The following is a 71,630-nucleotide window of genomic DNA, read 5'->3' as shown; positions in this document are numbered from 1 at the left end:
TTCTAATTTTGTGCAATTCAATTCAACTTCTTAATTCTTGCTTTTGTTGTGATTGTTGATTTTTCTATAATTCCTTCAATTCTTGAATTCTTCTTGATTTTACTTAGTTACTTTGATTCTTAATTCTCTTGTTGATTGTTCAATTGATTGTTCTAGTCTTTGATTCTCTCTTCTTATTCCTTCAATTTCATGCTTGCTAGTGTAGAATTAATGGATTTCTTGATTCCTAGAATGGCTAGTGAGTAGATTTAGGTTAGGGAAAGGGGAGAATCTAGGGGCCTAATTAGGGGAATTTGATGATTTAATTGATTAATGATTGATGTGATTAAATTGATTTAGTGCTAGGATTTTCCATGATCAATTGATTAGTAGTTGCAAATGCTAGTTGATTGAGTTAGATTGGAATGTATGATTTAGGTTTGGCAAGACATTGTGAGCCTAGTTCATGCAAGTGAATGATAGCACCTATTATATGCTTGCTAATCTAGCTTAGGACTATGCGAAAGCTTTCCATAGGCTAGGTTGCTTCGCGTGCTCTATCCGACAGGTGGCGAGTACGTCATTAGTTTTCATTCCCCTAAGTGCTATTTCATTGCATCATTCATGATTACTATATGGTAGTTCATTTCCCCCGATTTCCCTAGACTATCCCTAACTCCCTAACGTTTAGCTTCCTTGATTCAATCTAGTTTAATTGTTAGTATAGCATCTTAGTGATAATTCAAATCAAACCTCTTGTTCGAATTAGCTTGACATTTAAACTCAAGAACCATCGTTTCTTTGGGACGATCCCTTTACTTGCCACTATAGTTGATATAGTTGGTTAGTCTAGTGGTTTTATAAATTTTGTTTGATTGAGGCGTTGATCTTTCAACGACGGAAAAATGCCTTATCAAAATGGCGTCGTTGCCGGGGAACGGTTGTTGTTTTTGAGTTTAAGTTGAGACTAGTTCATCATTAGAAAATACAAAAACATTGCAATTTCGCTTAGCTTTCTTTTTCCTTGGCATTGCTCACGGTTTTTCTTGAGTTTGTATGCTTGTTAGGGGGCGTGCTCGTCAAAGGACCCTCCATCCTCTTGACCTCGAATTGGAGAGGACACTTAGGAGACAAAGGCGTGTACGGTCTAGCTCATCAAGCAATAACAGATTCGCATCGTTGAGTGTTGGTGAGGAACAACAAGAGAGTGAGCAAGTTTTTGAGAACATGGCTCTCCCGGTTAAGAACTTGGGAATACCGGGGGCATTCGAAGCTACATGTGGTATTCAAGCCCCAACAACGGGTGCCAACAACTTTGAGATCAAGCCCGCCTTGATCAATTTGGTGCAAAGCCACCCCTTTTATGGGAAGAGTAATGAATCACCTCACGAACATCTCAAACAATTCGAGCACTATTGTGACACAATCAAGCACAATGGTGTCACATCGGATTATATGAGGTTGACATTTTTTTGGTTCTCTCTACTTGGGCGAGCAAGTGATTGGCTTGACAAGGAGGTCAAGCCCAACTCACTTCGCACTTGGACCGAAGTGACAAGTGCATTCTTAAACAAGTTCTATTCGCATGGGAAGACGGCGGAGTGTCGCCACAAGATTCAATCCATTGAGCAAAAGCGAGATGAGTCACTCTTCGAAGCTTGGGATCGTTTTAAGGAGTACCAAAGGGAATTCCCTCACCATGGGATTCCTAAATGGTTGTTTCTCCAAACATTCTATTTGGGATTGAGTCCAAGTTCGAAGACAAGTCTTGATGCGGGCGCGGGAGGCCCCATTATGAATAAAACTGAGGATCAAATAGAGGAAATCATTGAGGATGTAGTTCAAAACTACCAATCTTGGCATGTAGGCACAAGGAATTATGATGGGAAAGGTAGGAGTGAAGATGGTAAGGGTTCGGTGTACGCCATAGAGCAAGCACAGATGATAGAGAAGCTTACCTCACGCTTGGAGAAGCTCGAAAACACACCAAGCCAATCGCCATCACCGTCTACAATCCCTTCTCCCTCGGCCACTCTTCTCTCTAAGGGGAAGGGCAAGGTTAGTTCTTATGGCTCAATGCCTCCGGGCACCTTCTTTTGCGAAAATTGCCAAGACTATAGTCATTCCCCAGATGCATGCCCCTTAGTTCATAACTTGTCATTTGTGGATTATGGCCCTTCGTATGAAGGCGATTTTAATGTAGAGTATGCTAATGCCGTAAATGAGAGGTCTAGGAATGATAACCCTATCAATCCTAATTTTGCTAGGCAACCTAAAGGTCCCTCCATGTATGGTCCCCACCAAGGATATGGCCAAGGAAGTGGGTATGATAGCCAAAATCGAGGTGGCTATAGAGCACAAGGCTATCAAAGCCAAGCGCCCTATGGTCAATCTCAAGGTTTTGGTAATCAAGGCCAATACAACCAAGGGAGTTATAATCCCAACCATCAAGGTGGAGGGGGTTATAACTACTCTTATGGGAAATTTAGGGGTGCCTCAAGTGGGGGTTATCCTTTGAACTCGGGAGGTCCTTATGGTGCATCTCAATTGCCACCTCCCGGATTCAATGGACCGAGGACCTTTGGCAACCAATATCAAGCAAACCTTAGTGGTTATGGCGTTGCACCTCCACCACTCCCGCCTCTTAAGTCTAATCTTGAGGCTCTCATGGAGTCGTTTGTGGGGGCGCAAGCCAAGAAGAATGTCGAGTTTGAGGATGGATTCAAGCAATCCAACACTCACTTGAAGATGATTGAGACCCAACTTGCTCAACTAGCTAGCACTATCAAAGAGCAACAAGTGCATACAAGTCTCCCACCCCAAGGTCAACCTCCTAAGAAATTGTATGCAATTGTGACAAGGAGTGGGAAGACCTTAGATGATAGTGCTACGCATGTTGAAGCTCCTAGCTCTAGGGGTGAGAGTTCTATGGGAAATGAGTCCTCGGACCGTGATGATGCGGAAGAGAAGTCTCATGTCGACGACATGAGTGATGGTGATAAGTCGAAGGAGACTCCTCTTCCTCCTCTCCCAACTCCTCCTCCCCCCTATCCCCAAAGAGTTAAAAGGCACAAGTTAGATGTGCAATTCTCAAAATGTCTTGAGGTTCTTCGAAAATTGCATATCACTCTCCCCTTTATGGATGCGTTGAAACAAATGCCTACCTACTCAAGATTTCTTAAGGAAATCTTGAATGGGAAGCGAGATCTTGACGTAAAGGAGACGGTGAACCTCACCGAAAATTGTAGTGCTATCATTCTTAACAAAACTCCACCCTAACTCAAAGACCCGGGAAGTTTTTCTATCCCTTGTGCTATTAAGGAGCTTGAAATAAGCAATGCCTTGTGTGATTTGGGTGCTAGCGTTAGTATACTACCTTATTCGGTGTTTGCGAAGCTTGACGTTGGAGATCTTGTCCCAACCAACATCACCTTGCAACTTGCCGACCGTTCGGTCAAGTATCCTATTGGCAAGGTTGAGGATGTTCCCCTAGTTGTTGGCGAGCTTACTTTCCTTGTGGATTTCGTCGTCTTGGACATTGATGAGGATGCCCATACCCCCATTATCTTGGGGAGGCCATTTTTGGCCACCGCAGGTGCTCTTATCGATGTGCAAGAAGGACTAATCACTTTGAAAGCGGGAGACGCCAAGGCTAGTTTCAAGCTTGCAATTGATGAACATTGTTGCTCTAAAATGAAAAGTTGCATGAAAGTTGACACTCTTGCTTGTGTTGAGCACAATCATTCTTGTGCCATTGCTTCTAACAATCCTTGTGTTCTTGAGTGTGATTTTGAGATTGATAGGAAGGTGAAGAAGGATGTGCACGAGAGTTCCTTTGTGCAAGGAGATCCCTATGATGACGTCATTACCATTCCCGGCACATTCGGGATGGATCTTGATGATGAAAAGTCACTCACTCCGGCATCTAATGGTAAGAAGTGTATGAGCAAGAAGTCCAAGCAAGGCAATCCTATGCCTCAAAGGACTTGGTTTGGTCCCCACTCATTAAGTGGTGGTTTGGGTAAGTGGTTTGTGCCCAAGGAGGCCAAGAAAGGTTTGTTGACTAGTGTTGACCCGAGGTTTGTTGTGTTTGACCCCCTTGACTTTTGGGGGGTCCGTCAAGCTAATGACGTTAAACGAGCGCTACCGGGAGGCAACCCGTGTATTCTTTTCCTCTCTTGTCCCCCCATGAGCTTTGGGGGGATTCGTCAAGCTAATGACGTTAAACAAGCGCTACCAGGGAGGCAACCCGGTTGTCTAACTCCTAGTTTCAGTTTTTGTTAGATTTTGTGCATTAATTTCCATTAATTAGTTTAATTTTCGATTTAAAGGGGAAGTTTGTAGAACATTTGCAAAAATATGTTTTGTGCGACCGAACGTGCTCTGTCGTTCGATCGCACAAACCAGGTTTTTGAGACAAAATGGCCAGTTTTTGGTAAACGATCGCACAGTTTCAGATATTCGATCGCACAAGGTCTGTGCGACCGAACGACTCTTTCTGTTTGATCGCACAGGTCTGTGCGACCGAACGGCTTAATCTGTTCGATCGCACAGCCTGACGGAGCTGTTTCTGATGTCTTTATTTTGAAAAATCGCGAGCTCCTCCCCTTATTTCCCTTCATTTGCTCGACTCTCCTCTCCATTGCTCCCTCTTCTCTCACTTTCTACCACTACTCCTCATCAAATTCATTCACTTCCCTTCACAAATTTCACTTCCCGTTCATCAAATACACTCAATCTCATTCATCCAACCCCTAAAATCCCCAAATTTTCAGATTTTTTCAAAATCCCCAATTTCTAGGGTTTTTGTGAAATTGTTCATAATTGTGTGTGTGGTGAATTGGAGCTCTTGAGGATACTTGGGATCGATCCTACACTACTTCCTTTGCTTGTGGTGATGATTTCTTTCCCTTAATTCTTGTATTTCGTTCCATTTTCACCATGTTCATATTGTTTATGATTTTTCTGAAATAATTGATTCTTGGGTGTTTGTTGATGCATGTTTGTATTGTGGTTAATCTCTAATTGTCTAGATGAGCTATGCACGTTTAATTCCTTGTTCCATTTAAGCTCTAGACTTTTTGAGATTATTTTGTGAGATTTTGAGCTCCTTTGACTATACTTATTTGTGGAAGTGTTGTTTGATTGATTGTGGTTATTGTTGTGGAGTACTGTGGTTAGTTCAAGCTTGTTGAGGAGTTGGTGTAATGTTTAGAGCTTGATGATGAATTGATGAAGATAGTTTAACCTTAGCTCTTGTAGTAGTTCGTTTGTCCTAGATTGTGAACTATCTTAGTTTATCCTTCTTTGCGTGTCTTGGTTTGTTTCTTTTTGTTTTGTAGATTTTTTCTTAGCATCCACTCATCTCAATGGCACCAAAACACTCCAAGAAGAACCCCACCGCAACCGCGACCACCTCTTCATCAAAGAGGAAGGCAACTACGGCACCAACCCCGCCGAACATGGAAACTTTCGGAATTGAGTTCGCCGAGAAAAGGTCTTGGGACTTCTTCTAGCTCCTTTCCAAGAGGACAATTAAGCCCACCAAGTTCTTCCATCGGGATAGTGTTCGTCGTTTGGGGGTCGAGGCCGAGGTTGACAAGTTGATCAAGGGCCTAGGGTGGGAAGAGTTCGCAAAGATGAGTGCCCCAACCTATTAAAGGTTGACATTGGAGTTCCTCTCCTCGGCTCGGAAGAACCTTGTAGAAGATGAGGATGGTGATAGTGTGGTGGAATTGAGCTTCCAAGTCTTCGGTCGCCAATACAAGTTGAACCACAATCAAATCAATGCCCTCTTCTCCATCGACTCGGACCATGGTTTCATCACGAACCCAAGGGCCGAATGTGCTAACACCTATGATGAAAATCGTTGGTGGAGAGAGCTCACCGGAGACGACGGTGATTTCTTCTCCGCCTCGGCCAAGTCTTCCGCATTCCATCATCCGGCCATCCGCATCATGAGTCGGCTCCTCATCTATGCCCTTTTCTCTAAGGGTGCTACTGGTGCCTTGTCGGGCACAGAACTTGGTGGCTTATGGTTGGCCACACAAGAGGAGCAAGGGGTACTTAGTTTCGGGCAATTGCTCATTTCTCGGATCATCGAGGTTAGGGATAGCCACTTGAATAAATCCGACATCCTCCTTGGCGGCATGCTTACTCTTCTTGTTCGGCTTCTACCGAACAACCCTCATGCCAAGGAGATGGCAGCTTTACCTCCCGTGGCCGGTGGTGAGTTCTTAAACATCCGGGCGATGTTCAATGCTACTTGGCTCCACTACACCACCAATGAGGCGCAATGGATTTGGCTTGTGCGGAAGAACGATTGGTGCTTTCTTCCGCACCCGCCCAGCACTTCATGGTCCCCTAATGTCCGCTACTTGCTTCCGCGGCATCAAAAGTTTGTCAAAGTCGCCGCCGCCGCCGCTGCCACTTCCGAGCCTACCGGTACCACTACCGAGCCTACTCAAGCTCCCTCTCGGTCTCCTAGTCCTCCTCCGAATATGGGTAACATACCTCTCTCCTCTCCTTTTGACATGACGGGTTTGCAATCCACCCTCGACTCTCTTGCAAGGGCAAGAGGACCAAGCACGTGTCTTGGCTTCTCTTGCTTCTCAAGGGAGCCGCACGGGGGATTCATTTCCCGATTTTGACTCGTCCTACTACGGTAGGCGGGTGTACGACTTTCATGTTGACAAAGGGGACTTTGCCCCCTATGTCAACTACCCTTACCACCTTCCCCAATAAGGGCCCATCCCTAGTTGGAATGAGGAGCGTACACCCACCTACCCGTATTGGACGGGTCCATCCCAACCCGGTGTCACTCCCCCCTCCTTTTCGACCTATGACTATACTATGATGGGCGGTAGTGACTACCGTGGTGACCCTATGTACCCCACTCCCCCACCGGTGGATCGGCCTAGTGAGTGGCCCGAGGATTTCACCGGGTGGCCTAGGGGATATATGGGTGGTTGGGATGGCCCCCGAGGAGAGCCACCCCATGGAAACTACCCCCTTGTGCCCGAATATGGTTGGCCTCCCTATACCAACCCTTTGGGTCCCGATGTGGACCCCACCTTCAATTTCACCCCATTCGCCGATGACGCGGCTCTTGCTTATCGTCTTGAGCGGGATGAACATTGGAGGATTTATGATGCAAAGGGTAAGGGGCATGCCCCGGGCCCTTCTTCTTAGGGTTCACTCCATTTCTCCACCATCTTGATGTGATGGTATGCTTGTGATTAGCTTGGGGGAGAAGTGTAGAGTAGGGGTTTGCTATGGGGAGTGTTTGATGTTTGTTAGTGTGATCTTCTTGCCACTTCATGTGGTTGTATATATGATAATGGGTTTTGCTTGTTTTGTGTTTGTTTTGGCCATTTGGCCTTGTCTACTAACATTTTTCTTTCTTGTTTTTTAGTGTTCTTTATGGATTGGTTTCGTTGATGTGGGTGAAGGAAATAATGCCCTTGGTCCAAGTATGCATTCAATGTTAAGTCTAATAAATGCGGTTCAATATTAATTAACAAGTTAATAATTCAGTGAGATCAAGTGAGTTGAATGCCTAGCTAGAGGCCGCTTCAGTTCAAGTGGAATTAATGATATTAATCCACGGCTTACTCTTGACTGAACCCGTAGGGTCACACAAATAGTACGTAAACGGATCAAGTATTTAATGGCATTAAATACTCTATGTATGGATAATCGGAATCGACGGATCTTGGTTTCAGTGGGAGCTGAGATCGTCACAAGCAAGTGAATACTCCGAAAACGATGATATTGCCGAAAACGGAAATATGGATCGTATCGGAAATATAAATATTATCCCAGTCGTAGATGTTGCCGGAAACGGAAACATGGTACGTATCGGAAAATATTATCGGAAATGGAAATATTGCCGGAATCGGAAATATTGCCGAAAACGGAAATATTGTCAGAATCGGAAATATTATCGGAATCGGAAAATAATTCCGGAAACGGAAATATTAAATATTTGTTCGAAACGGAAATTAATTCCGGAATCGGAAATATTAAATATTGTTCGTATCGGAAATGAATTCCGGAATCGGGAATTTAATCGGAAGCGTATCGTACGAATTAGCATCGGACGAGGCCCGCTAGACGAAGGCCCAGCACGAAGCCAGGCCATCGCCCAGCGAGCCACACGCACCATCGCACGCCAAGCCTCAACCAGGCCCAGCGCAAGGCCAGGCCCAGCCAAGGCCTGGGGGCGCGCGCGCGAGAGCACGGCAGCATGGGCCGAGCGTTGTGCGCCGAGCGTGGGCCGCAAGGCTTGCGCGGGTGTACGGTGGTCGTGCAATGCTCGTGCGGGAATCCTAAAAGCAATCGGGATTCGAAATATGATTAAATCCTAAAACTATTAGATAATGATTATTTAATAGAGTCCTAGCAGGATTCTAATTAAACTAATTAATATCCTAATAGGATTATAATTCCTTTTCCATACCTCTATAAATAAGTGCCTAGGGTCATAATTTATAGATACAATTGAAGTATTCAAAGGGTAAGTTTTTGAAAGAAAAATCAGCCATACACTTGCAAACACAATAGCCGAAATTCCTAGTAACCTTAAGGGCGATTCTAGTTGGTCTAACTTGAGGCGGATCCGGACGTACTGTGGACTATCTACGGAGGGACGACATTTGGAGTCCTAAAGACTTGTTCTTGTTCGGTTCGGGCGCAGCTAGGGAGGGCACGCTACAAAGTGTATGATCCTAAATTATGCTAAATGATTATGTGTAAATAATATGTTTCCTGGCATTAAGGTTTTCCGCATGATTTATGTTTTGTCATATATATCATAACCTAACAGTGGTATCATGAGCCTCTTATTATTTTCATATTCTAAATTGCATAAACATGGTTAAATATTACAAATTTGCAAGAATTAAAAGGGGTGATTAATTTTCGTAATTGTTAATTAATTGCAAATTGCGTTTATTTAATTATACGTACGCAGTTTTTCGGCAGTTTCTTCGTTACTCATCCAAATCGAGTGATTTTTTGTGTCAATTCCGCATGTAAAAGGCATTCTAAAATTTTGACAAAAATTATTTTTTTTGGCCGAACCCAGAATTCTCAAATTCGAAGCCTAACTATGACTTTTCGGAGGTTTTAGTTTTTCGAACGCAAAATTTTGTAAATTTAAGATGTTAAATTAAATATTTGCGATTCTTGTTGTTAAATCTTGAATTTTTTATTGACCTACAGTATATGTTTAACAAGTTTGAATGCCTAACCTTGTTAATTATGCAATCTAATTTGTAATTATGATTAATTTGTTGAAAATTGGAATAATTTAGAATTAATTTGATTTTCATAATTAGTTAATAATTTAATTAGATACCTATGATTAAAAACCACCATAAAAATTGTAAATTTGTGTTAATTTTAAATTTTTATGACCTAGACTTGAATCCATGTTAATCGGAAATCAATTAATTAATAAATTTTCGATTTTTCGCCCTAAAATTATGAAATTAATATGATTTATTAATTTGTCATTAATTTTGAAAATAAAATTTTTAATTTTTATGCGATTCGCTCATATAACTTGCACGCACAAAGCAATGGACGCTACGTGTTACCCTTAAGGGGTGTTGTATAATGCGGGCATGCGACGACGAGCAAGGGAGCTCGTCGCCCATGCGGTTAGAATGCAATGAACAAGGCTATGGTGCACGAGCACAAGGCAGCAGCCCTGCCTTGTGTCGTGTGCTGTGTGCGATGGGCGAGTGGGCAAGGGCGAGAGCAAGGCAGCGAGCAGTCGCGTGCAACGCGCATTGCCTCGCGCAGCGATCGAAGCCTCGCGCGCAGCGAGCGCTGGCTCGCGTGCGACGAGCGCTACGACTGCATCGAAGCCTCGCGCGCAGCGAGCGCTGGCGCGCGCACAGCGATGGTGAGCAGCGAGCGTGCTTCGATGATGCCTTGCGATGGTGAGCAGTAGCAGATGCGACGCAGCACATAGGCTGCACGCACATGGCCAGCGATGGCTGCGTGCGTTTGGCCTATGGTTGTGCGTTGCGTGGTGATGTTGCGTGCCTTGAGTTACGATTAGATCGTTTTAAAATTTTAATTTGAAATTTTCAGTTTACGTAATTTTATTTAATTTTAAAATTAATAATTTAAATTATTTTCTAGGATTTTAATTTTGAATATTATAATTATAATGAATTTCATTTATTCTAATTATTTTACTAAAATTAAAATCATTAATTAATTTAAATACGACTGAAAATAAATTAAATGTGTGGATTCAATTATAAATTTATATGAGCTTTAAATTTTAATTAAATTTGTATGTTTCCGGTTAGACTAGAAATACATTTTTATGTTTAAAATTAGTAAAGCATATGAATTTATTGGTTTAAGTGGGAGCCCTTTTAGTCATAAACTCTTGATTAGGTCTACAAATCCTTAAGGTTAAAACAACTTGATTAGAATTAATAAGGACTGAATAATTTGTAGATTATTGGTGCCCTTGATTAATTGCTGCAAATATTTATGTGATGCATAACGTGTTTTACTAACCAGCTATGTGGGTCATTCATGATAATGAATAGGTAAATGGTATATATTGTATATGTACTGTTTTGCAGATTGTGAAGTGACTAGTATGGCCCAAATAGGATAGAAAATATGGTCTGCGTACCATTAATTTGAATGTAATTGGTCTAAAGTACCAAAATTGTTTTTCAATTCAAATATGGTCTGCGTACCATCAAATAGTTGTAATTAGTTTAATTATAGCTTATCCTATTTGAAGAAAATGGTGCCTCCCACGGAGATTTTCGAGACGGATTTTGAAGTTGAAGCTTCAAGATGAAGTCGGGCCATACTAGATCACATTTATCTTATGCATGCTTTAAGTTATTTATTGCTTTAAATATGTCTTAATTATGCATGAGATTGTGGCTTGATTATGTTGCATGATTAAGGATTTTAGTTCACTTAAAATCTAACCAACATAGTAAGAGCCTTAAGTTCCAAACTTAAAAATTGAGTTAAAAGGTGCCATGCCAAAATACACACTTCCTTGGATATCCTTTACATCAATCTAGTAATAGTTTTCGCTCAGCGAGGTGTTACTTATTGGTCCTAAAGGGGCAAGGTACACAAATAATTGTGAGTACATGTTAGTTTTGGTGAAACTCAACGATATAAGTAAGGAGTCCTTTTATGTCGTGGCAAAATCGATAGGTTTTCCTAATAAGTTCTTAGACGTGCCTATCAACCAAGAATAGTTTCTAGACTATTAGCAAAAGGTTTTTGCTTACCTAAGATGTTTTAGGATTGAGTCGACAAACTGTGCTTAATTCTTCAATGGATTTTAGGATCTTGGAATCATTTTATTCACACCTGCCGGAACACATAACTTGAATAAAATTCTTGATGAACATTGAATTATGCATGTATGCTAGAATTTAAGTTTATTAAGAGAAACTGTGAATGGTTATTTATTTGTTTATTCTTTTCAATTGTAGTTTTAACTATGGCAAACAACAATTCATTCAACATTCGATCAATTCTCGAAAAGGAGAAGTTGAGCGGGAAAAACTTCCTTGACTGGCAAAGGAACTTGCAAATAGTTCTTATGCAGGAAGAAAAGGAGTATGTCCTGGAAGAGGCGATGCCCGAAGCCGCAAGCGACGGGGTCACTCAGGCAGCCCTCAATCGTTGGATTGATGCCAACAAGGATGTGAAATGTCTAATGCTCGCCACCATGAGTGCAGATCTGCAGAAAACGGTCATCAACTCAGATGCTTTCACGATCATCAGTGAGTTAAAGAACATGTTCCAAGATCTGGCTCGAGTCGAAAGATTCGAGACTCATAGGCAAATTCTTGAGACCAAGCTTAAGAAAGGCGAGCCCGTAAGTCCACATGTTCTCAAAATGATTGGACTCATTGAGAATATGAGTCGGCTGGATCAACTATTCTCTCAGGAAATGGCTATAGACACCATCCTCCATTCTCTTCATAGCGGGTATGATCAGTTCAAACTGAACTACAGTATGAATAGTCTGGACAAAACGCTCACTGAGCTTCACGGTATGCTGAAGACCGCTGAAAAGACGCTCAAAAGTGATAAGCAAGATGTGCTTATGGTGCGTGGGGGCAAGTTCAAGAAATCTGGAAAGAAGAGGAATGCTAAGAAAGGTGGCAACAAGGCCAGCCAGACTAAGCAACCAGCTGGCGCCAAATCTGAAAAGAGGAAGGTCAGTCAACCCACTTCTGAATCCGAATGCTTCTACTGCAAGAAGAAGGGGCATTGGAAGAGAGATTGCTTGAAGCTAAAGGAAGATCAGAAGAACGGAACAGTCGTTCCATCTTCAGGTATTTTCGTTATAGACTGTATACTTGCTAATTAAACTTCTTGGGTATTAGATACAGGTTGTGGCTCACATTTATGTTCCAATCCACAGGGACTAAGAAGAAGTAGAAAGTTAAGCAAGGGTGAAGTCGACCTACGAGTGGGAAATGGAGCACGGATTGCTGCATTAGCTGTAGGAACTTATTATTTGTTGTTGCCCTCTGGGCTAGTTTTGGAACTGGAAGAGTGTTTCCATGTTCCAAGTCTTACTAAAAACATCATTTCAGTTTCTTGCTTAGATGCTAAGGGATTTTCCTTTTTAATAAAAGACAATAGTTGTTCGTTTTATTTTAAAGAGATGTTTTATGGATCTGCTAGATTAGTCAATGGACTTTATTTATTAGATCACGACAAACAAGTTTATAACATAAATACCAAAAAGGCCAAAAAGGATGATTCAGATCTCACCTATCTGTGGCATTGTCGATTAGGCCATATAAACTTGAAACGCTTAGAAAGACTTCAAAAGGAAGGAATTCTAGAACCATTTGACTTAGAGGATTATGGTAAATGCGAATCATGTTTACTTGGCAAAATGACAAAGCAACCTTTCTCTAAAGTTGGAGAAAGAGCAACTGAACTATTGGGTTTAATCCATACAGATGTATGTGGACCAATGAGTACAAATGCTAGAGGTGGTTTCAGCTACTTTATCACTTTCACTGATGACTTCAGTAGATATGGTTATGTCTACCTAATGAAGCATAAGTCTGAATCCTTTGACAAATTCAAGGAATTTCAGAGTGAAGTAGAGAATCAATTAGGCAAGAAGATTAAGGCACTGCGGTCTGATAGAGGCGGCACTAGTAGAAAAACATTCATTTGCTGCCATGATTTTGCTGCGTTAATTACTTAACGCCTCTAACTAAACGACAAATTCGAAGAATCAGTTAAAAATTAACACTTTGCGGCGTTATTTACTATTATGACGCAGCAAATTAATAAAAAAATAAACGTTTTGCGGCGTGGCTCCTTTTAACGCCACAAAGTTGTCACCTGTCCCCCACACAGAGACACGCGTATTAACCCCATATTTTTGGAGCCAGCTGCTTCTCTCTTTCGTCTCTTTCGTTTGGCTTGTCTCACTTCACAGAAACACCAACACCTTCTTCTTCCTTCATACGACTGACCCTGACCTACTCTCTTCACCACCGAATTTCGCCGGAAAACTTAAGCTCCACCGCCGCCGTGGTCATTCGAACTCATCTCCGCCGCCGCCGTTCTCAATTGAGGTAAATTATGCTTCCACTGCTCCTCCTCATCCTTTCCGTTTTTTTCGTTTAATTGCTCTATTCCCCCTCATATCAGTCTCGCAATTAACATGAATTGTGTTTGAATTATCTAATTAGTACTCTCTTGCTCTGTCCTCTCCTCTCCTCTCTCCCCTGAAACTGTAAATTAATTAACCCTAATTTTCAATGTCAAATTTTGGCTTAATAGAACCCTAAAAATGCCTAAACTTTATCTCTGATTGTATCCTACAAATTTGGTATTGGTTCAGGCTCAAGACTAAGAAACTTGAAAATTTACCTAGTGACTGCAGCTTCTCTTGTAGCCCCTGAGCTGGACCGACTTCCTCGCTGTCTTTGAATATGTAAACCCGTAAAGGTTGTTTCTAGACTCTGTACTCAGATTTTAATTTCCTTTAACTCTTTCAGGTTAGCATTTTCTCTTATATATATGGCTTTTTGCATATTTTCAGTTGTGCTTGGAATTGGGGAACTTGCCGATTCATCTTTCTAGAGATAATATTTCTCACTGAAGAGGTAATTGACTGTTGAGGATTGCATCGTTATTTTGATTAAATAATGTAAAGCACTTATATACCGTTGTATTCACGCATATCTCTGCTTGTCAAGTTGAATACTCTAGCAGAAAATTGATTTCAATTTGTACTTCAAAAGTAAAACTTAGATTGACTGAATGCTACACTGAAATTGCATATTCGATTTGACACAGTTAGCCTATTATTATTTGTAGTCCGACTTTTTTCCATGTTTAAGCTCAGTTTGCTCCAATTCAAATGAATACTCTTCTTGGCCACCTTGATTATTTTCCTCAGTAGGCCTTCACTGGTAAATCCTATGCCACCATGACACAGGTCACAGGAACTGAAAGCCATGAATTTGTTATTTGGGTCCAGGTTTTTTGTTCATGTTGTTGGGTGTAACATGTTGTTCTCTATTTTTTTGTTTTGCTAGTTCTGATTTGCTTAGTTTTTGTTGTTGATATTATTGTTGTTGCTTGCTTTTGTTGTCGTTGTTGCTGTTTTTGCTCTTGTTGTTCTTGGTGTTGTATGTTCTTTTTGTATAGTTCAACTATGTTTCACGAAATTCATTTAAGCATGTATACAACGTGTTACACCAATTTCAATGTGAGTTGCTATGTGTTAATGTGTTGACAGTTTGGTTGTATCATGACTTTAGCCGGTGAAACAGAAGGTATGAGTCGAAGTTGGATGTATGAGAAGCGAACTTCGTCGGGGTTCTTGAACGGGGTAGAGGAGTTTTGTAGAGAATAGTCGGCGCGGTGTGGGCAGAGAATAGTCGGCGCGGTGTTAAGCTTGTTGACAATAATATGACTATAATCAATATGACACGGTTGCGCGACACTTCAGAGCCATTCATACTCGCATCCCAAGCAAAGCAAGTTTTCTACATAAGAGACAATGTCGATCATGATTGGTCTGTTGTTGTTAAAGGGAAGAGATATATTCTTGGTGTTGGTGATGTCGATGATGAAGAAGAGTACGATCAGTTTGATGACTCACCACCGTTCTCAATTTCAGAGAGCGATGTGCTTGATGGAACGGATAATGATACCAATTATATGCGCTTAGATCATACAGAAGGCATAACTGTTGATGAACCTTGATGATGATTTAGGTACTCACTGTGTAGACATATTTCTCATGTTTTGTAGTTGATTGATTTCTTATTTAAAGTACTTGTTATTTTTGTTCAATTTTGTATTATTCTGTCTGTTCAGTTATTTTTTTATACTAATTCTGTTGTGTTCTGTTTATTGTGCTAGTGTTCTGTACAAAAAATACTTTAACTTTTTTTGGTTTTGTACTGTTTTGTAGTGTGTACTTTAAGTGTGTTGGGTTATGTACTTTTCTGTTTTGTATTATCCTTTTTAGTTTCGCTATTGTACTAAAGTTAAAAGATTCAAATTTTGCAGAGCTATGGCTAGAAATGGGGATGAATCTGATGAAGAAACGCCAGAAAAAGATAAGGACTATGATGCCTTGAACGAGAAAGACCAAGGTGAACCAGAAGATATAGCTAATGACGAGTATTTGCGTCGACTTGATGAGTTTGAGGAGCTGGCTGATGCTGCTGCCCTTCTCGGAGTTGATACTAATCATCCTACAGAGGAGTCAGGTAGCAAGAAAGGCAAGGGTAGGGGAAGGGGGTCAGGAAAAGCTAGGGGTCCGACAAAAGGGCTAGGAAAGACCGGGCCCATGTTCCTGCAGTTTGACAGCCTTTTGCGTCCATCCGGCAAATGGAGATTGAAGTATGGTCAACAGATCGGTTTGTGTAGTCGCAAGTTGAATATTAATTGGGATTGGCCAAGTGTTAGTCAAGGTTTAAGGAGTAAATTATGGGAGGACACAATGGTAAGTGCTAAAATTATTCTTTTTTTTCATTTTTCTATACCTACTGCCTTTATTTTTTGAAATTTTAAACAGCCCGGTCGTTGGTTTCTACTTGATTTAGTGTGATTTTGTAGAAGTTGGGAAGGTTTGGGGTTATTTTTTATTCATTTTGCCTTTGGTTTCTGTTGAGCTGCTTAGAATATGTTAGCTGGTTTTTCTGTTTCAGCTGGCATGATCATTGTCCAGCGATTCTTTTGATGTTTGGGATACATGTTGAGTGAGCATACTTGCTTCTACTTGACATGCTCTTGGCAATTAATGCTGTCGGTGTAGTTTAAGGCTTGAGATATAGGGGCAGCAGGTTCAACTAGTTCAGTAGTTTAGTTATTTGTTTTGTTCACTCACATCTGTATTACTGGTTCATCTGTCAGTGTTGTTTAAGGCTTGAGACATAGGGCAGCAGTGTCACATTAGCTTTGGATTACTGGTTGATTATTTAGGACAAATCAGGATTTGTAGTTTAGTTTTAGTACAGCTGATGGTTGCTGTTAATTAATTATCTGAGTGTTTTAGTTTTTGTCTCGTGTTCTAGGTCTGTTTAGAAACTACAGTTGTATATCGTGTATTCCAGCCTCATTCTTCAGCAGGGCCTCATTCTAGCATGCAGGTCGCGGTCCTTAACAGTCCTGGTCCATGCCTAGCCCGGCCACTCTGTTTTGTGTCAGGCCCTGCTGGGTTGAGTAGTTCAGCTAGTTGAGTAGTTCAGTAGTTCAGCTAGTTCAGTAGTTCAGCTTTAGTAGGGCAGCAGGTTCAGCAGTGAACCTGGTTCAGTAGTTCAGCTAGTTCAGTAGGTCAGCTAGTTCAGTAGTTCAGCCTGTATTTCAGCTAGTTCATTAGTTCAGTAGTTCGGTAGTTCAGCCTGTATTTCAGCTATTTCAGACTGTATTCCTGCCATGTCTTGATTGTTTTGTTTTAAACGTGCAGGCAAGATTCCACCTTGAAGATGATCCAGTAATCAAAAAGAATTTCCTCTCTAGTGTAGCTAAGAGATTCAGGGACTTCAAGGGAAAGCTAGTGAGTGGCCATATTATTTTTACAAGAAAGTTGAGCAAAAATGAGGTCAATCGTCAACCATATGAGATTTGGAAAAACATCCAACGAGAAGATTGGGAGACATTTAAAAAGTCAAAAACATCTGACATAGCAGTGGTAAGTTTATATTTCACTATTTTGTATGATGTGTATAATTGGCTATGGTATGAAACTAACGTAAAAATTTATGTTTGTTAGCTTAAGCGTCAAAAGGCCCAAAAGAGTGCAAAATCGAATGATAATCCTCATCACTTGGGACAATATAACTATGAGGATGCTCGGAAAATATGGATCCACGAGGGCTTTTACCCAAATTCTGAACAAAATCGAGGTGATGATTGGTATTGTTCAATGCATAAGAAAGACAAAAAAACAGGAAAAAGATCTATCCCAAAGCCCAAAACGAAGGCAATTGCTGACAAATATGTAAGTAATTCAATTCTTGTGATTTTCTATATGCGGCCCACGAGATAAAGTCTAGTTCATAATGTGATACACTGAATGATAATGGAGTTAATATCTTGCCACTTATTATATGAACTAGAGCCTGTGATCGATACTTTTTTTAAATCAATGGTGCTTATAGTGCTTCCTTTGTTGGTTTGCTTGTGTATAAGTTTTGATGCCTATTCTTTTATATAACAACTATGAACAGCTGGAGATTAAAGAAAAGCAAGCAAAAGGGGAATTTACTCCACATCGGAACCAAGATGCCTTATCCGAGGCTCTTGGGAAGTCAGATCATTTGGGCCGGGCACGTGGATTTGGAGGGGTGAATGTCGGGGTCAAAAGGGCGTTTGGAAAGGCAACATCAAAGCCTAAGTCTGATCATGAGACAATAAAAGCACAACTTCGGGAGGAACTTCGGGAGGAAATGAGAGAAGAGTTAAAGGCTAGCATGAAGGCCAATCTCCCTTCCATTTTAGAATCTATGGGTTTAAGTACCACATTGCCTTCAACAACTCCTTCGAACCACTCTCAACGTTCACCACCCAGGCAAATTGAGCTACCCCATGAGAAGGCTCTGCCATCTGAGTTGGAGGAGGTTCTGCCGCCCTTCGAGGTAACTTATCACTCACTGAATGTCTATTATGAGCTTATGCATACAGATTCTAGCTTTTCCTAGACTCAAGATTTTCATAGCTAGAGTAATGCCCGGTTTTATCAGCTATACGAGAACCACTACACTGCAGCACTGATCCACTTGTCTACTGCACAGCAGCACTGCACCACTACATCACAGCATCATTGCACTGCTGTCCTGCTGTGCATTGCACTGCTTGCAGTAGGACAGCAGTGCAGTGCACAGTAGGACAGCAGTGCAGTGCTGCTACAGGACAGCAGTGCAGTGCTGCTACAGGACAGCAGTGCAGTGCTGCTACAGGACAGCAGTGTAGTGAGGCACATGTCCGGAAAACTGACCAAGTTGTTCAGCAGCCAATGCACTGAGAGTGGCACTTTAATCCAATTCACAAAGTTCTGTTAAAAATTGAGCATTAGACGCCGTATCATACAAGTTAAAGTTATAGAATCCCAATACACAAACATATCCCAAAATTCCGACTTAATTAGAAAAAAAATCTAATATATGTGTCTAGGAATCAAATTCACATTGCAAATCTGATGCCATTCTGTTGTTAGTTCTGGTCAACAGGGTTGACTTTTTTGAGGTTCATGTCAAAGTTGACCAGAGTTGACTTTTTCAAGAATCTAGTCAAAGTTGACCAGTGTTGAAGTGCAAATGTTTTGCCTTATTTTGTGTAAACTTATTTGAAGTTTACTTATCTCTAATATATATGTCTAATGTGATAAAAATCCTTACCCAGGTAGAAACTACATGCCAACTTCTACTTAAAGACCCGGAATCTGGAGCAATGTATGATGTGGCGAGTGCTACCGCATATCCACCTCGTGAGAATGAAGTTTGTCACACTGTATCGTTACTTCCCGGTCATTTGAAGGTGAAAATTCAGAAAGTGCCAGATGAATTCTTGGGCTTGCCACTTCCTGTTCCTGTTCCGGCGTTCGAAATTGAGGCAATGGAGAATGCTATTGGTACATATGTGCAATGGCCTACTACATTAATTAGGTTTTCAGTTGAGGTAATAAGATTCTAATTGTATTTATTCAATTATATGTATTTCATATTCACCAATCATGTTATCGATTATAGTTTATATTCTTTGATTTTAATTTTTAGGCGACACCGAAAGTTAAGAAGTTGAAGCGGATGTCGCCAGAGATGATTTTTAGCAATGAACTAGCCTCTGGCTTGTCGGCTTCTCGAAAAAGCCCGGATATTCCCGATACCATTGTAGATTCCCTTAGTCAAGAATGTGAGTGGTTGCGGACATTTGTTGCCTCTATGCCAGATGGTGATTCTTTTGAAGTGATTCTAGATGGTACCTCGTTCCATTACAATGAAAATGGAAAAATTCAAGTAGACAAGAATGATATTTCACAGTTCTTAAGAGGAGCAAAGCTAAATATATCCATTATTCAAGTTTTCATGAGGTAATTTTTTTTAATCTCAAGTAGGTAATAGATTTAACTTTCTTTCACGTAAATCATGTAACCTATTCAATAATCGACCGCTCAGAGCACTCCAACATGAATTGAACTCAAATGACAAGGCTTCCAAAGTTGGGTGGCTATGTCCAGACACTACTTCTGACACCAAAATAAAATCAAGCACAGAGGAAGTCAACGCATACATTTTCAAAGCAATGAACGAATCAGTAAAATCCAGAAATGAGTTTGTTCTGGCACCTATTTTTGAAAAGTAAGTATGAAATGAGTTCGTTTGTTGCTTCAATTCTATTGTATGAAATGGTGTTCACAAAATAAAAATTGGCAATGAACTCTAAACTACATTACTCAGTCACCGTTTACCAATGAACTCTCTTGCAAGTAGCCAGACTTTCAGCAGCAATAATACATCTGATGTTCTTTTTATTATGCTGCTGCTGCTACTCTTTTGAAATGGCATTCAATTCTGTTGTATTGTGTTGCTGCCACACTGTTGTTGTTGCTTCAGTTCTGATGTATTGTGATGTTGCTATCTGATATGTCTGATGTATTATTGCTTCTGAAGTTCTTGTTATATGCTGCTATTGTTATGCTAAGTTGCTGCTGCTATGCATGATCAGTTATGCTAAGTTGATGCTGTCTGATAGTTACTGTTCTAAGTCAGTGCATATGTTGTTGTTCTAAGTTGTTGCGCCTGCTGTGTTGCTCATATTCTTACTTATATTATTAAAATGGTAATGGAATTGTTATTGGATCCAGCGACCATTGGATGCTCCTTGCAATATCTGTAAAAAATTGCACCATATATCACTTCGATTCCATTTGCTTGAGTTTAGGTCGAAAGATAAAGATGAAGACAATAGTGAGACAGTAAGTCCTTTTAGTTTTTTCGTTATGTAATTATGTTTTTATCAAGTATCCATCTAAGGATATAACCAAGCAATAACTTAAGATTAATTGGGAATTTCTAGTTTTTTTACAAGGTACAAGATGTGTGGCAACCGTGTCAACAGGAAAGAGCCTTTATGGAAATATGTGGAGGTAACTGCACACGTAAAAATTATTTGATATTTATAGTTTGTATATATTCCATTTTTACTTAATCTAAATTCTACCCTTGTTTCTAGTGCGCTCAACAAAAGGGAGGCCTTGAGTGTGGATTTTACGTAATGCGGTACATGTTTGATTTAGTCTCTTGCTGCAATGATGTTTCAGACTTAGAGAAGGTAAGGGTGTTATCCTTGTTATATAGTTTAATTTATTTTTGGATTTTAATTTGGTTATGTTTTAATTTGGTTTAAAATACCAATCTAAGTTCACGGGTTAGAGTTGGGAGCAAAAACGACTATAACGGTCAAAATATGACCTATAATGATCATTAAAGCCTTAAACGCGCATAACTTGACCAAAGTAGATGGTAATGATTCTAAGTAACCTAATACTAAGCATATTAAACATTTAAAGGGTTTAGAATACCAATCTAAGTTCATGGGTTAGAGTTGGGAGCAAAAACGACTATAACGGTCAAAATATGACCTTTATTGATCAATAAAGCCTTAAACGCGCATAACTTGACCAAAGTAGATGGGAATGAGTCTAAGTAACCTAATACTAAGTATATTAAACATTTAAAGGGTTTAGAATACCAATCTAAGTTCACTGGTTAGAGTTGGGAGCAAAAACGACTATAACGGTCAAAATATTACCTATAATGATCATTAAAGCCTTAAACGTGCATAACTTGACCAAAGTAGATGGGAATGAGTCTAAGTAACCTAATACTAAGTATATTAAACATTTAAAGGGTTTAGAATACCAATCTAAGTTCACGGGTTAGAGTTGGGAGCAAAAACGACTATAACGGTCAAAATATGACCTATAATGATCATTAAAGCCTTAAACGTGCATAACTTGACCAAAGTAGATGGGAATGAGTCTAAGTAACCTAATACTAAGTATATTAAACATTTAAAGGGTTTATAACCGTAAGGCACACAGAACACCTAACTATAAACAGGCTGGAAAACTACAGAAACTATAACAGCAAATATGAATCTTTGCTAAATCCTCTGACAAATGGTAAAATCATATGTCAAGCATTTCATTCTTGCATGAAACTAGATCTTTTCAGCGTAACATCGTCGCACATTCTGCTTTATCCCGTTACTAGAGACACTGGATAAGTTGACAACTTGACAAGGGCATCAGTATTGAATCTAACCGAAGATAACTAATTTTATGATGTATATATTATTTTGTTAGGTTTGCACATCAATGAGTGGAGATCCTTTCACCGATGAGCAAATTGATGAAATACGAGACAAATGGGCATCATACTTCACCGAACATTGTGTGTAATTAACGCTTCATCGATCTCTTTTTGTGGATGTTTCATGCTATTAAAATCATATATGATTGCCTTATTATATTTTTGGTGCAATTTTGTAACGTGTGAAGTGTAAAAGATATATTTATTATAGACTTGAAACTATTTAGTTGGTTTATTTTGTAAACATATGATGGTTAACTTATATGTAAAAATCAAAGTTTCTTGGAAGTTATTGGTGGTTGATGACACTTTTGAACGTTGTATAAATGTGGCGTGAGTACAGGTTTTATATTTTTGGGATTGTTTAGTTCACAAAAAATATATTATTTATTAAAAAAAAATTACAAATTATTTGCGGCGTATAAACTCCCGCAATTTTACCAAAGTTTGAGGCGTTCAGGTAGAAACGCCGCTATAGAATTCATATAATTTGAGGCGTTTTTTTTTAATAGCGCCGCAAATGAATGATTGATTTGAGGCGTTAAAAAACGCCGCAAATCAATACCATTCATTTGCTGCCACTCTATTTGCTGCTATGCCTAAAACGCCGCAAATCAATATAAAAGTGACGCCTCAAATCAATATTTTTCTACTAGTGCGGTGAATATCTGAGCTATGAATTTGATGACCATCTAAAAGAATGTGGAATTCTGTCAGAATTGACTCCTCCTGGAACACCACAATGGAATGGTGTGTCGGAACGGAGGAACAGAACCTTGCTACACATGGTCGAACAATGATGGGCCAGGCCGAACTTCCAATAGAATTTTGGGGACATGCACTAAATACAGCTGCACTAACTATAAATAGAGCTCCGTCTAAAGCTGTTGAAAAGACTCCATATGAGTTATGGTTTGGAAAGCCTCCAAATGTGTCTTTTCTTAAGATTTGGGGATGTGAAGTATACGTCAAACGATTAATTTCAGACAAACTTCATCCAAAATCTGACAAATGTATCCTTGTGGGCTATCCAAAGGAAACAAAGGGGTATTACTTCTACAATACATCTGAGAACAAGGTGTTTGTTGCTCGAGATGGTGTCTTTTTGGAGAAAGATCACATTTCCAAAATGACAAGTGGGAGAAAAGTAGACCTCGAAGAAATTCGAGTCGAACAACAAACTCTAGAGAATGCTCAAGATGACATTCCGGATGAAACTCAGAGATCTTTAGAAGAACCTGGTGAGAATCATGGTCAATCTAGAAATGTTACCCCGCGTAGATCGCAAAGATATTGATCTCAACCGGAAAGGTACTTAGGTATTTTGACGAACGAGAGCTATGACGTTTTATTACTTGAAAGTGATGAACCTGCGACTTACAAACAAGCTATGACGAGCTCTAGCTCCAAGCAATGGCAAGAAGCCATGCAATCTGAATTAGACTCCATGTCTGAAAACCAAGTATGGAATTTGGTCGATTTGCCAGATGGCTACCAAGCCATTGGAAGCAAATGGGTGTTCAAACTGAAAAAGGACAAGGATGGAAAACTTGAAGTTTTCAAAGCCATATTGGTTGTAAAAGGTTACAGGCAAGTCCACGGTGTGGATTACGATGAAACCTTTTCACCAGTTGCAATGCTAAAGTCTATTCGGATAATGTTAGCAATCGTTGCATATTACGATTACGAAATATGGCAGATAGATGTCAAAACCGCTTTCTTAAACGGCGTTTTAACAGAAACTGTGTTCATGACATAGCCTGAAGGTTTTGAGGATCCAAAGAATGCTAAAAAGGTATGCAAGCTAAAGAAATCAATCTACGGATTGAAGCAGGCATCCAGGAGCTGGAATATACGTTTTGATGAAGCAGTCAGTGACTTTGGTTTCATCAAGAACGCAGACGAATCTTGTGTATACAAGAAGGTCAGTGGGAGCAAAATTGCTTTCCTAGTATTATATGTCGACGACATATTACTTATCGAAAATGACATTCCTATGTTGAACTCTGTCAAGATTTGGCTTGGGAAATTTTTTTCGATGAAGGATCTAGGAGAAGCACAGTACATATTGGGCATCAAGATTTACAGAGATAGATCTAAAAAGATGATTGGACTTAGTCAAAGCACTTATATCAATAAAGTGCTTGATAGGTTCAAGATGGAAGACTCCAAGCGAGGCTACCTACCCGTGTCTCATGGAATGACTCTAAGCAAGACTCAGTGCCCAAAAACACTTGATGAGCGTAGACGAATGAATGGGATTCCATATGCATCATTGATTGGTTCAATAATGTATGCTATGATATGTACACGCCCGGATGTTGCGTACGCACTCAGTGCTACGAGCAGATACAAGTCAGACCCAGGAGAGGCACATTGGACTGCTGCCAAGAATATTCTGAAGTACCTGAAAAGGCATAAAGATGACTTCCTGGTCTATGGTGGAGATGATGAATTAATTGTTAAAGGCTATACGAACGCAAGTTTCCAAACCGACAAAGATGATTTCAGATCACAGTCTGGGTTTGTCTTCTGCCTCAACGGAGGTGCAGTAAGCTGGAAAAATGCTAAGCAAAGCACCATTGCGGATTCTACAACTGAAGCGGAGTACATTGCTGCACATGAAGCAGCAAAGGAAGCTATATGGCTAAGGAAGTTCATAGGTGAACTAGGTGTAGCCCCCTCCATTAAAGGACCAATAGCCCTGTATTGTGATAATAACGGAGCTATTGCACAGGCAAAGGAGCCTAGACACCACCAAAGAGTCAAGCATGTACTTCGTAGATTTCACCTTCTACGAGAGTTCGTTGAAAGAAAAGAAGTTGAGATAAGCAAGATTGGAACTGATGACAACATATCAGATCCATTGACTAAACCTCTGCCGCAGGCGAAGCACAACTCACACACTGCAGCCATGGGAATCAAGCATATTGGAGAATGGCTTTGATGTCCTTATTTAATGTTTTAAAGTTTTAGAGTTTAAATCTTTCTAAAACATTATTGGTTAATCATTCACAATAAATGAATAGAATTCATTTTTCCATTTAATTTGTGGTTTATTAAATGATGAGTCCCTTCAATTTGACGATATATTCAAGATAGACTGTCAGGACCAGTCATGTGACTAAGAAATGTCTATCAAGTGAACTTGAATGTCAAAAGTTGAAAATGGTCTCTAGTCGGAGTTTTCTATAAAATTGGAAGCATAGAAAACGTTAGACGACTAGAATGCAAGATGACTAGTAGTTCTGTTTCTTGAACTATGTGGACATGGCAATGTCATAATCATTTGCATAGATACTTACTTTGGGAAGACTAGTATCGGACAGACCTATGAAACTTTACTGTAAGAGATGAAAATCTGTCATAAGTAAATTTCATTAAAATTATTAGACAATAAATCCTCAATACCTGAGTGATTTGAGATTACTTGTTTGAGAACTGGTTGCTTTGACGTTGACCAACCGTCGCACCGTAAAAGGAGGCTATAAAGGCAACGCTCAGGTAATCACCTATCAAACGAAGTCTAATCTCAAGATCGCAAGATTGGGATTGTCCTCCCATAAATCGGGATGAGATGCTTAAAAGTTGTACAAGGCCACTCGGAGAGCTAGAAACTGTGAAATGCATGGCCGTGCTCAGATGAATCATAGGCTATGATTATCTCTTTATTTGATCAGTTGAACTCTGAAACCGAGAAACACATCTGGACATAATAAGGATGACAACTCTTACCTTATGTTCAAGAGCAAGCATCGAGTGACAAAGGAATTAGGAAATGCACACTTGTCCCTAAGGACAAGTGGGAGACTGAAGGAAATAATGCCCTTGGTCCAAGTATGCATTCAATGTTAAGTCTAATAAATGCGGTTCAGTATTAATTAACAAGTTAATAATTCAGTGAGATCAAGTGAGCTGAATGCCTAGCTAGAGGCCGCTTCAGTTCAAGTGGAATTAATGATATTAATCCACAGCTTACTCTTGACTGAACCCGTAGGGTCACACAAATAGTACGTAAACGGATCAAGTATTTAATGGCATTAAATACTCTATCTATGGATATTCGGAATCGACGGATCTTGGTTTCAGTGGGAGCTGAGATCATCACAAGCAAGTGAATACTCCGAAAACGATGATATTGCCGGAAACGGAAATATGGATCGTATCGGAAATATAAATATTATCCAAGTCGTAGATGTTGCCGGAAACGGAAACATGGTACGTATCGGAAAATATTATCGGAAATGGAAATATTGCCGGAATCGGAAATATTGCCGGAAACGGAAATATTGTCAGAATCGGAAATATTATCGGAATCGGAAAATAATTCCGGAAACGGAAATATTAAATATTTGTTCGAAACGGAAATTAATTCCGGAATCGGAAATATTAAATATTGTTCGTATCGGAAATGAATTCCGGAATCGGGAATTTAATCGGAAGCGTATCGTATGAATTAGCATCGGACGAGGCCCGCTAGACGAAGGCCCAGCACGAAGCCAGGCCATCGCCCGGCGAGCCACACGCACCATCGCACGCCAAGCCTCGACCAGGCCCAGCGCAAGGCCAGGCCCAGCCAAGGCCTGGGGGGGCGCGCGCGAGAGCATAGCAGCATGGGCCGAGCGCTGTGCGCCTAGCGTGGGTCGCAAGGCTTGCGCGGGTCTACGGTGGTCGTGCAATGCTCGTGCGGGAATCCTAAAAGCAATCGGGATTCGAAATATGATTAAATCCTAAAACTATTAGATAATGGTTATTTAATAGAGTCCTAGCAGGATTCTAATTAAACTAATTAATATCCTAATAGGATTATAATTCCTTTTTCATACCTCTATAAATAAGTTCCTAGGGTCATAATTTATAGATACAATTGAAGTATTCAAAGGGTAAGTTTTTGAAAGAAAAATCAGCCATACACTTGCAAACACAATAGCCGAAATTCCTAGTAACCTTAAGGGCGATTCTAGTTGGTCTAACTTGAGGCGGATCCGGAGGTACTGTGGACTATCTACGGAGGGAAGACATTTGGAGTCCTAAAGACTTGTTCTTGTTCGGTTCGGGCGCAGCTAGGGAGGGCACGCTACAAAGTGTATGCTCCTAAATTATGCTAAATGATTATGTGTAAATAATATGTTTCCTGGCATTAAGGTTTTCCGCATGGTTTATGTTTTGTCATATGTATCATACCTAACATTGGGTTCATACTTTCCACCTATTCCTTGTTCGTCGATACTTTGGTGAGTTTGTTCGGTTTTTACGGGTTCTTTGCGGGACTTGCTCCCACGACATTTCCGGTAATATCCTTCTATCTCACATGCATTCTTTGGGACGGGCATCTTGCATATGGGGCATTTGGTTGGATGGGTAGTTGTGCCCCTCCTTGCTTAGTTTTAGGCCTTGAGGACATGGCCTATTTCTAGCTTGGGGGGAGTTTTATTGTATAGTTGCCTATTTGTGATGCTCATGTCTTGGAAACCATACCATTTTGTGCACTTGTATATGTTAGTTCTTTGTTTTTAGTTTGATTTTAGTTTTTTTCTTTTCTTTTCTTTTGTTTGTTTCTTTTTGTTTTCCTTTTTGGTGTGTTTTCTTATTTTATTTCTTTTTCTTCTTTTTTCCTTTCCTTTTGTCAAGGCAAGTTTTTCTAGGTTTTCTTAGGCAATATTCTTGATTTGGGCAAATGAAATTGGAACTTGTAGTCTAGAATGCTTTTATTCCCAATTGGTAGATGTTTACACGGTTTTTAATGTCTTGGGTCGAATTTAGGATTTGGTGTTAAGAAAGTTTGTGGAACTTTGGGTAGCATGCGTCTTGAACCCTTGGCTTGTGGTAAGATGGTGTCGATCTCTCTAGTGATTTGAAACCGGAGAGAGTGGTATTTGCTCCCTTGTGAGGTTCATGTTCAAATTAGCCCAAACACATATTCATATATTTTTGAGTGGCATGGATCCTTGGCATTGACTTTCCTACTTCCCGAATTTGACTATTTCCTTCCCGAGACCGCGACCGAACTACTTTAGGGGACGATAGAGGCATTTCTTTCGGTGACTATTTTTCTTTTTAGTTTAGGACTTTATTTTCTATTTTTCTCATATGTTTTTGTTTGCATTTGCCCCTTGCTAGCCATTTGAGCCTTGCCCCTTCATTTCTTATGAGCACATTACAAGCCTAATAGCCTTTTTTTTATTTTCACCCTTAGAAGTGATAGTGAAGCTTAGAGTTATGATGCTTGTTGGTTTTGGAATGATTATGCATATTTGAGGAATGATGTTTATTGGTATGAATGGCAAAGTTTGGGAAATGTGTTGTATATAGTGAATAAGTGATGCAAAAGCAAAAATGAGAAATAAAAGTTTTGAAAAAGCCAAAAATAGAGAAAAACAAGGCATGAGAAAAGTTTCAATTGAAACCCAAAAAAAAGAGAAAATCAAATCAAGAAAAGTGCAAAAGGAGTTGTAGTTTAGAATTGTTGTTGAATAAGCTTGGGGGTACCCCAAATAAGTGGTATGAGTTTGTATTTGGTTCGTTTTGCTTGAGTTGAGTTCTTATTGCGCTTCACTTTAGGTATGAGCACCAAATTACCAAATTTGTTCCACACCTTACCCTTAGCCTACGTTACACCCTAAAAGTCCTTTTGACCCTTTTGAGTTGAGTCATTGTCGGTGGAGGGAGGATTTGGTCAAGTTTATGGAATGGGATTGTCATGCTAAGATGTCGGGTAGCCTATCTTATTTTCTCTGGCGCCTTCGCGGTGTCTCGAGATGCTACTCTCAAGGGTGGAAAAGATATAGAGATTTGACTTGGTATGCTCGGTTGAAGGGGAATTGATTAGTGTTCACCCTTAGTTCGCTTTGCTTGGCACTTGAATCTTTCACTCGATTTAGGACATTAGTTAGCGTGTACTCATTTACTTGATTGGTAATGTTAGTGTTCTTTTATACTCGTTCCATAATAAAGGCCTATCTTGGATTTTGTAGTTTAATTTCTTTTCTTCTCTTTTCTTTTCCTCTTCTTTTCTTTCTTTCTTTTCTTGGTTTGTGCTTTTTATTCTTAGTCTTTCCTTGATTAGATTTGCTGGTTTATTGTGTTTGTCAGTTTTTAGAATTCTAATAGTTGCTCATTCTTTCCTAGTTGAGTTTAGTTTGCTAGAGACTAGCAAACGCTTAGCTTGGGGGAGTTTGATGAGCGACATTTATGTCGCTCTTAGCTTAGGATTTTATGTTAGTTTTTAAACTTTTTCATAGTTTTTAATAGCTTTTTGTGTGAATTTTATAAGTTTCGTTCCATCTTGTGCTTTATAGGTGATTATGATGAAAAGTGATGGAAAACAAGTAGAATCAAGCCAAAACAGGGCTTGTGCGATCGAGTGGTGTTTTATGCGCCAGAACAGAGGAGTGAAAATGAGTACAAGGAATATCCAGTTCTGTGCGATCGAACGTGCTCTGTTGTTCGGTCGCACAGGATTGATTTTTGGAATCAGAAGGTCTCTAATTTGGGATGCGACCGCAGAGCCTTCAATTCGACAGCACAGGTTTTGTGCGACCGAACGTGCTCTGTTGTTCGGTCGTACATGTTTGGTTTTTGGAGGCAGAATGTCCCTAATTTGGGATGCGACCGCACAAGACTCTCTACTCGACCGCACAGGAGTTGTGCGCCCACACAAGACATTTCGTTCGAGCGAATCGTGCTGCAGAGGAATTATGAGCCAAAGAAACCCCATTCGACCGAACAGGGTCCTTCGTTCAGTCGCACATGACGAAGGAAATGTTCTTCGCTGCCTTCGCTCGCACAAGACCCAGTATGTGCTCGAATGATTCTTTTACGTTCGGTCGCACAAAAGGTATGTGCGACCAAATGGTTGCGCGGGCTGCTCTTATTCGAATTTTGGCTTCTATTTGGGGAAACTTATAAATAGATTTTTCGATTAATTTGTTAAGAGTAGAATTTTAGTTGATAATTTTAGATTCTCAAAGTTAGTTTTTCAGCATTTTCTAGAGAGGGAAACTCTCCTCCATTGAAGCATCAATTTGTAATTCTCTAAACTCTTCTTCTAATTTTGTGCAATTCCATTCAACTTCTTAATTCTTGCTTTTGTTGTGATTGTTGATTGTTCTAGAATTCCTTCAATTCTTGAATTCTTCTTGATTTTACTTAGTTACTTTGATTCTTAATTCTCTTGTTGATTGTTCAATTGATTGTTCTAGTCTTTGATTCTCTCTTCTTATTCCTTCAATTTCATGCTTGCTAGTGTAGAATTAATGGATTTCTTGATTCCTAGAATGGCTAGTGAGTAGATTTAGGTTAGGGAAAGGGGAGAATCTAGGGGCCTAATTAGGGGAATTTGATGATTTAATTGATTAATGATTGATGTGATTAAATTGATTTAGTGCTAGGATTTTCCATGATCAATTGATTAGTAGTTGCAAATGCTAGTTGATTGAGTTAGATTGGAATGTATGATTTAGGTTTGGCAAGACATTGTGAGCCTAGTTCATGCAAGTGAATGATAGCACCTATTATATGCTTGCTAATCTAGCTTAGGACTATGCGAAAGCTTTCCATCGCCTAGGTTGCTTCGCGTGCTCTATCCGAGAGGTGGCGAGTACGTCATTAGTTTTCATTCCCCTAAGTGCTATTTCATTGCATCATTCATGATTACTATATGGTAGTTCATTTCCCCCGATTTCCCTAGACTATCCCCAACTCCCTAACGTTTAGCTTCCTTTATTCAATCTAGTTTAATTGTTAGTTTAGCATCTTAGTGATAATTCAAATCAAACCTCTTGTTCGAATTAGCTTGACATTTAAACTCAAGAACCATCGTTTCTTTGGGACGATCCCTTTACTTGCCACTATAGTTGATATAGTTGGTTAGTCTAGTGGTTTTATAAATTTTGTTTGATTGAGGCGTTGATCTTTCAACGACGGAAAAATTCCTTATGATCATCACAGGATCAATAAGACATAGCCATGATCAACACACACAAACAAAGCACGTAATCAACAAAGCTGAGTACTACATACTAAATCAATATAAGGTGATTTAAAACTACTCCAAAATATATTCAACGTGCTTAAAATCATAAAAATCACAAATTTTATAATTTATAATCATCCTACCATGATTTAAAACCATTAAACTTAAAATTCATGCTTTAAATAATTCAAATTCTCGTTTCAATCAAATTATGTAATCTGAAATTTAATAATTCAATTATGTAAAATATATAAATCTTAATTTCATAATTGAATAATAAAAACTAAACATTTAATTCAATAAAACATAAATTACATAATTAAAACATAATTTAAAACATTTAATTAACTTAGGGTTTAAGAAATTAACCAAATAAAGGTTTAAGGAGATGCTGGCTGGCGGCAAGGGAGGCGCGGCATCGAGCGGTGGTTCCGGTGGTTGTTGCGGCGTGCACTAGTGGAAAAAGGGTCATTTGCATCGCACTTTTAAGCATATTTGCGTCGCACATCGTGCGTGGCAAAAGCTCTCGACGCAAATGACTAAAAGTCATTTGCGTCGCACATTTGTGCGACGCAAATGAACCTTATTTGCGTCGCACAATTAGCAAATGTGCGACGCAAATAACTTTTCAGGCACCATGTTGAAAAGTCATTTGCCACGCACATTAGCTAAATGTGCGATGCAAATGACTTTTAGGCGCCAAAAAAAAAGTCATTTGCCACGCACATTAGCTTAATGTGCGACGCAAATGACAATTTTAGCGCCAAAAAATTAAGTCATTTGCCTCGCACATTGAGCTAACGTGCGTTGCAAATGACTTTTTTTTTTTTTTTAAATTCGTTTTTTAATATTTTAGTTGGAAATTCCGAAATGATCGTCTTTGAAATTAGACGCTTCATTCCCAATACCGGGAATACATTTATAAATAATACCTGTCACAAAAGTTTACAACGTAATTAACGTTCCCAATAAAAGGCAATTAAATTCGTCATAGATCGATCAACCAACATGTTACAACAAACATAAAATTATTACAACAAAGGTACGTAGCTAGCTAGAGATCAAGTTCATATTACAAATTAAGCTAAAAATTCGACATTGTTCATGAAGTAATCTGCCCAAAAATCTTTCACCTCATTAATCTCCTCCGGTGAATAAGGCAATGTTCTTGAAAAATCCTAAAAAAGTGTAAATAATTCAATTTATCAACGATTGATCAATATAATAGTTTTGTGTACTTCAATTTATTATATAAAGTACGTAGTTTATGAGAACATACCTTAGTAAGATCTTGACTATTACCATGATTCATTATTATGTCGTACATAAAACGCATGACGTAGTAGCCACAATCTAGTGATCCCGGTTGTTGAGCACACTAAATGCATTAAAATAAATAACACAAGTAAAATTTCTATCACATTGTATGTTATAATTTTGAAAAACTTACTTCTTAGGTAAATAATAAACTAATTATACCTGTGCTGGAATCCATGTTAATTTAGTTCCCTTAGATTGTCCACCTAGTCTCTTGTAACTCCGAAAAGCACTACACATTCGATAAAATATGCAATTATATATACTTTGTTTACACATGTAAATGCAAAGAATATTTTACATGTAAGTGCAATTATATACTTTGTTTACACATGTAAATGCAATTATATACGTAGTAGCCACATTTAAGGCTAATTGAGTCGTTCTAGGTCATTTTTAGGCAAAAATGATGTTTTCGAACCCAACTTTGAACTAAAGAACCTAAGGAATGTTTTCAAACTTATTACACGTCTCATATGCATAGTTATAACTTTCTAAGCCTCTTTACAATCTATTATTTCACATTTAAGGCTAATTGGGTCGTTCTGGGTCATTTTTAGGCAAAAATGATGTTTTCGAACCCAACTTTGAACCAAAGAACCTAAGGAATGTTTTCAAACTTATTACACGTCTCATATGCATAGTTATAACTTTCTAAGGCCCTTTACAATCTATTATTTCACATTTAAGGCTAATTGAGTCGTTCTAGGTCATTTTTAGGCAAAAATGATGTTTTCGAACCCAACTTTGAACTAAAGAACCTAAAGAATATTTTCAAACTTATTCTACGTTTAATATGCTTATTTACAACTTTCTAAGGCCCTTTACAATCTATTATTTCACATTTAAGGCTAATTGGGTCGTTCTAGGTCATTTTTAGGCAAAAATGATGTTTTCGAACCCAACTTTGAACAAAAGAACCTAAGGAATGTTTTCAAACTTATTCTACGTTTAATATGCTTATTTACAACTTTCTAAGGCTCTTTACAATCTATTATTTCACATTTAAGGCTAATTGGGTCGTTCTAGGTCATTTTTAGGCAAAAATGATGTTTTCGAACCCAACTTTGAACTAAAGAACCTAAGGAATGTTTTCAAACTTATTACACGTCTCATATGCATAGTTATAACTTTCTAAGGATCTTTACAATCTATTATTTCACATTTAAGGCTAATTGGGTCGTTCTAGGTCATTTTTAGGCAAAAATGATGTTTTCGAACCCAACTTTGAACCAAAGAACCTAAGGAATGTTTTCAAACTTATTCTACGTTTAATATGCTTATTTACAACTTTCTAAGGCTCGTACTAATCTATGATTTCACATTTAAGGCTAATTGGGTCGTTCGAGGTCATTTTTAGGCAAAAATGATGTTTTCGAACCCAACTTTGAACCAAAGAACCTAAGGAATGTTTTCAAACTTATTCTACGTTTAATATGCTTATTTACAACTTTCTAAGGCTCTTTACAATCTATTATTTCACATTTAAGGCTAATTGGGTCGTTCTAGGTCATTTTTAGGCAAAAATGATGTTTTCGAACCCAACTTTGAACTAAAGAACCTAAGGAATGTTTTCAAACTTATTACACGTCTCATATACATAGTTATAACTTTCTAAGGCTCTTTACAATCTATTATTTCACATTTAAGGCTAATTGGGTCGTTCTAGGTCATTTTTAGGCAAAAATGATGTTTTCGAACCCAACTTTGAACCAAAGAACCTAAGGAATGTTTTCAAACTTATTCTACGTTTAATATGCTTATTTACAACTTTCTAAGGCTCTTTACAATCTATTATTTCACATTTAAGGCTAATTGGGTCGTTCTAGGTCATTTTTAGGCAAAAATGATGTTTTCGAACCCAACTTTGAACTAAAGAACCTAAGGAATGTTTTCAAACTTATTACACGTCTCATATGCATAGTTATAACTTTCTAAGGCTCTTTACAATCTATTATTTCACATTTAAGGCTAATTGGGTCGTTCTAGGTCATTTTTAGGCAAAAATGATGTTTTCGAACCCAACTTTGAACCAAAGAACCTAAGGAATGTTTTCAAACTTATTACACGTCTCATATGTATAGTTATAACTTTCTAAGGCCCTTTACAATCTATTATTTCACATTTAAGGCTAATTGAGTCGTTCTAGGTCATTTTTAGGCAAAAATGATGTTTTCGAACCCAACTTTGAACTAAAGAACCTAAGGAATGTTTTCAAACTTATTACATGTCTCATATGCATAGTTATAACTTTCTATGGCCCTTTACAATCTATTATTTCACATTTAAGGCTAATTGAGTCGTTCTAGGTCATTTTTAGGCAAAAATGATGTTTTCGAACCCAACTTTGAACTAAAGAACCTTAGGCAAAAATTTAGGCAAAAATGGCATTTTCATATGCATACTTTACTTACTTGTTTAGTGGCTCCTTAATCATCAAATTTCTCTTCTTCTGTTGAGAATCAAATATGTAGACCTCACGTTTAGACAAGCAAAGAACTAAAAGCATCCAGTGACTCCTACATACAAACAATAAACGTATGTAGTTAGAAAAAAAAAGTTAAATTTATAACAATCAATTAAAAACGAAGTTCAAAGTAATTTTCATACTTTTCGTAGTATGGACATAAGATGAATGTCTTAGAACTAAGTGCACTCATGGACCTCGTCATGTACAATAGAATTCGATCTGCATCGGACTTTAACATGGTGGCCGAGATCATCTCCGGGCATATGAATCCAATACTATTGGGGTGACAATCATCGTGAAAACACAACTCACTCAAAGCCCTATAATATATAGTGTAAGAACGTTAAGACAATCATAAAAATCAAATTTAGGGGCAAAATATGAATTTAGGTAACTCACGTAACAAAAACTTGTATTATTGATATATTGAGCCATGCTCCCGAGAGAAGTTGATCGGTGTCTTCAACGGTGACACTAATTTCAAAGTCCTTTTCCATATTGAATGTCCTTTTAGTGCAATGTACCTTAACGTGCTCCCCTTCTTTTAATCCCAACATCATAGTTTTCATCACATTGCACTTACCACTCAAATTTTGCACTTTATAATTTTCAAGGAAATAGGTTTTTGATTTAGTGTTGGACGCTTTTGTTCCACTTCCCCCAAGCACTATCTCTTTCCCTTTGTTCCCTTTCCCTTTAGGCTCTTTACTTGTAGGCTTGTTTACCTGAGGTATGATTTTCAAATAACGATATACATATTAGTGAGCATACATGGTATAATAGTTCTACTTCAAATATCATGCATATGTTAGTTACCTCCTCATTCGTAAGCGACACCAAATGCTTTGGCCACTGAGTGAAGGTACCATGAGCTTGAGCAAGTTTCTTAATATATTGAGAAGGCACGGGGACGGGAGCTTCTTTGTACGCGGGCTCAAAATCATCAACGCTCACTTTCACGTTATCGGACGTGACGTCGTTGTGGTGATCAAGGAGCAACTCTGGACATATGGTACCATAGGCAACAAAGACTTTCTCCGAGCCTATGTTCAGGTATAGATGGCACGGGACAGGTTCCTTATTATTTATTTTGAACAATAACGCAAATACAATGTAACATGTTAGAAAAGTTCAATAGAATTAACTAGAAACAAATTACTTGAAAAACACAGATTATCATACCGTAATGTCGGCAAATGGATCTAAACCCCCGGAACGACAACTACTATGAACATTTGCGTCTATCCTCATCTGGCTTGGTATTTGGACACCAAGTTCTTTAGCAAATGTGATAAATTTCTCCATAACCATGGCATCCATCTTGGAGTTCATCTCTTGTATTGTCTCATCTTTGACCCTTTTGGTCACTCTTGCTTCCATTTCCTCCATCTCTGCATCTCCATACCGTCGAAAGCTACGCCGCTCTCCGGTCCCCCACACAGCTTTGATGCCTACTCCACCACCAAATGTTAGTGGTCTCCCTTCTTTAGTCTTACCAAGTGCACGAGATAAGACATCATCTCGTGCACTTTTGGGAACAAATTCCCCTTCATCTTGTTTCCTTTTCCATTCATCCTACATGAAATCAAATGGTTTTGAGAAAAGTTCAACACTTGGTTTCATATTTAAGAACATTTATGAAATTAGAGGAATCACAACATTACGCAAAATTGTTAAATGAACTTACAATATTTTCTTTGACCTTTTGTGTGCCCTCATCCGGCAAGTAAGGATTTCCTTTCTCATCTGGTACCGATCTTGCAAGAAGCCATAAACATGTCCTACTCGGCAAACTTGAAGAAATTGTAGACGCAGAGGAACCTTCAGATGACGAAGAAACTGAGGGAATGTACCCTTTTCTCTGCCATTCACTTGTCATTTCAGCATATGATTTCTGTCCCATATGATGAGGATATATGTTGAAAGATTGACTTTGTCTTGCTTTCTCACTTATTTCCTAATTTTAGGGGGGTAAAAGAAATTATTACAACAAAATAAAACTTAGATTATACCAAGACTTTAAATAAGAATAATTTTTATACCTCAGCTTCTTCGGAGGTACGTATCTTCACAAATTCCCTCCATATATCCTTAGTTATATAACTATACAAATCATATGGCATCTTTTCATCTTTTGGCCTTTTTCTTGTACCCCGGATCCAACCAGTCGTTAATCTTGATTTGAATTCCCTCCAACGCTTATCACAACTCTTTAAGACAACTTCTTTCTTAGTTTCATCTGTGATATGAAATTCTCTCTAAATGAAAGAAAAAGAAAAGGAACAAGAAAGTCTTTTAGCACATGAAAAAGACACGTAGATATGTACAACTGAATTTCCAAAATAAAACCGGTTACCTTGACGTCTTCCCACAAAGTGTCTTTTATTCCTTGTGAAACATCTTCCCAGGTTCTGATCAATATTGAAACCTTTGCGCGACTTATCTCGCCAATGTGATTCTTGTAATCCGTTGCCCATTTCCCTGTGGGTCGGTCCAAGTGATCCCATTCAATTATTCTTGGAACCCCGGGCATGGATTTTATTCCTTTTGTAGGGCCTCTTGGCTTCTTTTTTTGCTTTTGGGGCACTTGATTTGGTGATTTGTTAGATGAACCTAAATTTGCGTGTTGATCTTCATCCATGCCTGACGCTACTGCATAGGAAAATCATCAAAATTACATAACTTCAAAAGCAGGATTTTAAAAGAAAAATAAAGAACTGATCAGTTCTGTGCACTGATCTGCACAGTTCTGATCTGAAGACTTTTACACTAGCATACTCTGAAGACAAACATATTGCACTGATCTTTTACACTAGCATACTCTGAAGACAAACATATTGCCGTAACACCACTATTTTGCATCGTCGTTTTGTCATCTTGTCGCTTCGTGTAAAAAGAATAGCCATTGATGTCGTACCCCTCATAAGATATGACTTGACATTTAGGACCATATGCCAACCATCTCACTATGTCAGATACCTCATTAGGCGTGTCGGAAAATTGATCCATCACTTGACGCTTGAACCATGTGAGGAATGAACGATTATGCTCTTTTATCAGTTGAGGACCATTTTTTGAAGGATATTGCTCTCTAAGAAAGTTCATGTGCTCAGCCACGTATGGATGGACTTCACTAAGACTTTGCACCACAAACAGCTCAACCTTACACATCATTTCAGAACCGATTGATATCCTTTTCTTGCCAATTGTACCTTGACCCCCAAGTCTCCCATCATGTCTAGACTTTGGTACTCCGACTTCTTTCAAACGTGCCATATATTGAGAAACCCATGCAGCAACTTCCTCCGCGACGGTTCGTTGGACAATACTAGCTTCAGGTTTGGCCGGATTCATCACTCTATCTTTCAAGGTACCCATTTCCCGTTCAAAGGGATACATGTACCTCATACAAACTGGCCCACAAAGCTTAATTTCACGAACAAGATGAATAATCAAATGAGGCATCATGTCAAAGAATGATGGCGGAAAATACTTTTCAAACCGACACATGGTCTCAAGTACATCGGCCTGCAAATCATCCAGTATTGTTGGATTGATCACCTTGCTACAAATTGTGTTGAAAAAGAAACACAATCTTGTAATGGTATACCTCACTTGTGGCGGCAATATCCCTCGAGTTGCAACCGGCAGCAATTGTTGCATCAACACGTGACAATCATGAGATTTCATTCCAACTAATTTCAAGTCAGACATGGACACAAGTCTACGAAAATTTGAAGAGTAACCGGCAGGGACCTTTAAGCCATGCAAAGACTCACAAAAGCTAACTTTCTCCTTTTTAGACAAGGTGAAACAAGCTGGGGGAAGGTACCAGCGTTTTCCCCTTTCTTGAGGTGCCAACTCGGAGCGACCCATAGCAGCCATATCTTGTCTAACTTTAGGCCCATCCTTCGTTTTCCCTTGCATATTCAACAATGTCCCAACAATGGCATCACAAACATTTTTCTCAATATGCATTACATCCAAACAATGCCTAACTTCCAAATCTCTCCAATATGGGAGATCCCAAAAGATAGACCTCTTCTTGTAACCACCACTTGGCTGACCTTTATAAGGCTTACCAAACTCTGTCTCAATGTCTTTAACCCGTTCATAAACCTCACACGCACATAAGGGGGCAGGAGCTTCTCTCATCTCCAATTCTCCATTAAAAGCTTCCTTCTCTTTTCGAAATGGGTGATCTTCAGGAAGATACATCCGGTAATCCATGTACACATCTTTCCCACAAAATTTTAGGCGCCTCGAGACCAAATCATCATGACAAACTGGACATGCCTTCTTTCCCTTTACAGAATACCCTGACAAATTTCCATAAGCCGGGAAATCATTTATCGTACAAAAAATCATGGCACGTAAAGTGAAATTGGTTTTGGTGTATGCATCAAACATCAACACCCCTTCATCCCACAACAATTTCAAATCTTCAATGAGTGGCTCTAGATACACATCTATGTCATTTCCGGGTTGTTTAGGCCCAGAGATTAAGAGAGACAACATGATGTATCTACGCTTCATGCATAACCAAGGAGGCAAATTGTATATGGTGAGAAGAACCGGCCAAGTGCTATATTGGGTACTAAGTGTCCCAAATGGGTTCATTCCATCCGTGCAAAGACCAAGCCTGAGATTCCGAACTTCTTCCCTAAAGACCTTGTACTTTCGATCAATGTTCCTCCATTGTGGAGAATCAGCAGGATGCCTCATTAACCCATCTTTCTTCCTCCCTTCGGCATGCCACCTCAAGAGTTTTGCAGTTTTCTCTTCTGAGAAAAGGCGCTTAAATCTTGGTATAATTGGAAGATACCAAAGCATCTTAGCCGGAGAAGGTTTCTTCTTAGTTGATGTTGCATCATTCTCCACGATCTTGTAACGGGACAATCCGCATCTTGGACACTCATGCAGATTTGCATACTGCTTTCGATACAACACGCAATCATTTGGACACGCGTGTATCTTCTCATAATCCATACCCAAAGGACACATAAGCTTCTGGGCCTCATAGTTAGACCTTGGAAGTTTGTTTCCTTCAGGAAGATTACCAGACGTGGCCTCCAAAAACTGTGAAAAACTCTTGTTGGTCCAACCGTTTTCCACCTTTAAGTTGAAATATTCGATGACGGCACCAAGTACAGTTTGTGTAGAACCAGGATATAACGGTGTTGCGGAAGCTTTGATTATACTATCATACATATGGGGACGCTCAACGAAATGATGGTCTTCCACATCATGCATCATATCATCTATCCTATCTTTCTCCTCTTCTTCCTCACTTTCAACACCAATATCATCCTCAATTTCATTATCATCACCATTATCACAATGATTATGCTGACTCGAGCTCGGCATACTAGAACTTGCCCCATGATCTATGCTCTCACCATGCCATGTCCATGTCGTGTAGTTACCCTTAAAACCGCGACGAGCTATGTGATCAACAATATCATCAATATCCCGATACCCCCTTGAATTATTGCAATCACAACAAGGACACAGAATTAAACTTGATTCATGTTCTGATTGATGTTTCAAGGCAACCTTAATGAACTCTTGAATCCCTTGTAAGAACCTTGTAGAAAATCGTTTACTACCATACATCCAACTCCGATCCATTTTCAACCACTAAAGATAAAACAATATGACCAAATTTTGTCAAAGGTTAGAATATAAACTAGGCTATTCATATCATTATAAATCCATGGCTTCCAACAAAACCTACCATAACTAATAACAAGTTCCCATAGTACAATTCATTTCACATCACAAATTCACAAACCCGAATTTTGTAGCAAGCCCAAAACATCATTTCATCATCTAAATTCATTTCATAACCTACCCAAACCCTCTCATAAACCTACACAAACCCAAAAATTCATTTCATAACCTTAATTCAATAAAACCTAAATGTAATAAACAAATAAATTGAATAAAACCAACTATTATAATAACCTATTACAATTCATCAAAAACTACAATTAAAATTCAACAAAACCTAAATCTTAAATGTGCACAATTAAAATTCAATTAAATAATATCCACAATCATAATATATTCAATCTTAAAATTCAACTAAAATGTACAATTAAAATTCAATCAAAATATCCAGAATTATAATTAAAATGCACAATTAAAATTCAATTAAAATTCAACTAAATAATATCAAGATTAAAATTCAATCTTAAATGTAAATAATACCTAATTAATTATTGAAGAGAGGAGAGACAACACATGGGGCAGCGGCTGTGAGCAGGGGACGGCGTGTAGGGGGCGGTGGTAGTAAGGGAAGTGCGCAGGGGCGGTTGTGAGCCGCGACGGGTGTGAGAGCAATTGCGGGTGAGCTGCGGCGACACTGTGCAGGGGGCGACGGATGTGAGAGCAAGGGCAGGCGAGGGAAACGGCGGGTGAAGACCAATTCCTTGGCCGTGGGCGGCGGCGCCGGTGAAGTGAATTGAAGCAATGTTGTTTGTTTCGTTTGGTGGGAGTGAATTGAAGCACGGTTGTTGTTTGTCGCAAAACCTAAGTCAGAATGAAAAGTTGAAAGGAATAAGCGTGAGCGGGAAATTGGGGGAAAAAAAAAAAAAATCCAGTGCGTCGCAGATTTACAAATCAGCGTGGCAAATGACTCTAGGAGCATCCTAGAGTCATTTGCGTCGCAGATTAGTAAATCTGCGATGCACTTGATTTACTCATTTGCGTCGCAGCTTTGCTAAACTGCGACGCAAATGACTCTGGCGGGCATCCTAGAGTTATTTGCTTCGCAGTTTAGCAAAGCTGCGACGCAAATGAGTATATTTTATGCTAAAATTTGTTATTTGCGTCACATGTTCAGAATGGCGTGGCAAATGCGGGGATGCAAATAAGCCTTTTTCCACTAGTGGTGGCTGGGTCGTGCGGTCGCTGTGCGACAGCAGGAAAGCAATTGAGGAGGAGAGCAAGAAATAACAACCGAGAAAGGAGAACGAAAAAGAAAAAGGAGGGAGGAGAAGTTACCGAGCAGGCCGACGGTCAGGCGACGGAGAAGAACTCGCGGCGGCTGTGTTGGTAGCGAGCACGGTGATCTCGCTGCGCGAAACAGAAACAACCAAGAGGAGAAGGGTAATAAACGAAGGAGAAGCAAGCAACACGGAGCAAAAGAGGGAGGAGTTACAAGCGGCGCAAGCTGCGGTGACGGACAATGATGGTCGCCGGCGAGGGTTAAGGTGGTTGGCGGCTGAACAGTAGCAAACAAGGAGAGGAGCAATAGCAGTTACGTGAAACCTTGAAGGAGGGTTTTGTTCTCTTCTTTTTTTTTTTTTTGTTTTCACGTGAAAGTATATATTTATTACTAAAATTCGTAAATTCGTAAATTCTATTTAAATATAAATAAATATACGTTAACATATATAAATAAAATTTATAAATTTACGGGGGATTACATTGAACCACCATTTTTCATAGAAATTTTGATGATTCAAAAAACGTATAGCTGTCGTAGAACCATCGTTAATCATAAAAATACCAAATCAAAGACCAGAATAATCGGAATCGTTTTTCTAAAGAAGTTTACTAGCACGAAACCTTCAATTCAGTAGAAACTTGACCGAATTGAGAGAAAGCTCTTCTCAACTGTCTTCATCGGTGGCCCATCTCCGACAATGTTTTTCAACAGACATCTAGGAGAGAGAAGGTTCTAATAGTAAAGGCGAGAGGGAGTAAGGTGGAGGAGAGAGAGTTTGACTGTGGAGGACTCGAAGGAGAGAAAAACTGTCGACAAATTAGGGTGGGAGGAGAGAGAAAAAGTCTTTCAAATGATAGAAGTATGTTGTATTAGACGCTTAGACAGTGGGTTAAGAATTTCAAATGACATAGTTTGAATTGTAATTTCAATTCCTTAGTACGTTGTGGGCTTTTCTTAAGTGTGTTAGAATTGGGCCAATTCTGAATTTCAAATTCCCATTATCCAAACAGTAGAATTAATCAAATATCGAAATTTCAAATGAAATCCATATATCCAAACGGATCATTAAGAAAATTTAATTATTAAGAGCAACTTCAATGGTGAGTTACAAGTTGTTGTTGCTAAGTTTGCCACTTCAAATTTCTATCTACAATTAATTTAAGTTACTAATTTTCACATTGGGGGCTACAATATCTTGTAATTACCTACTCCCTCCGTCCCAAAATTATAGTCTTGTTTGACTAAAAACACGGATTTTAAGAGAAGTGGAATTAAGTGTGTGTGTGAAATTGAAATATAGTACATTGATGATGAAAAAGTAGAATGTAGTACATGTAAAAAAGAATAAAGTACATGGGGAAGAGAAAATAGTACATGTTAAAAGGAATAAAGTATAATTTTTTTTGCAGCGCGTCTCCTGTGAGACCAGTCACACCATCATTTTGATGGTGTGACGAGCGCGAAACCAATAGCGTACCTTCCCTGAAACTATAAAAAAAAAGTAACAGATCTAAACTATAGAAGTAACATACCTAAACTAAAAAAGTACCTCCTCTAAAATTATATATATAAAAAAAGTAACATGTCTAAAATATAGAAGTAACATACCTAAACTAAAAATGTACCTCCCCTAAAACTATTCCGTATAAAAAAAAGTAACATGTCTAAACTATAGAAGTAACATACCTAAACTAAAAAAGTACCTCATCTAAAATTATATAAAAAAAAAGTAACATGTCTAAACTATAGAAGTAATACATAAACTAAAAAGGTACCTCCCCTAAAACTAATCCGTATAAAAGAAGTAACATGTCTAAACTATAGAAATAACATACCTAAACTAAAAAGGTACCTCCCCTAAAACTACTCCGTATAAAAAAAAGTAACATGTCTAAACTATAGAAGTAACATACCTAAACTCTAAAAAATACCTCCTCTAAAATTATTAAAAAAAAAAGTAACATGTCTAAACTACAGAAGTAACATACCTAAAATAAGAAGGTATTTCCCCTAAAACTACTCCGTATAAAAAAAAGTAACATGTATAAACTATAGAAGTAACATACCTAAACTCTAAAAAAGTACTTCCTCTAAAATTATAAAAAAAAAGTAACATGTCTAAATTATAGAAGTAACATACCTATACTAAGAAGGTATCTCCCCTAAAACTATTCCGTATAAAAAAAGTAACATGTATAAACCATAGAACTAACATACCTAAACTAAAAAAAGTACCTCCTCTAAAATTATAAAAAAAGTAACATGTCTAAACTATAGAAGTAACATACCTAAATTCGCAAGTGTGAACTGGTCTCACCATCAGTTGATGGCTAGGACAGTCTCATATAAGAATTTGGGTTTTTTTTTGTTTTGTGGTCCAAAATGAGGGTAACATGGGAAATTTTTTGTGTTCAAATAAGGAAATAAGACTATAATTATGGGACGCTCGATTTGGAAAACAAGACTATAATATTATTTGAGCTACCATTTTTTTGTGCTACGTGCCCAAATTAACTAAATGCTTTTAACAACTGCTTATGTGGGTGGATAAGTTCCAGTCCACTCCCAATTGTTGTTGTGGGGGATCGAACACGAGTTCTCCCTACCAAGTTCAGCCCAAACACCACTGAACCAACAGAAAATTAGTGCTTATGTTATTAAATAGTGGGATACCTGGTCACATGTTCTTTTATTTTATGAGCATGTCTATTTTTTAAAAGTTGGGGTTGCTCTATCCAAACATATCGCGCCCCTTATATTAAAAAAAGATTGACCCTGTTTTTGACCCGCCCCCAATAACCACTTCTCAGTCAGTCAGGCCTCTCCTTCGACGCTCCATTTCCCGCCATTATTGGGAGTTTACAAGCAGCACAATTCAGAGAGGGAAGACAAAGAGAGAATAAAGATGGAAAAGAATCCCGGTGAAGAAGCCCTAGCTCTACTCAGAACCAGAATCTGCGACCCCAACGCCTTTTTTTCTCTCCTCCCCCCTTCTCCAGATACCAATTTTAGGTAATTCATTCTTCTCCTCAATCATCTTATGAATCTGTATTTATTTAATTGCTCATTTACTCTCAATTTCTTTCAGTTGATATAATTGAATGCAATCTGTATTTTCAATTTTGCAGTAAATTGAAATTTATAGTATCTAGCTCAATCACTGAGGCGTGCAATAATTCCGTCTTGCTTCTTGGTCCCCGTGGTTGTGGCAAAACCGCGGTCTGTACTTCATTCTCTTTCATGGGTATTAATTTGATTGTTGATTTACCTGTTCGCTGAATTTGATGATGTTTTTTTTTTGTTTGGGAGTAGGTTTTGGAGCTTGTTCTTAAAGATCTATTGGCTGAATATCCAGATATGATAACAGTGGTAATGTTCTACACCCAATTCCTATTAATATATGCAAAATTCATACTCGTATTATTGATTTTATGGTTGAAAAATCAATAATTAATTAATTTCATTATGTACTCCCTAATATGCTAATAATGATGATATATTGGTGAAAAGTTATAGGAAATAGGAGTGATGAGTGTTTGGTGCCTAACAGTTCAAACTTTTGATGGTTAAACATACAAGTCCGTTGTTGAACTATCAACTTTAAAAGATCTTTAATTTTACTTGGTTTCATTGTACTTCATGTACAAGGTTCATAGTTGAAGAAGTGTTGGGATAATCTCCCCAAATACCAAATAATTAAGTATTATTCTCATATAATGAAAAAGGAAATGAAAATTAATAATATGAATTTTGTAGTGGAGTGCTTTAGACATGGTCTAGATATTTCCATTGGTGGTAGACTTTTCTTGCCAAGACAAAACTCGAAGAAGGTGGGCCTAGGGTGTTCTTAACAGCCGTAGAAGCTTTTTTGTTCCTATTATCAACAAAGTCTACAACTTGTAGAAGTGTGTAGAAGCTTCAGAGGTTGGGTATTATGAAAGGGAGTTTTCTCAACCGGTAGGGTGAATGAAGGGTGTGTGCAAGAAGAAGTAGTCACACTAGAAGTCAGTGAGTGTGTGTTACCAATCGCGGGGGTGCACAAAATCAATAGTGTGAGGGACTACTTGGTTTATGAGGTAAACACAATATTAGTGTGAGGTGTAATTTTTAGGATTAGTGAAATTACCATGGGGTTCATTGTAGACTATCCTAAAAATACGTTGTATCTAATGCAATATTACTGTGAGGTGTAATTTTTAGGATTAGTGAAATTGCCATGGGTTCATTGTAGAGTGTAGATTATCCTAAGAATACGTTGTATCTAATATTGTAGTAGTTGTGGGATTTTAAATATTATGTTTACTTTAAATAAAGGAAACAAAACCATTCTCCTCTATTGTGTTTGGTTTATTAACTTTTTTTTTGTAGTGAACTCTCACCTCCTTCAATAAGTCCTTCCTCTCTTCACTGTCCAACCACAATTATCTTTACTCTTAAATCCTCCCTCTTCTCCTTGCTACCTTCCATGATCTTTTCTCCACCGACCTTTTAGATAATGTGTTTTCTGGTTAGGAGAGGGCTGGATTAAGACAATGTTTTTCGTTTGGAAGCAGTCTGGGTTGTGTTTGCAAGGAGGTGGTGGGTTGATGCCGGTGTTAGCCATTCTTGGTGAGGGTGAGTGGCTCTAATGGCGACTGGCGAAGATGTATGTTTGTTGAAGTCTATGAACAACACGGTGGGTGGGTTAGGATACTGAAGATGGACAGGGATGATGCGATGGTGCACCAGAGATAAGGGAACCTATGTTACTTGGACTCTTCATTTTACCTCAAGTACCCGTGTCGGATCCTCCACACTCGGACATGGGTATGGACACCGGATACTTCATTTTGGACCAAATTCATGTTTTTTTTTTCCCACAAAAGCCGAGTCAGACACTTTGACACGTACCCGTATCCGACATGGGTACCCGAATCCAAGTAACATAGAAGGGAACATATCTTTTGAAGAACCTATGGGAGGCTATGATCAACTTACATGAGGATTTCTTTTTCGCAGTTTATTACCTTTCCCTTCCCTAAGACCCCGTACCAAACAACCCCGACATCTGCTTTGTTGGGGTTTCACCATTGGTTTTTAGTTAGATGAAATATTAGTATTTTTTGGTTTATAGTTCTAGGGTATGTGTTATTCAGGCTTCAGACGGAGAATATTTTGGTTTCAAATTTTAGATACTTTATAGGGTAGAAAAAAGTTATGTGTATTGAGGTTGGGGTGGGATGGGTGTAGGACAGGGTGGTTTGAGATGGGATAGGGTTGGTGCTGAGGATTAGGTATGGCACATTACGTGTCCCTGCTTCATCACTTGTAGTTAAAAGTTTCCATACCCTTCTAACCATGAGGCCATTTCTATACTATCAAGGTAACTATCAAGGTGGCCGCAGGGTGGAATTGGAATCCTCAGATACTCTCATTGTCATCTCTTTATTTTATGTGAGATCAACATAAGTTTTTGCTGTTTTTATCCCCTGGTGGACCTTCTAGCTACTGGCGTACTGATATTTTTTTCTCTATCATACATATTTGAGTTTCTTTTAAGTAATAGTCTTTTGGAGCAATGATATAGTACACAAATTTAGGTTTTGATGTGCTTGTTTTTCAGCAATTTGCTTGTGATTTCAAAGTTTAATTTGGATAGTAGTTTTTGTTCAACTTTTGTGTTCACTACTTCACTGAGATGGAAGGTTTTTAAGTTAGGATTTCTGATATCCTCTCTTGAAAGAGTAGTTGTTAAATTTGATTGCTGAGTGTGAAAAAAGTAGTTGATTGATTAAAAAAAAACTTAAAAAGAAAGAAAAAGGATGTGAAGGGTTTAATAAAAATTGTGTCCTCTTTGGTTAGTTACTTGTTTGTCAGTTCCCCCTTCCTTTTCGTTGGTTGGTTATCTTGCTAAGTGTTAAAGTATCAGCTTTACATTTTTTGCAGATTAAATTGAATGGGCTTTTGCATAGTGATGATAATTGCGCCCTTAAGGTACGACTTAATATGCTGCATATTTTTCATGATCTTGTTAAGTTCAATGTTTGTGAATACCATGAGATTGAGTGTTCTACATCATCTTCCTAGCAAGCGATGATGTGTTTTCCAAATTTCCACCTTGTTCATGTGCAACTGATAATAAGATATTTTCTTCTTGAATGTTTGGCATATTAGATACTTAAGGCTAAGAGCCTACGACTATCCAAATGTTGCACAACCTTTGTGACTGAGCAATATTAATCATGTTGGTCGTTCTTATGTACTCCCTTCGTCCCAATTTAAATGTCACAATTTCTTTTTTTTTCGTCTCAATTTAATTGTCATACTTCCTTTTATGGCATGGACCCACTAATATTTTATTACATCTCTCTTTCCACTACCAAAAGTTATGGTCACACATCCTCACATTCAATTAAAATTAAAAAAACCTGCTTTTCTATTAAACTACAATAGATAAGCTTACAATAACTTATCGCATAAAACTACACAAAAAGTCTATTGGGACGGAGGGAATACACTCTATCCTTAGAGCGTCACTAGCTAAGAAAAGTAAGCTTAGAGCAGATTTTTTTTTCCTGTTGATGGCTAATGCTCTAAACTTGTTTGTGTATGTTGTCTTCTTTCACCGAATTCTTAGTTCCTCCTGATTTTCATTAACATATTTAAACAATTATTGGATGTACATAAGAAAGATAAACAAGGTTGAGGACGCACGCCATTGCCAAGGACCAAAAAGCAAGAACTTGAGGATATGTGCTATCAGGAAATCCTGTACAAATCCATGGTAGTCATAATTGAGCTCCACTACAAACTCACTGAATTTATATGATAGTTCGTCATTCTCCCTAACAATGTTTTTGGATAATAGGTTAGGAAAGAAAGGAAGGGGAAGGAAGAGGAGAGAAAAGAAAGGGAGGTGAGGGGAGGCAAGAGTGAGCTTGCATTTTCCTTACAAACTTTTAAATGTTGGAAGGATTTGGTTTATTAAAAGGGAGGGAAAATGGATCGCTTCCCTTTCCTCTCCAAAAGTCATATCCAAACAAGGGAAGTTGAATCCCCCCGTTTCTCTTTCATCCATTTCCTTCTGTATTTATCTATCCAAACACACCGTAAGGTCTTATCTCAACACATTAGCGTACTACACATTAATATCCCAAGTGTCAAGAATATCCCGATCCCAAGTCTTCTTTTGGCAAACATTGAATAACTGACAAAGTGTAATTGTTGCTTATTTCACTTCCACAAAACTAATTTCTCTCCTTAACCTTTTTTTTGAGGGAAAGATAGAGCGGACAATTTATTAATTTAAATCAAATTCCGCCTAAGTAGTGATGCTTTGGGGAAAAGAACCAACACAAACATACTCCGAGTTTTTGCTAGCATCCAACCTTTACACTAGTTGAGCTACCAAAATTACATCCCTTTGCACATTAGAAATATGAGAAATATCAAAAAGCAAACTATCTTTCCCAATGTCATCATAGATATGGTGGATAGCATAACAACCTCTGGAGTCACTCTTCATAGCTTGGGCCACATTTATAGCATCACTCTCGACCCACACACGATCATACCCAAGCCTCTCTCCATTTGCAAACCAAACCTAACAGATAAAGCTTCAGCGATTTTCGGCATCGTAACATATACTCTCCTTGTTGCGATATCCATTATCACCCCACATTCAATTCGTATTACCACTCCCAGTCCTGATTTGCAATGCTCGATGACATGTGCATCCGTATAAATCTTGACAATGCCCTGTGGAGGGCAAGTCCAAGGCGAGGAAATACTCGTGCTAGTAGCAGGCACAATCAGATGAACACCTTCTTGGAATAGGAAGCATAGTCCTCCATGGCACGACTAATCTCTAGGAAGCTCATTCTCAAAATAAATCAAGCTTCTACACCTCCAGGGAGCCCACGTTAGTGCGGATGACGTAGGAAGATCTATAGCATTCCATTTTTGTGCTAACCAAACCCATCGATCCACAAACGAAGAAGCAAAAGCACCGACCAAATAATTTCCAGTATCACAATCTTGCCATATCGTTTAGTCCGCCTCACATTCAAAAAGGAAGTGTATAATTGTCTCATTTGCATTCCCACACATCGGCGATTTGCATTGTTCGATATATGACGAAACATAAGACGCTCCTTCATTGGCATGTTACCTTTGCAAGCAGTCCATAGAAAATGTCAAAGTTTGGAAGGCCATCGACACACCAAATTGCACGCCATACCTCCTCCTACCCCACATATTCACTTTCACCCATACCCAACCTCGCCAGCGAATACCTTGATTTAACGGAATATACACCATTCTTCGTCTGTCCGCAATATAAGTCATCACTAGGCAACCTGGTACATAATGATTATGCAAATATAATGGCACACACCTTAAAAGGTGTTAGGAATTACCTCATGGTCCCATGCGCTACAATCAAGAGTGATGAATCCATATTACTCGATCACAATGGTGATGGATATACGATCTTTCCATCTTTTACAAGCCCCGGATCGGACCACACATTTATTTTCGACCCATTCCCAACTTGCCATACAAGATCATCACGCAACGACTTGGTACCCCATATACTCCTCCATGAGTAGCTCGGGTCATAACCCCTGTGACCCTCAAGGACCTCAATGTTCTTAAAGTATTGCGCCTTTAAAATGCAACGTAGTAAAGTATCATCATTGTAATGCAGCCGCAATACTTACCTGGCCAAAGTGCCTGATTGAAGCACTTAAGATCTCGAAATCCTTGTCCTCGGATCGCCTTTGGCAAACACAGTTTTTCCCAACTTTGCTGATGTAATTTCTGGTCATCCTCCCTTGTGCCCCACCAAAGCCGGTATTATATCGTCCGGAAAAGATGCTCATCATCTAAGTAGGTATTGCTTGTTCTACAACGTGAGTTAGTACTTTAGTTTCTTCCATACCTGTCCTTCAAACACACAAAATAGCTTCTTTTGACTTCCCAAGATCGTAGAAAGACCCAAATATTTTTCGTGCTTCTCCACGTCTCCAACTCAGCTATCCTTTATGGTTTATTGCACTGATTTTATTTGACAGATTCTCTCCTCAAATCACTCTTCAGTTACAATTTATTTTTTGACTTTTTTGACTTTGAAAAAAGACTTTTGTTGTATCATATTTTCCTCTCTTCTTTATTGATTTTCCCTTCTTACTTTTGAGCATTATTATGAGTTCATAATTTCCCTTATTTTAGTGCACATTAGGGGGAATAGCTCGGTGGGAGCAACGCCACTTCCGATTGCACCATAGGAGAGGCGAACGTTGCTTCTAAGACCGTGTTACCGTGTTCCTAACACGTCACAACTTGGTTAATACATTAAACAACTCAACCCACATTGTTACAATCTACTGATTTGTAGAGATCCTTTTCTAATAGCTAGGCTATAGGCTAGATTAGCGTTACAAGATTCGTGGGTACCCTCGTGAATCTGGAATCGGTTCGCCCGTAGCGATCACGGTTCTCCGGCGATCCAATTCGCGGCGTTTCGCGAACCAAACCGAAACCCTAGTTTTACTAATTGAAGGCCAGGGAAGGCGAGAAAAAAAAAATGTTGATTGCGATAATCAATTGTTGTTTTTGTTGTTCTTTCGTCTTGTTGAATCTAAACGCCATGGATGCGGGCTGCAACTCTCCAACTCGATGAAGAAGATGTTGTATCGTACATTTTTGTTTTATTTTTTTACTTTGTGTTGTACTTTTTGTTTTATTTGTTTTCATTTATTATTATTTGTATCAAACTCTTCACTATTGTTGCATTGCACGTGGGTTGTGTAGTTCCATTATTTTTTTTTTTTTTTGTTTTCCAATTGACTTCTGACTTTTGGCATACTTTGCTAACAATTGTGCAATTAGCCAAAATGAACATCAACTTTAAAACTCCCTCCGTTTTTTATGTATCCACTTTGTAAAAAGAGGTGCTTTTTTGTTTTTGTTTTATCTACTACTTTATTCTATTTCTGGCAATCATTTTTACCATGTTACCCCTTTTCCCCATAATAATTACACCACCTTTTCATCATCTCTCTCCTATTTAAGCCATTATAGCTTATTAATTTACTACATCTCTCTTATTTTTTTCCACCTTTTTCTTACAATCACTCAATACTACTTGAAACAAGAGTCTACGGTAAATGGGAACAAAAAAAAACGAGGTAGTATTGTTATTTTTATCGCATATTACACTTCGTACTTTGAAATATACGGAGTAACTACACAAACATTATTTGTCAACTATGAATCACGATAACGAACAATGCCAAAACAAGAGGAGACTAACAACTTTAGCATTTCATGGCCATCACCGGGAACATAACCCGGAGGGAAGAACCTCTTCAATCAGGAACAATATTATTTGTTGAGCCCAAAATCATCGTCCACCTTTTCATCTTTCTCTTTGAAAGGCACTTGAATTTTCCCTTTACCAAAGTTGTTCATCAAGCAAACCTTCTTTCTGTTTCTCTTTATCCTCTCTGGTTAAAGGATGAACCTCTTGTGTTTTGGAGTTTCCGGCACCACTAGCGGCTACGGAGGCAGTGGATCGGAGCCGACAAACGAAATCCAACAAGAGGCATCATTATTGAGAGGAGGTCGAGGTGGAGTTTTGGGAGAAGTAGGGACCAGGGGGGTGTTGGGTACGAATTCTTCACCCTTCAACATAGGAATCATTACTAAACCAAGGATCCATTATAGATCCAAACACTAACAACCAAAACCTTACCTCCGTATAAAAACTCCAATTAAGCCAAGAACCACCACCCCAACAAACTTGAATATATAATGTTTAGACGACCAAATAATTCGTTTTGAACTTAGTATTTTATGTAATATTTAAGTTCAAAGATGAATCTAAAAGATATTCTTTAGGATGACCAAATGAAACAAAAAGGAAACATAACAATTAAAAGAAACGTCAAATATGCCAAATTGTATTAGCGTGAGGTGAACTTGTAATAAAATATGCCATATTTGTTGTTACTAACTAAGGAAATAAAATTTCATGTCCAAAACTTTGTTTGGTATTCATATGTCATACGTGGTAAACAATAATGCTTCTAATATTTGTATATTTTTAAATTCCATCCAATTACATTGTTATATTTAATATTTCTAGATTTGACAAAGGTTTACGACATGTAACAACTCGAGGCAATTGCAATACATATATATAATTTTTGATCTCTGTACAAGGACCTATAATTATATGTAAACTGATCAATCGATCAATTTGGATTTTGGTACCATCCTATAATACAATAATGTATAATGTCCGACTCCACTATTTTTGACTTATTTCTTAATTCCTCTAGGTTTTTTTTGTACATGCAACACTTTCATAAAATGGAAATATTACTTGTAACACACTAAAACTGGAAAGTTTCGGATAAGATGATAAGCATATTGACAGGCTAAATCGTACTCCTATCAAAGATAAACCTAGCATTCACCGACTAAAATATAGTAAGGGAAGTAGGGATCGTATCCACAGGGAAACAACGTTCTTTCTACTGTTAAAAACAAGGTCTAGACTATCGGAAACAGAAATTTGGTTTGGTTTGAATAATTAAACTACGACAATAGTTAAACAATGAGAAAATCAATAATAAAAGGCCTAGGGTATAGGTTCACCAATGAACAATAATCAGGGATGATAAACAATCACTAATAATCAATGAAACGATTAATCAGACTAGCATGCTCTCTCGAATCCATACTAATCATAGACTTGGAATTAACAGGCTCTCGCTATTTATTAACCCCAATTCTACCTATTGAAACAAGTCTAAACATCAAATTGCATCTCTCGAATCTTAACTTGATAATGCTAGACTAATACAATTAAACCTGCGCAAATCTAATCGCATAGAACATGAAATCAATCAATAGGAAATCAATCAACAATACCAACAATTAACAATAATAGTTCATCCCTTCATATTAGTCCATGGATTCCCAAAACCCTAGATTAAAACTACTCACTCATGATTGAAGCAAGCAAAACAATAATATTTAATAACATAATTAAAGTGAATAATAAAATAAAGCAACTAATTGGAAAACAAATAACAAGGTTGAGAATTGAATCAATACCTAATCGGAGAACCAGGAAAAATAAATGAAAGCTTGAATCTTTAATTGAAATAATACTAAGTGTTTGTAATAAGTTTTGAGAGAATAAAATTAAGTGCAAAATAAACTAAATGCTGAAAATTAGATGTCTTACAATGAACTAAGGGCTAAATATTATAGTCTTGCCCATAAAACAAAACAAAAACCGGGAATAAACTTAAAGGAAACGCGCCCCTGGTTGTCGTCGCCCGATCGGGCATTGGGCCACCCAATCGGGCGAACAACTCGCAACCTGCCCGGCGAATTTAAATCCTTCTAAAATTGCTGCAGAGTAGGCGCCCGATGGGCGCCCGGCGGCGGGCGCCTGATCGGACGCGTTCCAAAAGTTTAACTCTCGCTCGATGGGCGGATGGCTACCCTTGGAAATGTTGTCGAGCCCAGCGCCAGATGGACACCGGGCGAATGGCGCCCGATCGGGAGCGTGCTGAATTGGGAATTAGTCCCTTTGCTCGCCCGGTTTAAAGGGGAAGACAAAAGAGCAAAAACAAGTTGCAGGGCGGCCGGCTCGACGCGGCCTTCTTCATCTTAAACACCGAGTCTAACTCTTTGGGGCTCAAACATGAACATCCTTGGCTCCCAAGAGTTGACAATGAGCATCCCCAACCTACTTAGGGATCGTGTAGTGGCCCGTAATATCACGAAACGAGCCTAAAAAGGCCAATTTCCCTTCAAACGATCTGAAATCTTAAGCCACACCACACAACACATATTAGTACTAAAAATGGCTCATAAGAACTCATTTAACGCAAAATAGTACTAAGGTACAGGGGGTAAAAACACTGTAAATAATACATATATCACATATAGAATTTATTTAATATAAGTTCAGATAAGTTCATATAAGTCTGAATAGTTTAAAATAAGCTCATATTGGTTCAAATAAGTAATAAGTATAGATAGTTTAAAAAGTTATTATAAGTTCGATAAGTTCGAATTAGTTTATTTAAGTTCGGATAAGTTAGATAAGCTCATATAAATTCACATAAGTTTAATTTAGTTTAGATAATTTCAGATAAGTTGAAATAAGTTCATATAAGTTTGAATACGTATAAATTAGTTTAGATAAGTGTTGATAAGTTCGAATAAGTTCAGATATGTCTAAATAGTTCTAGATAAGTTGATAAGCATAAACTATGATAATATTAGTTCAGATATGTTACTAGTATATTGACCAACTGAGTGTTATGAAATTAAAATATAGACCGATAGATATGGTGATCTTTACTAGTAAATTATCAATCGAGTGTTATGAAATAAAATATTAACCGATTGTTATACCGACAAATATGATGATCATTACTAGATATTATCGATCAATTTTACGTAATATAATATTTAACAGATTGAGTATATAGACCGACCGAGTGCTATGAGATTAAAATATAGACCGATCGATATGATGGTCTTTACTACAAAATTATTGATAGAGTGTTACGAAAAATAATATTAACCGATTGAGTATATGTTAGACCTATCGATATGATGATCTTTACTAGATATTATCGATCTACTGTTAAGAAATACAATATTAACCGATTTGAGTATAATGGCCGACCGAGTCGAATGTTATGAAATTAAAATATAGACCTATAGATGATGATCTTTACTAATAAATTATCGATCGGGTGTTACAAAATACGATATAACCGATTGAGTATATGTTAGCCCGATCGATATCAATTGACCGATGTGTACGAAGTTATTAAATATTTACATGTATTTTTTTTAATAATTTTTTTTAATGATATGTAACAATACGCAAATCATTTCAAAAAAGCAAATTATATGCATATCATTCTAAATTAGTAAATTATATGCAAAACGAGTAAAAGTATGTGCAAATTATATGCAAATCACCAAATCCCATGGAACTGGTTCAGTGAAGAGTAATAAAGTCAATACACCCAATAAAATAAGGAAAAAAAATCTTTAAAGAGGGCATAGTATAATGAATCAGAAGTAAAAAAAAAAGGCTGATTCCAGTATTTGATTAAATTAGAAAGATGATTTCACTCCGGTTTAAGGCAACTAAGAAACTTCTCACCTACATAATGATATAACCAATCTAGGGCACCCAATATCGTTTCTATCTAATTCCTTTTTCTCTACATTTAACAAACATGGCTTTTGGGGAAAAAAGGTCGGTCAACAAAGTCAACAAACAATTGAAGTATAAGATGCTCATAATTCCAAATTATCCACGGATGAAAATGTGGGATTCGAAAGTGAAGAAGATGAATCCGATGGTTCCAAGCATAAACTAACGTCTCCATCAAAACATGGGGTAATAAACGAATCTGGGACGTTTCCTTGAGTACCCGTACAATACCCGTACCCACAAGGTGCCCGGTACCGATATCCTTTCTAATGGAAGTACCTGTGCTTCATAGCTCGAAACTATCATTGTCTTCAAGGCATGCAAAGAGTGGTTGGCGAAACAAGATGCAAATACAAGAGTTATGGGTGAATCGATGACACATACTATTCAAGATCCACATTTTTGGAGTGAAGCTCAAGAAATTGTAACAATCACCATACCACTTTACAACCTACTGAAGTTTGTGATGGTGATGGTCCTAAGACGAGGGAGATATATGAGAGAATGGATAACATGATTGTTGAAATAAAAGATATTATGAGTAATGGCAAATATGAAACTGATTTTGCTAAGGAAGAAACAATATTGGTAACAAGGTGGAATAAGATGATCATTCCTCTTCATTGCTTAGGTTTCACTATTTCACCTCGATTTTATGATTAGATTTACATAGAATCTCTTGCTTCCGGGGGTTATACTAGAAGGGCATCTAATCTTGATAAAGAGGTGGTTATGGGTTGTATCGAAGCATTTAGGAAAATAACCGAAGACAAATATGAAGAAAAATGTTGTGTGATCAATTTGTTGAATTTCAATAGAAGAAATGAATATACTCACTACCACAAGCACATATATCTCTATGGAAGCCATTGATTGGTGGTCTATGTATGGATAGCAAACTCCAGAATTAGCAGAGGTGGCTAAGGAAGGTGTTAGCTCAACCCATTAGTAGGTTGTAAATATGGGCATTTTCATAGTTTGTAAAGAAACAAATTAAATTGTTCAACAAAGGACAAGTTAGTTTACATCAATTCTAATCTTTGTCTTTTGTCAAGGTTCTCTGGAAGCTACAAGCAAGGTCCCTTTAGAAAATGGGATAATAATCCCGAAAATTCTTGTCTTAGAGGAATCACCTATAGAATTAGAGGACATGAGATGGGCCGGATTGGATACTACAAATGTTGAAGATGAAGAGGGTGTCATGATACTAGAGAACCCATATAAAAGAATAAAAGTGGAAGCAAGTCTAAAGACAAAAGTCAAAAGGGGAAGAAAAAGTAGAATTAATATGCACTTAATGGTTATATTTTATTTTTATTTTTGAAATACTCCTTATTTCAACTTCTTTGTTTCATGTTCTTTGTTTTTTGTCTTTTTTTCTATGGAATTTGATTTAGTTGATGTTATATTTTGGTTGTGTTATTTGAGCATAGTAATTTACGGAAACCTTTATAATATTTGATCTTGTCCTTACTTTGTGAATAAATGTGCATAAGAAGTTCCGACAGTTCAACATGCTTTTATTAATCAAAATCTTAGGCCTCAATTCTAATGACAAGGTTATATTGCAATGACAAAAAAAATTCAAAACAAAAAAAAAAAGGTTTCACATCCCTCTAGCGAACCTAAATTCAGCCAACGCGAACCCGTACCGAAGCAAACCACGAATCTGGTAACTCTGGGCTAGATAGACTAATTCTTTGGGAACCATCCCAATCGCGATTTGTGACCTTGTGCATGCGACCATCTCGATCCCCGACATGTCGACTAGATGATTAGCTTCCACCGGAGGTCTCTAATTATGATTTAAACCTCTTTGCTTCTTTTCCATGAAATAGAAGATGGTCGTTCAGTTATCGCTTATGGGTTAATTTGGAAACAACCTCTCTTCAATTGCAGGGTACGTCTGACACCCCCCCCCCCCCCCGGTACCCCAATTGTTATGGGAGCCTCTTTGAAGGCACTGGAGTAACGATATTACGATTGATTAAGCTGTGAGTGAAGATGGTTGTGCCTTGGAGAGACGATCTAGTATCTACTTGTTTTCCTCTAGGTTGCGGGTTCGATACTCGGGAACAACCTCTTTATGAAAAAGGGTACATTTGGACTTTCTCAATACCCTACACTAAATAGCGGGAGCCTTGTGTACAGTACGACCTTATTAAGCTATCCGTGAACTCAGGTAAACCTCTGTTCTCCGCTCCCTTTCTCATTTCAGAACATCCAAAATGGCTCTTGCTTCCACCTGGAATGCTGAGTTTGGTATAGCAGTTCAGGCACCACCCCTCTTCTCCCACTATGCGATCAGGATATGGTTGGTACAGCAGTTCAGGCACCACCCCTCTCCTTCCTTGCTCCATCTATAACAAAGACTGGTGACTTTGCCTCTTGAGAAGTTCTTCCTAAATGTATTTATGCACCTGGTTTACTTCAGCCCTTCCAATTCCTGACAGCCAGAATTCTGCCTCAACATCTCAACTTCACAAGCATTCATGTTTGCCAACACTTGAGCATCCTGCAGCACTTTGGCGGGATTGACATTACCTCCAATAAAACAATTCTATATCAGTAGCTGAGATCTGGTATAATGAACTTGCAGATTAAGCACTCTATCTACTCTACTTTTTACTTCAATTCCTGTTTGATTAGATAAACCAGTATTTTGGTTTTGTTATCTTCTGAACCTCTCAAATTATTAGCATGTCATTGCAACTTGATTCAATTCGGCTACCTCATGAAAAGATGAATTTGTGATGGTTATACAAAGTATTAGATAGTTGCCTCAAGTACGGAGTTATATGGGATAATGACCCATAATGTAGCCAAGGAGACAAGGTTCACAACTCCACTTTTTAAGTATTCACGCTGAGTTGTTGTACTCTAGAAGATCATTCCAAGTTCATATCATATGTGATATTGATTGTAGAAGAGCACCGGTGGAAGTAAGTTGTACTCATTGTCTTACAAGGTTTTATATTCCTTCCGTCCCAATTTAATCATCACATCATGTTTTTTGCAGAGTTTTATGCGATAAATTGTTGGCTTATATGTAACAGATAAGAGGTGATAGGTCTTGGCTTTTAACTTCTTCCTCTAATAAAGTAATCAATTAAAGTTTCTACGTGAATTAGCTTTGGGACTTTATTAACCAAAAAACGAATGCTGCCAAGTATAGAGTAGAGAAACTGGGTTGGTGGAGAAAAATCAACTCTTACCATCATAGTATTAGTGTGCTAGAAAAATTATCTGGGTTGAAGCGGTTTAAGTATGGGGTTAGTTTTATGGTAAGGATGGCACAAGAGTATTGTTTTGGCATGATACTTTGTATAGATAACGACAAGCATGGCTCCATGGATTGAGGACTTTGTGTATTTTAAATAATGAATATGTTGATACTTGATTGTTATTTGTGTTGGTAAGAAATTACTATGTTACTTGAAGCAACTTTTTCTTTTAATTTCTACGTTTAATTAATTTATGCATTTAGATCAGTATGTTTACCGCGTTGATAATAATGTATGTTGATTGTTATTTGGTAAGAAATTACAATGTTACTTGAAGCTAATTTGCTAATTTATACCAGGTACGTCTAATTAGATATGCATCTAGATCTATATATTTACTGTTTCTCTGTTTTGCATTTTCAGTCTTCTTTGGATGTTGTCTGAGTTTTTATAACTTTTGAGTCGTCTATGTTTGTCTCTGCTTTGAGGTTCTCCTTATAATAGTATTATTTGATAGGACTGTTTACTGTATAGGAAATCGCCAGGCAATTATGCGTGGAACATCAGTTGTTGTTCTCAAAAATGGTAAACTGCATATATCTCTACTATTTGATGCTGCTTTGATTCCCAATTGAGAATATAAAACAATTATTCAAGTGATTGGCTTATGATCAGGCTTCTTTTGACGACAACACTCAATTTGTCATTAGTATGTTACGGTGAGTGCCTAATATCTAGAAGAGGTCACTTCCATATAGTTTCCTGTTTCCTTAAATTACTAGTAGAAATTAATGGTCAACGTATGCCTTTAGAATGAATATACAATTAAATCTTTTTACTTTTTGTGGTTTCTTTCAGAGAGTGTGGGTTGGCACATAAGACAATTGTTATTGTGCTGGACGAATTTGATTTATTTGCTCAGGTATGCTTTTATCTTCTTCTAACTTCTTTGCTGTAGTCTTGAAGATATTCTTCTCTTTTGGGAAAAAAAGTGTGGTATAGCATGCTTTCCGATTTCCTTTTATTTTTTGATAGTTGCCTTCCTAATTCCTTATATCGAGGATTCGAGAATATTTTACTCATTTGTTGTGAAATATCAAGTGACTCATTTTGTACATTTTGCTTTTGTTTTACACTTTGCAGGGTAAGCAACGGTTACTTTATAGCTTGTTAGACGCAATGCAATCTGTGACATCGCAAGCTATTATAATCGGCATTAGTTGTAGATTGGTATGCGTTTGTAAGATTTTTCTTTTTCCCAGCACATGATCTTATCCTTATTGACTTATTGAGAAAGATGGAAGTACTTTTTCATACCCACGTTTGTCTTGAATTAATTATTATTGTTATATAATTAGATTTTTTCAGTGATGATTTTTTCTTTCTTATAAAAGATACAAAACTGGTATAAAATTAGTCGGCAATAATTAAATTTAACGACCACCTCTTATTTTGTCTGTAAATTAAATATTTTCCGACTACTTTTCTCTCAGTCGGATATTTCAGTCGGAAAATGACCGTTTTCTTGTATTGTTTGGTTGTTTTGGAGAAAGTCATCTTGTGTAAAGTTGATTTCCTTTCAAAAAACTTTCTTTCCTTTTGGGAACTGGTAAACTCATTAAATTTAAAATCCACCAATCCAAGTATCAAAGTCTTTTTTGGAAGTTTTAAATGTAACATGGTTATCTTGAGGTATAGTGTAATATTTTTCTTAGTACCTTATGCTACATTTTATGCAGAAATTGTATGTGTAACACAATTTTTGGTCGTAAATATAGAAACTATATCCGGACATTATTATAAAAGTCTTGACTCTATGTTGCTTCTGTGTAGTAATAATTTCATGTACATCAAAGGAAAAAAAATTCCCATTTTTATTTTGTTAATTGTTTATGGAGCTATTTAGGAAAAGATAATTTTAACTTTTAAACTCATTAACCGGATTTCAAACTTTTTTAGTTTGTTGATGAGTCTTTTTTCATTAAACAATCTTGTCCCGGTTTGTTGGAGTCGGTCCGATCTTGTGAAGAAGGTATGCTAACTACGTTCTTCACAGTAAAAGAGTTAACTAGCCTCGGGGGTGATCTGAGAATTTCCCTTCCGATGCTTAAGTGAGTGAATGCAGATTGCTCTGTAACAAATGCTAACAAGAACAATAGGTGGTGTTTACGTACCTTTGACTATTAATAAGGATCCATATACATATACATACATATATATGTATATATATATATATATAGAGAGAGAGAGAGAGAGAGAGAGAGAGAGAGAGACGGGTGACCCGGATGGTACAACCTTTGACCCGTCAGATCATGGCCCTTGTTATTCGGGTCTGATATATTCCAATCTGCCAATAGCGGGCTGATTGGATCATATCTTGCCCTAGTGACGACCGGGGCTTATTTTATTTATGCGTACTTGAAGTATTACTTTTGGTAGCGGGTTCTCTACCGGCCTGCCGTAGGGCATCCCATACAAATTTCTTTTTTAGTTCTAGGAAAACATAGACATTGAATTACTCCTGGATCAAAATAATATTACAAGAGCATTTGGTTAGTTGTAAGTTTGTTATTTAATTGTAACGACTAAAATTGCATACTACCTCTGTTCCTAAATGTTCTTTACGCTTTCCCCATTAGTCTTTTCCCTTAATGTTCTTTACACTTTTGCTTTATTCCATTTTTAACAAAGAATTTATATTATATTCCTATTTGGTCCACCGATTTATCCACTTTCTATATTTTAATATGAGATCTATTCCATTAGCATCGTTGAGAAGTTAATAGCCACTTATTTCCCCACTTGTTACCAAACTTTCACTTACTCCCCTTGTTTGCCTTAATTTTTACGCATATAATAAGTATGAGATAAATTGTAGGGGGATGTTAGGGTAAAAGATTTTTCACAATGTTTTTTTTATCAATACATCTCATCTGAACATAGAAGAAACACAGAATATTATTATTCGTTGTATTAGTCTTATAATGCCCTGAAAACAGTATATTGTGTCCAATTCCACATGTAGGATGCTGACCAGCTTTTAGAGAAAAGAGTTAGATCCCGTTTGTCACATAGAAAACTTTTGTTTTGTCCTCCCTCAAAAGATGAATTAGAAAGGTAATTTTCACCTAAGTTTAAATTGACAATCGCTTCTACTGTTATAATTTCATGGCATGTGCTAAAGTGACTCTTTGTTGAAATGGCTGTGCACAGGTTGTTGGAGTGTTTATTATCCTTGCCGGTAAATTCGAGCCTTCCACAGAGTTACGTTGTTGAATTTAACAAAGAGCTTCGAGTATCCTTTGTCTCATGTGATACATTATTTTGTTCTATGCACCGCACGTCTGCACATAATTAAAACATTAGTTGTGCATAAACTGTGACTTTGTGTGTACCTTCTTACTGTATTTGTTCACATTTTCATATGTTTCCTTCCTGCTTATGTTATTTAAATCTTTGAATAATGCTATGGAGTATCTAGCAACAAGCTAATAACTCAAAATGCAATTTTGAAAGTTTGATCGCGGTATATTGATCCTTTATGAAATTTAACTGGATTTACTTGCTAGTATGAAAAATCTATTTTGCTAATTTATGAAATTTAACTGTGCTGAAGTTATGGAGTTCTATGATTTTCATGTGTAGGATAAAGGTTGATGTTTATAAAAAATTGTATCTTTGATTCTGGATTTTTACTCTCAAGTTACAGAGCAAGCATTATGAACCAGCCTCAGTTTGATGTTCTGCTAGTAATGTTCTTCTCAAAGTCAAAATAGTAATATTTATGGTGTGCTAGAGTCCTGGACTCTGGTTAGGTGAGGAGAGTGGAGGACTGTAGGTGGGCAGAAGCTATTGGAGTGAGAGAAGACACAATTAAGTAGGGGGTTAGAAAAGTTGGTTGACTGATCGATTCAATTAGCAATAACAAATAGTCGGCACTGTTAGCAAACCGAGATTCTCTCCTTGAACCCTGTTCCGTTAATTTTACTTTGGAAACATGCTAAAACAGGCCTTTGGGTTTGTCTTTCTAGTTGGATTATGTATAATTGGGCTCTCCTTTTGGTTTGATTTCTGGATCCAAACTTGTAATGCAATAGATTTTGGTACTTTTTCCAGATGTTCAACTAATATTTATCTTTCTGCTTGTTCTTAACTTCTTATTGTTGCTGGAGGTACATATCAGGCTTCAAACATTTCTTTTAGGGAAGACTGTTCCTCTCTGATAGTTTACAATTCATTCATGAGACTTGAGGATAGTAGTTTACAATTCATTTGTCCAGCAACTTTTTGACTTCATATGATGGCAAAAGAGTGTGGAAGGGAGGAAGTGGAAGGTCAATGAGAAATTGTGTACATTTTGGAATTTCCGGTTGCATAGGAGTATAGGACCGTATTCTCAGCCTGGTTAATTAGCTTCTTGACTAATATAACAATGCCTATTTTTCTCTGGTGACTTTCTTTCAGAAAATAGTTTGTCCTTCCTACCAGGCTGCCGCTGGCCCGCTACCCATTGAGGGAAAAATAGAAATAAAATAAAATATTGGGGAGTTCTTGTTTGTTGGTTTAATTGCATTTTTTAAGATTTGATCAGTTTGTTTTGTCTATATGGATGAGATTGGATATCTATCATGTAACCCATTATCTATACCTTTATTGAATCCACACAATCCCACATATTGTCAAATTTAGGTCTAGGCAAATCAGTATCTTGTAAAAGCTGACTAAATGCTCTTGTTCCAGCTATCTATATCTACTCTGCATTTTTTTTCCCTTAATTTTATGTAGAAGATATTGGCAGACCAAAAATTCAAAGACAGTATAAACACATTGTTGAGTTCAGATTCAACAGTTGACCAGATTTTGAGATTTTTGTAAGCTATCCTTTCTGCAAGAAACAAATATAATGTTGCTACAATTTCTAATTTCAAGTCAATTAAGCAACTGTTCTGTTAAATAATCTAGGAAACAGAAGCTATTTGGTCATGTCAACGTTCTACTTCTTTTCAGGTTTTTATCCGTTTCCACGATGGACTTGAAGACGGGCATCCTATCAGTTGAGAACTTCAAAAGTGTTGTTGAGAAGATAAATAGAAAGCCAAAGCTGGAATATCTAAAAGGTGAAGGACTAGGCCTCAGCCTCTGCACTGATTCTAAATTTTCAGTGTTGGACAGGGTGATTGGTCCAGAATTTTATGTTTGTTTAGTCCCATTAGAATAGTATTCTTCCACTCCCTCCCTTTTGCCCACTGTATTTTTTCCCAGTTAACAGCATCGTTGTTAAGCCATATATTCTGGTCAACCTTGATCTTGAAATCACAAAATATTCTATGTAACCCACTCTATTGTCCTTCATAGTGTAGCAAATTCACTGAGTGAGTGCTACAGAATAAATATTGTGGCTTCTGTCGGAATAGCTGTTTTTCAAAATTTGAATGAATTCAAGGATGGGGCAGAAGAAAGGTTTTGGGGTGGGGTTGGACAGGTGGATTTATAGAGCGATGTGGCCGCCTTTTCCTTTTTCTCTCTTGGGGATGAGCTATACTTTTTGCAGAGTGGGATTTTGGAATACTGTATATTTTATGAGGAGATTTTGCTGCAGGTGTTAGCTCTGAGGACACACCTTGCTGAAGGAAGCCCTAAGATGTATTCATATGTTATTTAGTTATTTTTACAAGCATCAGTCATTACTATCTTGTAAGATATTAGCTTAGAACTGAGGTCGGAAGATTGCAAATCTGTTATTTTATATGGGTAGCTCAGGCTTTCAACAGCCGCGCAGGGTACTGATGACAGAATAGTCTTAAAGACAAATGTTTTGTGAATTAATGTTGTGGTGGATTTTGCCTGACACATTTCAATTTGTTCCCACAGATTGCTCCGTCTTAGAACTTTATATACTGGTCTGCATGAAAAGGCTGGAAGTGAAAGAGCAGAATTCATATAACTTCAACTCTGTCATGAAAGGTACGCATCAAAGATCAAAGAGTAACGTAGCATTTAATTTCAAATATTTTATATACTTACTATAGGCTACGTTGCAGAATACAAAGCTATACATGATTCATTCCAGACACCTGATTCTTATGCAAGGAATGTCTGCTTAAGGGTGAGTATACCTTTACTTATATTATCAATATTACTTGTACAAACTAATTTCTTCTGATAATTCACTGCTTAATAATTTCAGGCTTTTGAGCATCTTATTCAGCGTGAGTTGATCTGCTTTATGGACAATAGGGGATACAACCAATCCATTGAGTTCCGTTCAGTGAAGCTACTAATCTCACCATATGAGCTCCATCAGGGATTGGAGAAAAATCAAAATTGCCCAGTAAGTCTATATGTTTAAGTAAAGCACCTTCTGCTTCACTAAACTATGCTGTAGAAACATGTTAAATACGGCGTACTGGTTTTAGTTTTTCACATCATGTTATTTTTTTTTGAAGTTCTGGATGTCCTGTTTGTAGCTGTTTTTGACATTGAGGTTTTGTTTGATTAACTTGTAACAAATGGTGCTTATCTGCAGAGCATGCTTCAGAAATTGATGAATCAGACTGGTCAAAGAAGTTGAAGGACAAATTAATAATATTCCGAAATTGAGAAGCAGCTTCAGACAAAATGCTGCAAACTGCTTGGTGCAAGGACGACTTAACAATATTTCTACCTCATTAGAAATTTTATTTAATTCTTCTTGTGTTTATCTGGGCTATGATCCTGTATTTCAATTTTCATCTGCAAGTAATTGTGTACTGTAAAAAACTTCTGTGTCAAATTTTCTCGCTCTATGGCATATGTATTTCAATGTTGAATGCGTAATTTATTATTGTTAGAAATAATGTGTATATTGGGGTCTTAGGGTAAAGATGGCACTGAGCCGAGTCGGCCCGCAGCACTGTATGGTCCAACTCCAACACGAAAAAAGTACGGCCCGACACTGGGCAAGAAAAAAAGCATGAGCTAGCACAAGGACAAAGTTATGGGCCGTGGGCTAGGCCCGGGTCGCTTTTAAAAAAATGCACAAGGCACAAAATGACACGATGAAACACATTAATTGAATGAAATTAGACTTACGACGACTGCTCGGCCTGACACGTGGGCATGAGCCGTACTTCCGTTCAGACACTTTGACTCGGCCTGAAGCACGACCTAGCTCACAACCATCTTTATCTTAGAGGTGAACATGATATGTTCTTCTAGGAGAACAGCTCAATGTCGTTTTGAATAGAAATCATATCTATATAGGATTACCTTGAGTTTTCGGAAGTCAATTTTCCTATTGTCAAGTGGATGTCATCCTAAACTCAAAATTAGGTTGCCATTGTCAAACGTACTTCACCCTGAACTCAAACTCAGGTTGACGTCGTCAAACGACTATCATCCTAAAATCAATCTTAAGTTAGATTATCCAAGAAAACGATGAAGAGATTGGGGGTATTGTTAAATGCCGAAAATTGAGGAGTTGCAATGGAGGTGTTTTAGTGCATTTTTATTTGTTTCGGTGGTACTCCGTATTAGTTTACGCCATTGTAGATAAATTTCAAGCTAGCTTGTACATGTTTGTTTGATTGAAGGTCAATTGTTTCTGATGGCACAACTGCCTGTTTTGCTTAACTTTGATACTTGGTTGCAACTAACCAAAATTTTAATGGCACTCGATCAATACAATGCGTGAAACAGTTGGAGTAATAAAGGATCTAACAAAAAGTAAGAGGTTAAATACTTTGTAAAATATATTTCGTAGGTTATAACGAGTAGTCTAGTACTAGTAACTCTTGAAATTATGTTTCGTAACGCCAAATATTATATTAGGTAACCACCGAATAATACAAAAGTATATATGTTAAATAATTTTTTAAAGAAAAAATAACCTTTAAGAATTAGTAAAGCCAAATATAATGATAAGTAACTCCCAAATAATATGAAAGTAATCCACATTTATATGATACATTGTAATAACGTTTTTCTTAAAAAAGACAGTCACTATCAATCAATACCTAGTATTTGAAAAACAAAACCATCCTTATTTCATTGACACATAAGTAACATCATTTTGAAGACAAGTGTATCAACCTTATTAATCTTTCTATTGACTTAAAAAAAAAAAGTAATGGTCATTCATTATTTCATTTTATTGTCATTAGTTATTACGTAGTATATTACTAATCTCCGTTTATTTAATTTACTAGAATTGTACTCTCTCCGTCCCATATTTATAGTCACGTTTGACTAAAAATACGGATTTTAAGAAAAAGGGAATATTGTAAATTGATAATTGATTTGTATGAGAAAGTGAAATATAGTATATAGAAAATGGAATATAGTACACGAGGAGTTGAAATATAGTCATGAGGAAGTGTAAAATTTAATGGCAAAAAATAGAAAAATGACTAAAATTTTAGGACGTTCAAAACAAAATTAGGACTATAAAAATGGGACGTAGGGAGTACAAAAAAATTAGGATCAACACTCAACTTGATTATGCCTAAAAACAATTGCCTACTTCATCTTCCCCATTCTTCACCTTCCCATTAACTCTCCATCCTTAATTATTTTCATTGTCAATTTAATTTAATACCGAAATCTTCTCCCCTTCTCCTGTAGCATTCATTCAAAATTTAACCTCCCACTAGACTTTTTGACTGATTCGTTTTGAAACGGTAGGAGATTATAGGGTATTTTAGTTCAACATTTCGATTGTTTATTTTTCATGAATGCAATTCAAGTTATAGTACCCCCTAATTAGCATGGTGTTCTTGGTTTTTCTTAAGCATATTTAAAGTAAGTTGATTATTTTTCTTGCTTAATTAAATGCAATTCATTTTGCAGAGGAAGAGAATTTTATAATGTATGATTTCCATGTAAATCATTAAAGGTGGGTAAATTGTCATCGACATTTTGAGACTTTAAGGTGGGTTTTATTTGCAGATTTTTGTTGTTAGGGAACTTACAATTAGTTTTAGTTATCCTATAAGAAAAGTTTTGTCAGTATAGTTCAATAGTTAGAATTTGTTACGCCTTTTCCGTAATTGGATAACATGAGTATAGTCGTAAACGGTAACATTTGCAAATTTGTTTGGTCTTTGTACAAATGATATGTTATTGGTGGTAATAAGTGATTTAAAGTGGATCTATTTTTACAGGCGAGATGAACATAAGCAGAAAAACGTAATGATTAAAAAGACAGACTTCATTGGTCGTAAAATTTTATTATTGTCATTTGGTTTAAACACCTTCAAACACCTGCTTAAGAACAACGCAACTTCTAAACTCCATTACACGACCAATATATAACCGGCCCGTTCGTTGAACGGGCCCAAAAACTAGTTAAGATTAAGATTAGTAACCTCAAATATTATGTTAGGTAACTCCCAAATAGTATGAAAGTAACCCAAACTTTAATGACAATAACCCATTTTAAAATAAATAAATAGATTAGTGACCCTTAAGATTAATATTAGTAACGCTAAATATTATATAAAGTAACTCCTTGATAATATAAAAGTAACCCTAATTCATACGATAATAACCCTTGTTAATTAACATTTAAGTAACCCTTAGTATTATGTTTCGTAACTAATAATATGAAAGTAACCCACCTTTATCTCTATTATATAAGCCAGCTCCTGAGGGTATTTTAGTAAATTAACTTTTCGTGTCCACTTGCAAAAAGACAATAATACCCTCCCCCGTTGAAATCCCGCATCCAAACAATACTGCATTTCTAGGGTTAGACTTCTCCCGCAAATATGGTATTCAATCGCCTCTATCCTCGATCGCCTCGACGGCGGCGTCTCCCTCAACAACCGTGACGAACTGACTCGGGTGCTGAAACGATTCGACGCGTGTACGAGTTGTAGATGGAAATGGGTTTTAGGGTTTAAGATTTTTTTTTGGAGGAGAGAGATTCAAATTGAAACTTTCGTAATAAATAATCGATTAGGGGTTTAGGAAAGGGGATTGAAGGTCGATAATGGAGGAGAGAGAAAGCGATGGTGGGTGATGGCTCCTTGGAGGCGGCGGCGATGGCGGCTCACCTTCCATTTCATCCTTTCAAGTTTAATTTCAAGCTTCCCTCTCCACTTTTTCATTTCAGTGATTGATTCGTAATCTGGTGTTAGGGTTTTACTTCAATTCAATTCAATTCAAATTCTTGCAGGATTTTCAACTTCTTGCAGAATTTTTAATCGCTGGAATTCTGTTGCACCAACTGAAACTGTTCTTGATGAATCCCATTTTATCATCAAACCCTCAATTTCAAATAACCCAGGTCATTAAGGTTTTTGAATTGGCGATTCCAGTAAAAAAAATTGATTGAATATTGAAATTTGAGAATGTTTGATCAACATTAAAATGACAATTTGTTGTTCATATTCTGTTGGTGTGCTTATGATTGTAGTTAACCACATTAACAAGGAGAAGGCCATTAGAGAGATTAGATATTCTGCGGTTGAAAGACACAAAGGAGGTATTGAATCTATTTCCTTTGAACAAACAGATTTCAGGGCTTTTTTTTTTAAGTCTGTAAAGTAAGGCCCTCTTTTTTGTTTTCAGTGGTTAGTTGTTGATTAATTTCATTGATATAATCATTTTGGTGCTGGCTCTACAGAATCATTTTGGTGCTGGCGAATAAATCGAGTTCCAGAATCAAAATCTTTCTCTCTCAGGTAAATCACTCAATTTCTTTACTATTGTTGATAGTTGTAGTTGATCAAGGTAATGCCGAGATTTGTCTAACATTAACTGAGCTGTGTTATAATCCCGTAAAGATATATTACCAATCTGTATTTTTGTGTTAATTCTTTGAATTTGGTTGTTTAATGCCATTGTGTTTGAGTTTTGATTACATTTTTGTGTTAATTCTCTGAATTTGGTTGTTTAATGCCATTGTGTTTGAATTTTGATTGCATTTTTGTGTTAATTCTTTGAATTTGGTTGTTTTATGTTCTTTGATTTGAATTTTGATTGCATTTTTGTGTTGATTCTTTTAATTTCTGAGTGATTTTTATTTGAATGATTTTGATGTGAAATGTGTCAATATACTCACTTCTGCTTCAGATTTGATTTTTGTTCAATTGTTTTACTGTTGAAATTTTCTTTTTCTACAGTCTTTTAATTGTTTGATTCGAAAATTGTGTAGTTTGATTGGCAAAGTAGTGAAGTACCTAAAATGTAATGAGAATGAGGAGGATTGAAAATTGATATTGTTTGGGTGATGAATGTTGCTTGAGGTATCAAGTTATTGAATGATTTGGTGTGTTGCTGGAATTTGCAGGAAGCATTGATGCTTCTAGACTAATAGCTGATTGAGCGTCAATTTTTACACCTACATCTCTGTCTTTATTTAAAGCCCTCTCAAGCTGGCAGCCGCGACTGCTTGGAGGTTTGCTGCCAATCTGATTCACAATCGAACCAAAGAAAATGTAAGAATTCATCTTTTTTTTCTTTATAAATACGAATTATTGTTAAAATAGTTTAATTTTACTGAAATTTTGTGTTTTTGTGATGATTTGAATGAAAAACAGTTGGATTTGGATAGATTTAATTCGAATACATCAGCTATGGATTTTGATTTTGGTTTATTTTGTGAGTTTAGTTTGATTCAGAATCGGAAGTTAGTAGTAGGTACACATTAAATGCAACATTTCTAATAGAGAACCCGGGACAACTAAATTCTTATATACCAATGATTGGGATTGGTTGCAAACATAGACAACTCTTCCTACTCTAAAATTCTCTGAAACGACAAGTTATATGCACTTCTTAGTTGAGCTGAAGTCGACCCCTTATTATGGGTTCTTCTTTAGTTATCATATGTGATCAGTTTTCTTATATAATAGAGAACCTAGGACAACTAAATTCTAATATACCAATGCCTGGGATTGGCTGCAAACATAAGCAACTCTTCCTACTCTAAAATTCTCTGAAACATCAAGTTATCTGCGCTTCTTAGTTTAGCTGAAGTCGACCACCGCAAACATAAGCAACTCTTCCTACTCTAAAATAATGTGAAAATTGTGGTTAAATTATGAACTCCAGGTGCCTCAACCACCAACTGATTCTGTGTCAAGCCTTCATTTTAGTCCCAAGGCTAATCATCTTATTGCAACTTCATGGGATAATCAGGTTCGTCTTTTTTGCATTATAGTCACATGGTTACATTATTTTACGTTTTTGCTACATAATTTGTTCAGTAATTTTATGTTGTGACTTGGTGTTTCATTACATTGTTGTTGCAAACTTTTCTTGGGTTGATTTGTTTTTTGTACCACTCGATTTATTGAACAAGGTTAATAGTGTACTGCCTTATGATTCGTAATGGACGAATTTTTTGCAATAATTAGTGTGGTTTTGGTTTGAGTTTGGTGACGAGTACATTCCCGTTGTTGTAATTGTAAGTGTGTGTAGTCGAAAAGATTGGGTTTATGACTGTAAGCTGATGTAGCCATGTAGTCTTGAAATGCTTTAGTCCCAATACTGACATTCTTCTGGGTTTGTGATATGGAATTTAATTGAATTGGTTTGTGAACGAAATTTCTGGAAACAGATTGATTTGGGTTTCTCTTGAAATGGGATAAAATCTAAACCCCGAAA

General features: G+C 37.6%; 4 protein-coding genes and 1 pseudogene across 5 annotated transcripts; 3 read left to right on the top strand and 2 right to left on the bottom strand.

Moving 5' to 3' along the window:
• Positions 1–1,584: 1,584 nt before the first annotated feature.
• On the bottom strand, positions 1,585–1,685 carry LOC130471118 (uncharacterized; annotated as a pseudogene).
• Positions 1,686–15,493: 13,808 nt separating this feature from the next.
• On the top strand, positions 15,494–17,533 carry LOC130469836 (uncharacterized). The gene is made up of 3 exons (XM_056839342.1): positions 15,494–15,988; positions 16,952–17,176; positions 17,258–17,533. The coding sequence occupies exons 1-3, from the start codon at positions 15,554–15,556 to the stop codon at positions 17,531–17,533; spliced, it is 936 nt and encodes a 311-aa protein (XP_056695320.1). The 5' UTR covers positions 15,494–15,553.
• Positions 17,534–17,666: 133 nt separating this feature from the next.
• Positions 17,667–22,099, top strand: LOC130469170 (uncharacterized). Its single transcript, XM_056838132.1, has 8 exons — positions 17,667–18,122; positions 18,886–19,161; positions 19,260–19,573; positions 19,659–19,841; positions 20,348–20,458; positions 20,560–20,629; positions 20,716–20,814; positions 21,851–22,099. The coding sequence occupies exons 1-8, from the start codon at positions 17,682–17,684 to the stop codon at positions 21,944–21,946; spliced, it is 1,590 nt and encodes a 529-aa protein (XP_056694110.1). The 5' UTR covers positions 17,667–17,681; the 3' UTR covers positions 21,947–22,099.
• Positions 22,100–31,721: 9,622 nt separating this feature from the next.
• LOC130469169 (uncharacterized) lies at positions 31,722–36,570 on the bottom strand. Its single transcript, XM_056838131.1, has 9 exons — positions 36,306–36,570; positions 35,801–36,193; positions 35,435–35,695; positions 35,018–35,343; positions 34,759–34,938; positions 34,563–34,667; positions 32,311–32,380; positions 32,111–32,209; positions 31,722–32,009 (listed from the first exon to the last, which is right to left on the bottom strand). Exons 1-9 carry the CDS (start codon positions 36,519–36,521, stop codon positions 31,911–31,913), a joined length of 1,749 nt encoding a protein of 582 aa, XP_056694109.1. The 5' UTR covers positions 36,522–36,570; the 3' UTR covers positions 31,722–31,910.
• A 7,776-nt stretch (positions 36,571–44,346) lies between these two features.
• LOC110784858 (origin of replication complex subunit 4) lies at positions 44,347–65,848 on the top strand. Of its 2 annotated transcripts, none has more exons than XM_021989305.2 (16): positions 44,347–44,585; positions 44,702–44,792; positions 44,886–44,942; positions 47,499–47,546; positions 59,574–59,624; positions 59,715–59,758; positions 59,898–59,961; positions 60,183–60,269; positions 62,065–62,156; positions 62,253–62,334; positions 63,828–63,910; positions 64,047–64,156; positions 64,911–65,003; positions 65,081–65,145; positions 65,227–65,370; positions 65,566–65,848. In XM_021989305.2, the coding sequence occupies exons 1-16, from the start codon at positions 44,479–44,481 to the stop codon at positions 65,608–65,610; spliced, it is 1,263 nt and encodes a 420-aa protein (XP_021844997.1). In that variant the 5' UTR covers positions 44,347–44,478; the 3' UTR covers positions 65,611–65,848. The 2 variants fall into 2 exon arrangements, with proteins under 2 accessions (XP_021844997.1, XP_021844996.1); XM_021989304.2 differs by having other exon boundaries at positions 44,348–44,585; positions 63,825–63,910.
• Positions 65,849–71,630: the final 5,782 nt, after the last annotated feature.

This window comes from Spinacia oleracea, chromosome 3 (assembly GCF_020520425.1).
Source record: "Spinacia oleracea cultivar Varoflay chromosome 3, BTI_SOV_V1, whole genome shotgun sequence".
Lineage (NCBI taxonomy): Eukaryota > Viridiplantae > Streptophyta > Magnoliopsida > Caryophyllales > Amaranthaceae > Spinacia > Spinacia oleracea.
The sequence above is the reverse complement of the archived record's forward strand: the minus strand, read 5'-3'. Positions and strand labels throughout refer to the sequence as shown.

What these genes read in the sequence shown, in the direction of transcription:
- LOC130469169 (XM_056838131.1), bottom strand. Translation starts at nt 36,521, where the DNA reads ATGGGACAGAAATCATATGCTGAAATGACAAGTGAATGGCAGAGAAAA. An exon ending in TAACATGGATTCCAGCACAG is followed by an intron (nt 32,210 to 32,310) that starts GTATAATTAGTT and finishes TAATGCATTTAG; the next exon opens with TGTGCTCAACAACCGGGATC. An exon ending in ATAGTCAAGATCTTACTAAG is followed by an intron (nt 32,010 to 32,110) that starts GTATGTTCTCAT and finishes ACACTTTTTTAG; the next exon opens with GATTTTTCAAGAACATTGCC.
- LOC110784858 (XM_021989304.2), top strand. Translation starts at nt 44,479, where the DNA reads ATGGAAAAGAATCCCGGTGAAGAAGCCCTAGCTCTACTCAGAACCAGA. An exon ending in GTGGTTGTGGCAAAACCGCG is followed by an intron (nt 44,793 to 44,885) that starts GTCTGTACTTCA and finishes GTTTGGGAGTAG; the next exon opens with GTTTTGGAGCTTGTTCTTAA. An exon ending in AGAAAAATCAAAATTGCCCA is followed by an intron (nt 65,371 to 65,565) that starts GTAAGTCTATAT and finishes GCTTATCTGCAG; the next exon opens with AGCATGCTTCAGAAATTGAT.
- LOC130469170 (XM_056838132.1), top strand. Translation starts at nt 17,682, where the DNA reads ATGCCTATTCTTTTATATAACAACTATGAACAGCTGGAGATTAAAGAA. An exon ending in CTTTATGGAAATATGTGGAG is followed by an intron (nt 20,630 to 20,715) that starts GTAACTGCACAC and finishes CCTTGTTTCTAG; the next exon opens with TGCGCTCAACAAAAGGGAGG. An exon ending in ATGTTTCAGACTTAGAGAAG is followed by an intron (nt 20,815 to 21,850) that starts GTAAGGGTGTTA and finishes TTATTTTGTTAG; the next exon opens with GTTTGCACATCAATGAGTGG.
- LOC130469836 (XM_056839342.1), top strand. Translation starts at nt 15,554, where the DNA reads ATGGCTAGAAATGGGGATGAATCTGATGAAGAAACGCCAGAAAAAGAT. An exon ending in AATTATGGGAGGACACAATG is followed by an intron (nt 15,989 to 16,951) that starts GTAAGTGCTAAA and finishes TTAAACGTGCAG; the next exon opens with GCAAGATTCCACCTTGAAGA. An exon ending in AAACATCTGACATAGCAGTG is followed by an intron (nt 17,177 to 17,257) that starts GTAAGTTTATAT and finishes TATGTTTGTTAG; the next exon opens with CTTAAGCGTCAAAAGGCCCA.